Consider the following 59,811-nt stretch of genomic DNA (forward strand, 5'->3'; position numbering starts at 1 on the left):
TTGCTTTTAAACCGGTTGACTTACAGGACGTGAAAGAAGTGATTGAAAAGTTAAACCCTCCAACTGCCCTTACTATATTACACATCCTAAATTCTCAAAATTAATTTTTGCCTCAGTTGGGCCTTGTTTGGTATCTCTTATTAATAAGTGCCTTCTGACAGGCTCCGCCCCTGCGAATCTTAATGTCCCATTGTTCAACCCTCTACTCAAGAAGCCTTCACTGGACCCGTCAATCCTAAAACATTTTGGCCAATCTCTGTTTTACCATTAATATTCACATATTTCATATTTTTCAAATGCTACACCATCTTTTATTTTAGGTCCTACTCTAAAAATGAGTCCATTCACAGCATTTTCTTTAGGTTGTGTGCATGACTAATCCCTTGCTATTTATTATATGTGCAAAACAAAAAAAATTATATTTATATGAAAAATGTATTTTCACACACTTCAGTAAAATGAGAATAACTTTTGAATGCGACATGCTAAAGAGTTCATTCTTTTTTTGGGTGTTTGCTGTCTGCTGCTGGTAACAACCAGAACTGTCTGCAGTCTGCTAGTGCACCAGAGTTATCTACTTTCAAAATAGTGTTTACAACATAAAAAAAGATAATTTGGTGTTTCGTCATATGAAAAACATAAATAACAATATTTGTCACAAACAGCAGCTTTTTATGTAACTTCAAAAGGTTTTCTTTAAAATGATATAAAGAAATTGCACTTATTCCACTGTATGTGGTTATGGGGACACTTTTTTAGGCAGAAATTGTATACAAAAAGTGTATTATTCCTCCCATCATTTGGAGTAAAATAACTTTTGCATAGATTATGATAGAGAAAAAATTCCTTTTTCCTCTGCAAGCTGGCAATTGCTGGAATCAAAAAAAATCTGCAGGTAGCTGAGGCACCCAGGGCCAGAGTTATACACTTTCAAATAAAAACTTTAGAAAAAAAAACATCAAAAGGCGGCTATTTATTTTTGTGTTTATTAGAGGACTGACATCACATACAACCATGTTTAGCACGTTCAACAGTGTTTTATGTAATTTCAAAGGGTTTCCTGTAAAATTATACCAAACTTTTGTATGTAAACCTCTGCATGTGGGTATGGGAAGCTTTTGAAATTGGGTAGGCCAAATCCAGGCGAAAATCTCTAAAATAGCTTCAGGGTGTAAGAAGTTAATTTCTAAGGTTATGGAGAAAATAGTATTGAATCAACTGCAACACTTTGTGACAAATAACTGTATCTATGAGACTTTTCAGTCTTGCTTTAAGTCTGACATTTAACTATTGGTTATCTATCCGGTGATTCTGTGATTCTCATTCTTTTTGATTTATCAGGCGCTTTTGACACTATCGATCACCCCACTCTTATATTTAGACCTAAGTTGTGTGTGGGTCTAAAAGCAACAGTGCTGAATTGGTTTCAGTCATATCTGTCTGATGACAGAATTTTGTAATTTGGGTAATTTTATCTCCCCTACTGCACCCTTATCCTATGGTCTTTCACAAGGCTCTATCTTGGCCCCTTTTATATTTTCTCTTTACATGATACCCTTACGCTCTCTCTAGGTCATCCTCAGACGAGCCTTCCATCGTTGCCTCCAGTCATCCCGATTCTCCATGCATCTGGCCAGTTCGTTGGTGCTCTTGGCTCCTGCATCCCCTCTTGAGTATGTCAACTAGGGATGCTCCGATCGATTTGGCCGCAGATCGGTATCGGCCGATAACGGCATTAAATGACTCGATCGGTCTTCGTTAAATTTGCCGATCTTGTGAACCGATCTTTCTGTTTACTTTTGTCTGTCATGATATGGCTCCTCAATGCGGCTGCACGTAGAGACCATTTTTACGCAGTGAGAGCATTTTTATAACCCGTGGCTGATGAGCGACGTGTAGATTTGCATTTCTCTCTTTGCCTTTAAAGAGATATGTGTATTTTCTATGAGGACGCGGTCCGGTCCTAACATCGCGACCCGTCTTCACATCCCCATCAAACAGCGTATACAACACATATCTATCGCGGAAAATTGCATCCTCATGTCAAAAGTTTATTATTTGCATGCGTTTTAAAGTTTTGAGCGTTTAAACTTTAATTTTCCTCACAGCTGCTCTCGTCTGCATACACCCGCCGCGCGCACACACAGCAGCCTTTCATCAGTGCACGTGAACAGAGCGATCTCTGTCAAGTCTTAAAGCTACAGTAACCTAATTCATCTCTCAACAAAAATCACTCTCTGCTCTTCACTAAAGAACTGTTGTACTTCATACGAATGCGTGTATATTTAATTCATACAGTAAAGACAGTTAACTGTTTTATTTTCATTAGTTTTTACAGACATAAGCCTTTTTAAAGGCATATAAAATTTCTCTTTGCAGAAGAAATATTTGTTGTGCTAATTTATTTGATTCTCTATTAAAACAATAATATACCTAATTACTGCAAGTAATATATCAAAGGCAACATCTGTGGTTTTACTTTATCTAGAAAAAATGTTAAAAGTTACAGTCATCAAAGAGCTCGCATATCAGCTTGAAAAATCGGTATCGGCATTGGTATCGGCCGATCACGAAGACAACAAATCGGTGATCGGTATCGGCCTGCAAAAATCCTGATCGGAGCATCCCTAATGTCAACGTATGTTATCGTGGGACATCCTCTTGACCGATGGCCATGTGTTGGTTCCCATAGCACCAGCTTGCTGGCTGGCAGCTCTCGATGCCTTCGGCAATGTCCTGCAAGTCTCATTCTCCTCACAGCAATCTTGTTGCTCACTCTAGGCTCAGTTCTAAGGAAACACAGTGTTTCTTTCCATTTTTCTGCAAATGACACTCAGATCTATATGCCAATCAAAAGAAATTCTTCTACATCAATAAACGTCATGTTTCAATGTTTAGAGGAGGTAAAGTCTTGGTTGACCCTGAGCTCTACAGTGGCATATCTAAGTCTCAAATTGACCATTTACAATTAGTCCATAACACTGCGGCCAGACTCATTCAGAACTGTTCCAAACAGAAACATACTACTCTGATTTTTGGCCGCCAGTACACCTAAGAATAGATTTTAAAATTCTTCGTTTACAAATCATTAAAAAAAACGTAGCTCTGTTTATCTTTGTGAGCCTTCACACCCATCTACTCCATCCAGAAGTTTAAGATCCTGTGATCAGGCGCTGCTAGTTGCTACAGGATAATAGTACTAGTCCCTCACTCTAGCGCAGGATACTTTCACAGTAGCTGGCCCACTGGACCTCTGGAACTCTCTGCCATAGACATTTGAAATGCCCCTGTTTTTAAGTCTCTTTTAAAAACTTATTTAATTTCCCTAGCGGTTTTCAATATTTTTCTTGCGTTTTTATTTTTCTCTGTGTTTTATTTTGTATTCCTCTCATGTGAAGGACTTTGGTCAGCCTTAGGGCTATTGTAAAAGTGCTGTATAATAAACTGACCTTGACCTTAAAACTGACCTAGGAATATTAATTTAAATGTAACAGTTTTGATCTCCAAAATATTGACGGTACAAAACTGCCACCTGTTGTTTAAGTTTAAAAGTGCAGAATGTTTTTTGTACAACACTCCCTAGCCTTCACCACACTGTGTTCACTCACCAAACAGAAATAGATGGCACTGTCTTCTGAATCTAGATTTTTCACTGTGAGAGATCCACTTTCTGGATTACTTTTCTGAACTTCATATTTGTTAGCAAACTCATGTTCAAACTCTGCTTTTGCATAAGGGGACGTGAATACAATGAGTCTCATTGTTTCTCCAGGTCGCTGTCGATACCAGTACATCTGGTAAAAGGAGGTACCCTTATACTGTTTGCAGTTCATAGAAGCAGAAGTGCCCGTTTGGTTCCAAATAATTTTAGGCTCTTGAACAACATCACTTGCACCTGCAGTGCCTGTGCAATAATAATAAAATAATAATAAAATTAGAATTTAAGAAAATATTGTTTTAATTGCTATGGTGATAAATGTAAATAGGTACCTTGGATCCATTGCAGTAACAGAATCAGTGACATAATTGTTGTAACCATGTTGAATTTTGGAGGAGCACAGACCTTAGAGTGTACCAACCTTAGAATAGGTTTGAAGTCTACCTGCTGGTATACAGGATGTGACATCAGAAGTCCTACTGTAAAAGTATCAAGTAAAGGATATGAACATGAAATAATAACATCTTTCCGTGAGAATAAAATTAGACATTTATTTTACAATCCATATTACTGGTATATATGGATACAAAATGCAAAGCTTCTTGACTATATTGATTCAGAAATTAAAATTTCCCCATTAATAATAAATGTTAAAATGTACCCTTAAAAGTTTTTTTTTTTTTTTTGCAAGAAGTTAATGCTGCTTACTGGCACAGAACTAAAGTTAACCCACAAATACAGTTAGAGGTTTAGGCTGAATCTTTTGCTGATAAGCAATTAGCTTTGCTGTGCCATTTTTGTATTAGATACAGGAGAGTCAGAGCATTGTGTAATATGCTGCACAGAAATATGCTGCACTATCAGATGGATTAAGCTTTTGGATTGTTAAAGTGCCGTTCTTTCTTCCATTTCCCTTTAAAAGGATCTTGCTTGTAAATTCAGTTTCGATGTTTGCTTGCTCACCATTGAGGTCTCCCATCAGTTTAAAGTCCATGCTGTTATGGGGCAATTTATACCACAGCATTTGGAAATAACTTGGTATATTATGCGTGCATATGAATGTAACTGATTCATCTTGGTCCTTTATTGAATGAGAAGGACTTTGCTGAACAGTTTTACCAAAAGTGGTACCTGTGGAGAGAGAGAGAGAGAGAAATGATGGAGAAGATAAGAGACAATTATAAACTGGCAAGTATTTATAACTTTAGCAAAAAATCTACAACAATCTGGTACAAACTTACCTGCTGGGAGACACATTAAAGTAACTACGTATTTTAGAAGAATATACTTCTTCATGTTGTTTTCCTGTGCTAAGTAAGTAAAAGTTGATTAAACATCGATGGAAAAAAAAGAAGGTAATAAAGGAAGTGATGTCATCAAGAGAATGTCTGACATCAAATATTCATATGCACATACATTCATACATAAATACCTATACAATATGTCTGTTTTGTGTCGGTTCTAATTAAAATTAGTTTGTGTTATTTAATTTAACAACAACATTTATAAATGAATTGTGAATATATTATGGATAAACAAAATAACAGGAGATTTAGATTTGATGAGAGCTGAATTCTGGGTATTTTTTTTTTAGTAGATTCAAATACAGAAACGTTTTAATTTAATAATTTAATAAATTGAGATTTGATAAACACATTATTGTCTTCATGGTTTATAGATAAAAAAAAATGTTTTATGAATAAAATACACTAGTCACAACATTAGACGGTCAAAAAGGTTAATCAAAGTTGTCCTAAGACAATAATGGGTTTCAAATTTGATACAAAATTAGACAACTTTTATGAAAGGTTTTGATCCACTTAAAATGTTGACTAATGTATATGTGATAGGTATGCACTAGTTTGCCACCTATTGGCTAATAATGTCAATGTCATCTGTTTTCATAATGCATTGTACAGTTACAGAATTGAGAGGTTATAATTGTCAAAAGCACTTTTATGAGCTTAGTATCTCCTCATTTATTTATATTTTTTGTTTTTATGCAGTTTATGAATAAATATCCATCTTAAATTTACGCCATTGTTGATGTAGGAGGCAAATCTTAAAAGCTTTTAATTCGCATTTTCCATAAATATTTTATTTGTTCCTCTATGGGGCGCTAAAGGCCCAAGAAAACAAAATACGCTGCGTCCCAAACCGCATACTTCCATACTATATAGTAGGCGAAAAGCACTACTTCTCGTACTCTTTGCCTACTATATAGTATGGAAGTAGGAGGTTTGGGACGCAGCATTCGTTATGCAGCATTTAAATTGCTAATGATTTTTTTATTGAAACATTTGGAAGTCCTGTATGTACACTTGTTTACTCGTTTACATATAATTTTCTAACAGTAAATTTCTATTTAACAAATTAATTTCTTTTTTTATTTTGTTAAAATGTGTAAACTATTAAACGCATGATGATCAATGTTTTGCTTAGTGTGCTTTAAGTCCTCATTTGTACCATGATCTGACAGTGGCCGATTGTGTTGTTTCTTTTACGCATAGATTGTTTTACGTTCTTTATTATATCTGTCTACAAACCAGACCGTGCGCACTTTTAAACTGTCGCAAAACCGCCCTAGTTGTGCCGTTGCTGTAGTTGTGCTTTACGGCATTTGAATCATGGCGGTGTCGCAGAGCAGTGTACTACTGAGCACGGTAAAACATTTGGCTTTTTAACACTTCAGAAACGAATAAGATCGAATGTCATGCTTTCTGGGTCAGATTATGATTTCAGCAGTGGATGAATTGTGCTGCTTCTGCGTGTTGCACTTGCAGAGTTTTTGTTATTTCAGAATTTAAAGCGAACATTTTGCTCAGACGTGTATTCATGTTTAATGTTTGCCATTAGGCTTGTAAACACCAGTAGACCTGACCAGCGAGTTAACTTTACATACTTATAACTATTCTTAAATCTACTTAATTGCTTGATTTATAGTGTTTAGTATCTTATATTAACTAACAACATTGTGTGGGTTTATTTGTTAGTCAATTGTATATTTATTTGTATTTTGAGTAAAGTATTGCAGATAGCCCAGTCTGGTTTCTGTTTCAAAATGTTGTTTTTATTGGTATTGCTTTTATTAATATGCTTTTTATTAATAATAGCAACAATATTAATAGCAACAATATTTATGTTTTGGATTGTGAAGGGACCTTTTGTGAGAAAGAAGTTTGGGGAGCAATTTCTTATATATATTTTTTTTATTGTTGCAATTAATAGTAAATTCTGTTCTCTACACTTCAACTCTAAATCAAAGCAAGGTTGCCTGTGGTATTTGGAGTTTTAATCTAATACATTTATTTTGTTACCTTTGTGTATACCTTGCAACACTGTATGTCACTTTGGATGAGTATATCTGGCAAATGCATAAATGTAATGTACTGTGCTAAATGTCTTTTTAAAGTAATATTTGAGAGAGATAGTAACATCCTTATTTTTCTGAATCCACATAACTTCTTTCCTGTTTATGCATCTGGCAAATGTTTTTATTCAAAGCAAATTTAATAGTGCATTACAAGGTTTATAAGGCTGGATTATCCTGACCAAAATTCATATTGGTAATTTAGGGATGAATGACGGTATACAATAAATGAATAGTTTGGTTCTAAAACGCGATATAAACTATATAAAAAAATTAGTTGCCACCAAAATCATTATTTTATCAGGTCAGTATTAAAAAGTAAATTCTTAATTTTATGCAAAATCCGATATCCGCCATCTTTTCTCCAAAACACGATAAACGGCAGTCCTCCTTCTCTGCAGAATGCAATAAATCCGCTCAACAAATCACAGTGCACCATTCCACACAATGTAAACAACAATGGCGGCGCGTTGAATACACACAGAATCCTAGTTTTCCTCATCTACTTTGTATTTCATAATCAACAAACCAACAAAAACAAAAGAATACTTTTGATGGCATTGATAAACCTGTGGTGGTTTTCTGTGACAGAGAAGAAATGTAAGCCACTCGGGCGACGGAGAAATGCTGTATGTTGCTTGTTTTTACACGACAGCATAAAGCTTCCATCATGCTAACACATTGACCCCATGAGATCTTATGAAAAACTTTCCCTTTATTTACTCGAAGTCAATGAAAATCGAGCAGGACCAAAACATTTTACAGCTGATTGCTGTCAAAAAAAAAGTTAAGCAACAACATCCCAAGAATGATAGCAGCAATGACAGTGTACTATAGACCATTTCAAAGGATGTAAACAACACTGGTCCAGAAGCACTTCCTGTTTCCGTTTTTTAACACTAGATAAACGTTGGGATGGGATAAAATAAACCAACAGAACATATAAACCTGAATTAACTGAAGTTAAACAAAAATCTTAAATATAATTATATATGTGAAATAAAAAAATAACTGTCACAAACTGTAACAGGAAGTGTTTCTGGACCAGTGTTGTTTGTCATATATAGACCAGTTCAAATGATGTAAAGTAAGTGTTTTGATTAATGCCATTAATGTTTATTTTTTTAAATCAGTAATGAATATAACATGGCAAAGATGAATGCACATTTATATATTAATTAATATATTTATAGCATTTATTGCATTTTGCAGAAAAAAAAAACTTTTTTATAATAAATCTTTGAAAGTCAAAATATGGATTTAAACTTTTACTGTTATTATATCCTAAAGATGCTATGTGAAAGTTTGTAACAGAAAATAGAGGATTCCATCTTGTCACTTTCTTGGTATAGAAAACGCGTTTTTACCAAAATTAGTCAAAATGGATTTAATGCGTTTTGGAACTAAACACTTCAAATATCTTGGTGATTTTTACAAAGTGGAATAAATGTTTACAGCATGTCAAAGTCTCGTGTGCAATGTCACAATCATCTTTAAAACAGTGTTTGAAAAATATATAATTCAAAGACATGGTTTTTCATGTTTAAACATTTAGCACTAAACTGTATAATTTTTTTGTGCAGCTAATGCAATGCTCTTTAGAAATTGAGCAACAAGAACACCGTGTTTTAGCCAGAAAATGTAGGTTCAACATGTTGATTTGCTTTCACGAAAGGGGTTAACTGTGTTTTAAGCTGGCACTGTAGATGTTGTCTTTGAAAATAATTCTCAAATTGTATGTGTTACAACTGACCCTTGATCTTTCTCTCCAGATCAGAGGTTTTATTAGGAAGGGTGTTGCAAACTGTGGTATACATACATGGACAATAAATGATGGTAGAATCTAGTCACACATTAAGGCACTAAAATATTTAAATGTTTTGATTATTTGCATAGGGCAGGGCTTTGTTTGGTCACTTTCCAAATTTCATGTTAAGATGCACAGACTGAAAATAACTAGTCATTCAAGAGACAGTTGGTTTACTTGCAACCGATCACAGGAAAGATATTCAGTTTTTATATTGCACAACAAGTAACAAAGAAAAAAGACCATATATGTTGTTTTTGATAAGCTCATTTAGAAATGTCTAATTAGTTCAGAATATGTTCAGAAGTAACCTTTTTGTAGCTGTTGCTGAGTAAAACATTTTGTTTTGTATTTACTTCAAGTGCCTACAGGAGTGAGTAGGATGTAGTGATGCTCACTAAAGAATGTACCTTTCATGCCCTTTCTCTTTTGCCACCAGAAATGGTGGGAGGCATCAAACAGAGGGGCTGCAATACTCAGCTATTTGGGTGAGAAGGTCCCCCTTCTTTACTGCCTGGAGACAGAGCAACAAGATGAGGAGCAAAAGGTGGAAGAACACCTCCTTTATCCTCTGGAGTGCTTTCTTTTTGGGGAGGACCCCCATGCTGGCCTGGAAAAGCTACAGCAGTGCGACAGCGGCTCATCTTCTCAGCAGTGTGGGCGTGTCTTTAAAGAGGGCGAGACGGTCTACTCCTGCAGGTTAGAATAGAAAGGGAATGGGTAAAAATGGTTCGAGTTGGTTTTCTAGTTTGTTTGTTTTAGTATTTTTAGGTGTGCTATGTTTCGCTGTTTGCACAGTAGAAATGCACCTCAAAGGCAAGTTCGGCCCTAGTGTTTCCTAGTTAACCATTCAACTTCAAGCCTTGCATTTTTAGGAAAACATGCCAAAAATGTGAGAGTGTGCGACTGAATTTTAAATCCAGTTGCACATGTGCGACCAGTAAATTTGCCCCCCCCACCCTCCCTTATTAGGAATTTGTACCTACCTGAGAAAATAACTGGCTAATAGATAGCACACTAGTGAAACTAAAGAACTAAAGCCTAAAATTTTATGCACTTATCCATTCTTTTCAGTGTTTGTGAATATAACTGTTGGCTAGGATGAGCTAAATATACATTTTGAACTAACAGATACTCTATAGTCACCCGTAAAGACTTTTTCTTCCACTGTTTCCACTGTTTACTATTTGTACTGCCATGACAGCGATGGATGGTGCTGTCAGTTCACCTTGTTGCATCTTCAAAAGTGCAGAATAAAATGTGACACTGAATTTGAAACAGCTTATTGTAATTTTTGCATCCATTATTAAAGCAATTATTAGTAATACAGTGGAAATTAGTAGATTTGGTTAGCATGTTGATTTACGGTGTGCACCCCTAAATTTTCTGGTTGTGCCCCTAAAATGTTCAATTGGGGGCCACTGTGCTCCTTGTGAAAAAAGTTAGTCTGGAGCCCTGAGGCCATTAGGGTTGTGTCTGTTTCTGTATCAGAGTCAGGAGAGCCTACAAGGGCTTTTAACGGCGTGGGGTTAGGGTTAGGGTTACCCTAACCCGTTTACCGGCGTGGCTATTGTGATTTTGACGCCTGCTGTGTTTGCAGCGCATACAGTGCAGCTTACCAACAGTACAAACATCTCAAGTTCACATTATTTTGTTTTACATACATTTATTGGCAAAAACAATGCACTGTCACTTTAATTGACCTTGAGCAGCGAACCAAAATAAAGCCGATGCTGAAACGATCGCTGTTTTAGCGCAACTTCTGCTTGTTTTGGTAGAGTTTCTTCAATAAATTAGTGATTTTGTTTAATTGAAATGTATACTTTTATATATAATTCATACAACAGTTCTTTCTGGTTCTCGAAAATAAGTGCGTTTACCTGCACAGTCGTACACCGATTATGCTTAATAAACTAATAACACAGGGTCATGTAAACACGTAAAAAGTTTTCTTTTATCGGGAAAAGCCCATAAACAGTGTAAGCAAAAAACTCATTAGCCCAATTTCGTGTGGCATGTACACACCTTAACCATCTTTCTCATGGTTTTGTCCATGTGCGCATGTCTCTGCGTGTGAAAGACAAACATCACACGTGGAAGTAGGCGCAAAGTAACGCATAAAAGTCTCCACTCGAATAAAGCAGTTGGCAGAGTAACTGCGAAAATAGAAGCTCATGTTATATTTACAGGTTCTGCAGACAAGAGAAGAGATACAAGTATAGCTTAAAGTATTAGTCAATTTTCTTAAAAAAATTAAGATAATTTACTCACCGCCATGTCATCCAAAATGTTGATGTCTTTCTTTGTTCAGTTGAGACGAAATTATGTTTTTTGAGGAAATCATTCCAGGATTTTTCTAATTTTAATGGACTTTAATGGACCCCAACACTTAACACTTAACTCAACACTTAACATTTTTTTTTCAAAGAAGTTTCAAAGGACTCTAAACCAGGGCTATTCAAATCTTACCCTGGAGGGCCGGAGCACTGCATAGTTTAGGTCCAACCCTAATCAAACTTACCCACCTGTGATTTTCTAGTGATCATGAAAACCTTGATTAGCTTGCTCAGGTGTGTTTGATCAGGGTTGGAGCTAAACTCTGCAGTGCTCCGGCCCTCCAGGGTAAGATTTGAATAGCCCTGCTCTAAACCAGGCATGAAAATCCCTCACCTTTCGGCGAAATTCGCCGTTTTGAATCCAAAAAAGGTGACCCACGTGAATCATGTAGATTCGATGATAAAACATTTTTTGGGGGGGGGGGGGGTATGCGCGCGTTGTTTGAAGACGCGCCCTTCGCCATCATCCAAACATGTATCCCAGACATTAGGTTTGTTTGAGTTCGTGCTGCTCTGCAAAAACCGACAGGCAGGCAGGTGACATCAAAGTACCACGAGAGGGAATCGAGAAGTCATAAGGAAGTCTGCTTTCGAACGGCACTAACGCTACTGTGATGTCAACCGCATTTCTGTGTTCTTCGTCATACAAGCTTGTTGAAGATGCGTAGAGCGACTGCCTTCTACATAGTCTAACACTGCAAAGTGACCTAAAAGATTTTTGTTGGAATGGATTGGAACGAATTATGGACGTACTCCTCGCTTGTAAGACACATTGGTCTACTAGTCTACGGCTGTAAGTACTTAAATGTAAATATGGTGAAACTGCAAAATATTGCATGAAATGCTGTAATAAGAACATACTGTTACTAATACAGTTCATAAGAAAGTTTACCGTTTACAGTAACATTTAAGCGATTTTAGACTATTTGAGCGACAAAGATGCTAAAGTGAACTGTTTTCAGTGCGCATCCGCGCACAAACTCAAAAATCACGCAAACGCATATTTTTTTGGGCTTGACAGGAGATATACACACAAACTATATTGTAATACCACAGTCTCTGCAAGTATTCTCATAAAAACAGTCGATTATTATAAGTGAGCAGTTGATCATGTGTCAGTGTATAGATCGCTTCTCCGTTGTTAAAGGGACAGTTCGTCTCATAAGAAATGCTTATGTTTGAGTCACAATGTTAATCAAACTACAAAAGACAAAAGGAAATCACTTTTATAGCTTTAAAAAGATTAATTATATTTAATTTATAGTATGAAAACAGTGTTATGTTAATTTGATACTGTTTTTCTACCTAATCAATAATGTTAGATCTTACTTTATTTGTAACTTTGTTCTTTTCTATTTTATGTGCTTGTAATGCCTTGATTTGTTCTTATTTTAGTTTCCCACATCACTTTTTTGCTTATCTGAAAATTATTCAACCCATGACTCAAAAACCATAATGTACATTATTACGTAATTGATTTAACCAGTGCTATATTGTAAAATTAAGTCATTTTAAATTAGATGTAGGCCTTCAGGTCCACCCTATTGGAAAACCAACTTAAAATTGTATGGCCTTGTGACTGATGGTCTGATTATGGCAAAATAAAATTATTGCAAATGTAAAATAGTAAGTGAATTCTACTTGTTACAGCTTTCCACATTTATCAACCCATTTAATTAAATATGGTTTCTGTTACTAGTCAAATGTTTACATTTTAAATCTAAATTGTCCGTCAGAATTAAATAATTGAAATAATGGTCATGTATGTTATGGTGGGAATTTTGTTTCTGCACACGTGGAGGGATGTTGAGTTCCTTCCTTCTTTTTTGTCCTTGGCTATCACATGCCTGAAGAATAAATAAGTTAAGTTACAGCATGTTCCCTAATGAGCCCATAATATTTATTCTGGGGGGGTCCTTCCACCTCGCGGCCCCATCAGAGGCCACATCGCCCCTCGAGCGTCCTTCTCACCTTTTTCACCCCTGACCCGTTTTCATGCCTGCTAAACGATCCCAGACGAGGCATAAGGGTCTTATCTAGCAAAACGATTGTCATTTTTGACAAGAAAAACAAATGCACTTTTAAACCACAACCCTCTTCTTCCTCCGGCTGTGTGACGAGCCAGCATGACCTCACGTAATTGCGTAGTGACGTAGAAAGGTCACGTGTTACATATATGAAACGCACATTTGCGGACCATTTTAAACAATAAACTGACACAAAGACATTAATTTGTATCATTCGACATACAACAACGTCGGAACGGTCCTCTTTCTCTACTCTTGTAAACCCTGGGGCGTAGTTTCGCATGCATCATCCATGACCTCTTGACTTGATGACGTATTGCGTGAGGTTGCGCTGGCGCATCACAGGACCGGAGATAGACGAGAAGTTGTGGTTTAAAAGTGCATATTTTTTATTTTGAAAAAAATAATAATATTTTTTAAAAATGACAATCGTTTTGCTAGACAATCGACCCTTAAAATGACAATCGACCCTTATGCCTCGTTTGAAATTGTTTAGAGTCCTTTGAAACTTAGTTGAAAAAAAAAACGTTAAGTGTTGAGTTAAGTGTTACGTATTGGTGTCCATTAAAGTCCATTAAAATTAGAAAATTCCTGGAATGTTTTCCTCAAAAAACATAATTTCTTCTCGACTGAACAAAAAAAGACATGAACATTTTGGATGACATGGTGGTGAGTAAATTATCTGGATTTTTTTTAAGAAAATGGACTATTCCTTTAAGACGGATATGCTGTTGGCTTTTTGAACGACTATTATGTACTATAGGTGGTGACGTCACTGCCTGCCAGAAACCTGACAATTCTCCAAGTCCCATGTAAATGCATTTGTCTGCATAGCCGGTTTATTGATTTGCATGTAAACGCATGAAAACAGATTTCAATAATAAGCATATTTTTGATAGTTATCCGCTTATTCTGTGCATGTAAATGCACTCAATGATGAGAGGCTTTTTCAGCCATGCTATATTCCCTCAGTATATAAACAGAAACCGTTTATATCATTCCGCCATTGGTCCTTTTAGAATCAGTAATAGAGGCTTGTTTAACCATATGAGCCATTATGGTCACATATTTGTGACTGTTAAAAGCTGCCACCAGAGCAGACGATTTGCAGGACAAATGCTCTTTTTAAACACACTGTGTGTTTATTCATGTTACAGACACTTAAAATAAGAGCATGTCTATCAATCAATAGTTATCGACAACATCGCTCTCCTCTTTTGTTGTGGCAACAACAGAGTTAATGACAGCATGCCAGTTTTACCCTGTTAAATGGGAGATTGCACACGAATAGTGCATTTATAGACGTGACTTCGGGGGTCATTGTTTATTAACTTTACAGTAAGTTATTTATATCACAAACTAGTTTGGAACTTACTGTTAAGACACTGATTGACTACTTGTCTGCTACTGCCTGAACAAGAGACCTGCTTACTGAAGAGAAAGGCTTGGCTGGTTTCACTGTCACCACAGTGACCTGGGTCGCCAGTAGCAAACAATGGAATGCGCTCTGCTGGACAAACTAGTTTTAATTACACAATTTACAATTATTTTTTCTATTATCAGCCAAATCTAAGTGTAACCAAAGTCCTTTTAACTCATTCACCGCCAGCCTTTTTGAGAAAAGTTGCCCACCTGCATTTTTGTTATTTTAACAAAATTTTCACAAAATTCCTTGCAGGAAAAATTATTTTCTATAAATATATAAACATACAAATTATATCAAATTAAAGAACACACCCTCTGCTTTCAAACAAACAATAAACAAACAAACAAAATGGGGAAAAAACGTTTCATTATATATTTACTTTTTCTACTTAATTTAACCACTGAAATATGGATATTTCTCTTAAAAAATACAACATTTTGAGCAAAAAGCTTAAAGAATTGCGTTTTGTAAAGGAATTTATGTTAGAGATCAGACTCAGAATGACTATCAAACATAAAGGCAGTTAAAATAAATCATTAAATATTTTTAACTTCCGTTTTTGATAAATTCGGTTTGGCGCCATCTGGTGGATAAAAGCGGTAGTACACTTTCACTTTGAAATTCGTCCAGAAAGGCATATTTATTAGTTAAATATGAACTCATAAATGACGAGATAACTCGTCAATGGCGGTGAATGAGTTAATGAAGTTGCATCACTCCACCACCATATTTGAAACGCCTCCAGGGCTGTGTCCGAAATAGACCCCTATACCCTTTAATAGTGCACTTTTTGAGGGAGCATCCATTTTTAGTGGTGTCTGAAATTATAGTGGACTTAATTGAGTGCACTCATTCAACCCCACAATGCACCGCAATAATGAGTGTACACTCAAAGCTAGCCGCCACTCGTCCAATAAGAGGCGGGACTAAAGCGGCCATTCTGACCTTTGCGATCTCCCCCATTCATATCAATGCCAGTGGTGCATATTGTTAATATTTTATATCTTTGGTGTAACACAGATTTGTGTTATAACAATCATGAAGGAAATCATTTGTTGTCACATTACAGGAAATGTTAGTTATATTGTAAGATGTTTCACACTAATTTCAAGAAAACTTTATACATTATATATATTTTTAAATAATATTCGTATAAGAAATAAGTTTGAAAACCTTTACACTTAGATGCAGGTTTAAACAAAAAACTTTTGAGAGTAATACCTGGTATTTTAGTCATTAAATCAAAACGTTAGTTAAAAATAGTTTTAAATGTCAGTATGGTGGTCAGTATGGATATAGAACCCTGTTGAATGCAGCAACAAAACTATTACTTCGTCGATTGTCAGAAAATTATTTAACCGGTTTATCAAGCACTCATGTTGTTTGTTTATAAATTAGATTATGCAGAGTCTGAAGTTCCTTGTTCCTTGGTCTATGAGGATGTTGATGTTTTTTTATTTTTGTTGTATTTATTATCAGAGACTGTGCAATAGATCCCACATGTGTACTCTGCATGGAATGCTTTCAGAAAAGTGTGCACAAAAGTCATCGCTACAAGGTACATCCCCAAGTGTTTGTTTTTAATGTGTATACGCCAAGTTATACAAAATATAGAAAATAAACTAACTTTGCTAATTTAATTAAAAATAAATATGTTCTTTTAAACACTGTTCCCTTTAAATGTAATGGTTTACTCTTTGATGTTTTTTTAGAAAAAGTTTCAGGAAAGTAATTTGTTTTATTAGCCTATTTGCTAAGGTTATTGTTGCTGTATTAGCTTTGACATTGTAAATTTGCCACCATAGATGCATGCCTCAGCAGGAGGAGGATTCTGTGACTGCGGAGACTTGGAGGCTTGGAAGACCGGACCGTACTGCTCCCAACATGATCCTGGCACCTCAGTCCCGATGGAAACGGTACGGTTCATTGTCCAGTAACAATTTGATGTTAAGACTGTTCTAGATTTTCCATGAACGCTAATGTCCATAAACTTCCTACTCTGATGTCAGAAGAGAGGCCGTGTGGGACACAACTCCCTCCCGGCCCCTCTCAGGCATGGGAAAATGAGTGTGTGTGGGAAAGTGACACATCTTTGACACAACACAAACCTAATAGATAGATATAGCAGAGATTTAGAGGAGTTGAAGGAAAACTAAGGCTTTTGCTGAGCATCTAAAATGTTTTTTTTTAAAGACTTGTGAACTTAACGCAACAACTTAGCATTTTGTCAGTGAGTTTTGCACAGGCTAGTAACATTTTCATTATCAATTTATTATACTGTACAATCATATGAAGGCTAGAACATAATCATGATTTACATATAATCCATGTAGATTTCTAACTCTCTGCCGACAATAACTCCCTGAATGTTTCCTTGAAAAGCAGATGGCCTGCTTCAGCGTGCAGATAACTTAATAGACAAACTGTGATAAGATCAGGCTCCAGATTCATACGTGCCCATGGCCAATCACCACGTCCTTAGCTTTGTTAAAGACCAGCAGGTGCCTCTTTGTTTTCCACCTTGAGCCTTTTATTTCTGTGAGATCTAAACCTGCACGTAATGAACATGACATCTTATTGTTTAACCGAAACTGCAACCATAATAATGATAAAAGCGGTATCTACCATTAGTTTTCATCATGATCTTTGATAAACCTTATAATCTGAGCTCTTTCTGTATCGAAACACTGGTTTTGGTAAGTGGTTAAACAGAATGCAGTCGATCCACATTACATACACATTACAAGTGACTTTGTCACTGTGTTTCGCTCGTCTCTTTCATTGACAGGGTTCCAACGGGGTTTGGAAAAGTATGGAATTTGATTTGAATAATTTCCAGGTCTGGAAAAGTATGGAAAAAATAAATCAGAGTACGTTTCCAGAATTAAATAAAATGAGATTATTTCCTATGTTGACACGAATTTACAATTAAACTGGAATTTCATTACCATAAGGAAGTGAACTACGACTGTAATGTCCAATGGAAAGGCGGTTTAGAATATAAAAATATTCCCCTTTCGTAACTTTCAATAGCCGGGGACTATTTTCAGGCACTGCGTAATATCATTGCGCCTCCTGTTGCCGTGTTACTGCAGCAAAGTCCTTGATTTTTACGCCAGAATGAGAATATAGTTCCTTGCCATATCGGCCTAGAAAATTGCAACTTTAAATTTTCCGTCGATGTAACTACAGAAGAGTCAAGTTTTAAGTAGGAAAAATGTCAAAACGCTTTGGTTATTTTTTTGCGCTGTGCTAATGGTCTTATCAGATTCAATGGATTTTGCTAAGCTATGCTAAAAGTGGTATCGCCAGACCCCGAGATCAGCTGAATGGATTCCAAAATCATAAAAATCAAATGTTTAACTCTAGGGGAGCTGGAAAAGCATATTTAAAAAAAGTGGAGTGTCTCTTAAAGCTGCTTATATATGTGTTAATTATATATGTACACCGGACTTCAGCATTTTTATCAGTAAGGTGATCTCTAAGTGGGCTATTGACACAAAATATCCACCAGGGGCCTATACCATGAAGGTAGCTAAACAAACTTGGGGTTACAGGATTGGTTTTGACTTGACAAAACCAAACCTATGCAATCAGGCTTTATTGGTCCCATGAAGCGGCTTATCAACTTTCTCTGTCAACTCAGGCTTTGATCTATAGGATATGATTACTCCACCCGCGCGTGCACATAAAAGAGTGACGTCGGCACTGAACAACCAATCGGAATAGAAAAGGGAGAGAGCACGTATACGAGCAGTGTGTTTTTTTAGCGGAGGAGCATGAGCTAATTATACAAAAGTATGAAGATTATAAAAATGTATTTCAAGAGCGAAATAATACTGCCTCTGCTCTTTTTAATATATATAATATGTAGCCTACATGAACACACATTTCATTCTATATAGGTACCCAAAGTGAAATATACTTTAAGTTAATGTACACTGTTAAATTATTAATAATCTTACAGGGAATTTAAAAAAACCCTCTTTTAAAGCTGTTAATTTAGCCCTACAGTGCGAGGACCACCTTGCGCATGTAGGGACCACCGACCGCATACAAGTATGTACCATTTGCAAAAAAGTGCAACGCAATACACATCACTTGCGGTACAGTAAGGGCATGGATTCAACGTGATAGATTTCTTATGTGAGGCTAGAAGTTTGCAAAGATAAGAGATTCCTTCCGTGGAAAATCTATAGGCCATTTCATACAAAGAACTGGGCAAGGGAAAACTAAAAACTCTCTCTACGAAGTGCTCTAACAATTTGCGCGGAAACCCATGAGACTTTTTTTCTGCTTTGGATGTTTAAGATTAAGATCGACCCTCACCCTCTTTTTTTTCCTTAGTTTTTCCCCTCTTTTTTTCTTTAATGCAGTATCAACACGGAAAATAGTGATTGATAAATATGCCTTAATGTTTGTATTTGAATATGTTCAATAAAAAAATACAAATAAATAAAATTTGCGCAGAGACGCTGTGTAGTTACGTCAGCTATATATTTCTTTGCTTGCAGCTGATTGGTCAAACTGCAGTCTCCGATCTCGAATCCAGAACATAACCTGCCCTGGGGCAGGTTAGCCGTGCAGCGTAAGATACCATGGCGACGAACACCGATTAAAGCCGCGCTACTTTCATGGTACCTAAAACCCAGGGTTGGCGCAAACTAATCTTAAACTTACCTGGCTATCCACTTAAACAGGCTTCATGGTATAGGCCCCAGATGTAGCCATCAAGCCAAACATTGAATTCATACAAAGAAATCAGAACATTTAAGTATACAAGTTGAGTCTAATAAATAAAGTGAAATGACACAAGGATTAAGTATTGAACACACTTTATTTAATACTTTGTAGAAAAGCCTTTGTTGGTAATTACAGCTTCTAGACGCCTCTTGTATGGAGAGACCAGTCGTCTGCATTGCTCAGGAGTGATTCTGGCCCATTCTTCCATACAAATGGTCTTTAAATCTTGAAGGTTCCTTGGGCCTCTTTTTATGAACTTTGATCTTCAGTTCTCTCCATAGATTTTCGATCGATTTTCAAGCAACTTGATTTTCTTTCTTTGAAACCACTTCATTGTTTCCTTGGCCTTGTGTTTGGAATCATTGTCTTGCTGAAATGTCCACTCTCTTTTCATTTTCAGCTGTCTGGTAGATGGCAGCAGATTTTTATCAAGAATGTCCTGGTACATTTCTCCATTTATCCTGCTTTAAAAATATAAAGTCTGCCAGTACCCCTTGCTGAAAAACAGCCCCAAACCATGATGCTTCTACGCCCAAACTTAACTGTTGGTATGGTGTTCTTGGGGTGGTGAGTACCTGCTAGGTATGTAACGATTCAATTGAGTGTCCCATTAAAATTGCCTGTCTGAACAAAATCATTCAAAATATTCTTTATTATCATGAAAATACCTGAAACAATCGGAAGAACAGCGATATAAATAGTCCTGTAGACATTTCCTGAAATAGGGTTGTAATGCTACATCTTCTGTGGCACAAAGGCAGTTTCTGCACGAGAGCGCCCCCTGGCTTTGGGATGTTGCGGGATTTTACCATAATTAACTCAAATTCATTAATTGAGAGAATGCGCATTTGCACGGTTAATCATTACACCCCTAGTACCTGCTGATGCAAGGTCTTCCTGAAGTTCTGCTCAAGTGGTTCTTGGCTCTTGGAGAACTCTCCTGATTGTTCTTTGGACTCCTTGGACAGGGATCTTACATGGAGCACCTGATTCTTGCCGGTTTATGGTAAAGTGATGCTCTTTCCATTTCCGGATAATGGCCCCCACAGTGCTCACAGGAACATTCAGCATTCTGGAAATGTGCCTATAATCATTCTCATCAAAATGCTTTTCAACGATAAGATTACGAAGATCTTGAGAGAGTTATTTGCTTTTACCCATTATAAAGTCTTTCCTGTGTGCCTCCTGGGTAATGAAAAGCCTTTTTAGGACATCAATTAGGACTAAAGCAGCTGATATCAATTAGTACTGATAGGGGGCAGGGCTTCTCTCTCAATACTGACAGATTTCAGGTGATCTCCTGGCTTTCTATGCCATTTTACAGCTTGTTCTCTTCATGTGTTCAATACTTATTCCCTGAGTCATTTCACTTTATTTTTTATGACTCAACTTGTATACTTAAATGTTCTGATTTCTTTGTATGAATTCAATATTTGGCTTGATGGCTACATCTGGTGGAAATTTTGTGTCACAGCCCACTTAGAAATCCCCTTACTGATAAAAATACTGATGTGTCAAATACTTATTTTCCCCACAAGAGAAGAAAGAGAAAATCACTTCTTTAGAAGTTTTTTTTACAGTATATCAATTAGGTTATATTTAATATGTTAATATATGCCATTGTTTTCTGGCCTGTTGCCAGGGCTTTGCTAGTCATAAATTAAAAGGATAAGTTGCTGCTAATTTACTCGCCAGAAAATTTGCTGCTAATTTTCTCACCTGCAGGACATCCAAGAATTAGTTTCAAATAAAAATGATTTTAAGCTAAAGCTAAGTCCTTGGTTATTAAAAAAAAATTCACAAGTGTCTTCATTTGAGCATAAAATATGTTTGTTGGTATTTGGTGTTCATTCTACTATTTCAGATGTCATTTCAAGTTATCAGTCTATAAGTCTTTAAGTATGTGGTCATGTGTGTTACAGGATGAGTGTACGTTAGATTCAGGCCTTCAGGAACGTGCTCAGACGCTGTTCCGGACACTGCTGCATTACACTGCAGATCTTCTGGTTTGGAAGGAGAATGATGAACTATCAGAGGAGCTGAAGCCAAAGTAAATAAAGCCACATACATTATTTAAGCAACAAGCTGTAATTTCCGCAACAGGGCTTTCCAATTTTCACTAAAAGAACTTCAAGGTTAAACACTTGAAGATTTTACATAGAATATTTTGAAGTTAATCTCAAAAGCCTATAATTTATAACAGGATGTGCCTGTACAGATTTGGACTTATAAATAAATATTAATCGAAGTATTGTGTGATAATCAGCCTTGCTCTTTATCTCTTGTCACTCATTTATTTTGCTTTGGTATTTGGTATTAAAGACATACTGTGTTGTTTTATGTCTTGTTTAGAGTCAAAGAAGACACCTACTTTTGTGTGCTCTACAATGATGAGCATCACTCATATGACCATGTCATTTACACACTTCAGCGAGCTATTGGCTGTGACCAAAATGAGGCTCAAATATACACAACTCTCATTGACAAAGAGGTGTAGTATTTAAAGCATGTAATTACATGATAGTGGACATTGGGTTAGTTTTATTTGATAGTGGGTTAGTTTTGCAAATTACCGGTAAGTGCATATTAAAGTTAAAATCACTTTAACTTTGTTGTGTAAATTGACTTTTCAGTAAAGCTTTTGCTATGATTTCAGGGACGGAAAGCAGTGAAAAGAGGCATTCTGAGATCCTGTCAGCAAGCAAAAGACAGTATCAGGGTAGACCTAATACCCTTCACAGTGTACACATTTCCCATTATAAGGGATTATGTAGATGTACTGAGTAATACAGAGTGTCCATTTACCCAATTTTATTTTCCCTTTGCAGCGTAACTCAGAGCACATTACCCAGCAACCGTTGCGGGTGGAGATCCTTCACACTGCTGTGATGGCTCACCAGACCTTTGCCCTCAGACTCGGCACATGGTTCCAAAAAATCTTTGGATACTCAGGTAGAACCTTGACAAATGTTCACACCAAGTCTAATGCAGTAAAATGATTTGATCCAGAGTCCATTTGCTGATCACCTTATGCATTTTGCACATAAACTTTCTCAGTCTTGCAAGCTCAAATGTGATTGGCTGACTTTTTGCATTTTCCTGGTATAAAGAAACTGAGTTTTTAGTTTCCCATTATTGTTACTTTATGTCAGATATCTCCTCATCTAAATTAACCTCTTACTTGACTACTTGTAACAGTGTTTATTTCTGTAAATTGTGTTTGATAATTTTGTTGTTGTGGTTCTGCAGTTGGCTTTAGGCAGGTGTTTTGCCAGGTGGCTTTAGAGCCAGGCGTTGACAACGATAAGCTCTGCCTGATCAGTCGAGTCATGCTACATGATGCCAAACTTTATAAAGGTCAGTAATGAGGTCCCTCAGTCATTGGGTTACAGTGTTTATATAGGTTAGGGACATCTCTAGTAGAAGTCAAGTCAAATCTGAATACTATATCCTGGTTTTTGTCTCACCTGTTTTTTGTAATTCTTCCCAGGTGCCCGCAAGGTCGTCCATGAGTTAATTTTCAGTAGCTTACTAATGGACACAGAATACAAGAGGCAGTTTGCCATGAAATTCACAGAGGTATTATTTTATTTATAAGAGAGTATAAATGCTTGTTGTCATTATTTAAAGTGTTAAAGCTAAGATAAAATTTCTTGTGTATATCATCCTTCAGCACTATAAACAGCTTCAGGAGGACTTTATCAGTGATGACCACCAAAGGAATATTTCAGTCACAGCTTTGTCTGTACAGATCTTCACAGTTCCCACTTTGGTATGAAATTACAGCCGTCATATCCGTATCCATTACTTAGGAGACTTTTCTCGTCTTAAAGGGGACATTTCACAAGACGTTTTTAAGATGTAAAATACATCTTTGGTGTCTCCAGAGTAAGTTTGTAAAGTTCTAGCTCAAAATACCATATAGATAATTTATTATAGCATGTTAAAATGGCCACTTTGTAGGTGTAAGCAAAAATGTGCAGTTTTCGGGTGTGTCCTTTTAAATGCAAATGAGCTGATCTCTGCACTAAATGGCAGTGTCGTGATTTTTTCACATGCTTGCAGAAAATGGTTGACTAAAATTAAGTTACTGGGTTGTTCTTTTTCACATTTTCTAGGTTGATAGAAGCACTGAGGTCCCAATTATAGCACTTGAACATGGAAAAGTCAGATCTTCATGATATGTCCCCTTTAAACTAGGATTTAGTACAGTTACTGAATCCTACAGGATGCTGTACTTATACTGGTAGACAGGATGCTGTACTCATATTTTATAACCTAAACATCTTATAGTATAGGTAACAGTATAAGTGTAGGTATAGTAGAAGTATGCTCGTTGAAACACATGTACAATGTTCTTCTTTCAAGTAGCATTTTAAAAAACAAATGCTGTTTTTTCTCAGTCATTTTTCATTGGGCAAAAACATACTTACTAGTTGGACATATTTATGGTCATGTGATGTATGTGATGTATTCTCATTTATAGGCCAGGCAGTTGATCGAGGAGGGCAGCGTCATAAAGGTGATTATAGACACAGTAATGGAGATGATGAGGGAACACCTCGACAGCAACAATCGCTTCCACTTTCAGGGCTATAACTCCGACAAGTTCTTCCGGATTCAAGTTATCTTCCATGACCTTAGGTGAACCCAAAAGATCTAAATAATTTACTTAAAACGTAAAATGTTGTCGTCTTATACTAATGACATGGCATTCCAAACCCATATGACTTATGTGGAACACAGAAGCTGAAATGCAGAAGAATGTACTTTCATAAAATGAAAGTGAAAATGAATGGAACTTGTGTTGTCAAGATCTTTAAAACGATAAAGGTTTTATAAATGTTTGATTACAGTACTCTGGTGATAGTATTATAATTTTGTGTGATTAGAGTACCTAAGCCATAAAGAGCCTCACTTGCTTTGTCGGATATTTAATCAGATTACTGTGTTTGACAAATTATTTGTATTGTACTTGTTTCCTTGAAATGATTGAAAATATTGTTTATCTCTCTGAAAGTCGTTTTAATGCTAATTTATTCTGATGATATCAGGTACATTCTCATCAGTAAACCCTCAGCGTGGACTGAGGAACTGAGAGTGAAGTTTCTTGAAGGCTTCCGTGTCTTTCTTAGTTTCCTTCGTTGTATGCAGGTCATATTTTCCAACACACTACTTTTAATATAATAAAAAATCAGTGATATGTTCTGTGTTTTCACTTCCACTAACCAGTACTTGGGTTTGGGTCTTTCTTGTATCAGGGGATGGAAGAGGTGAAGAGGCAGTTTGGTCAGCACGTGGAGGTGGAGCCAGAGTGGGAGGCGGGGTTTACTCTTCAGATGCAGCTACGTCACATTCTCTCCATGTTTCAGGACTGGTGCTCTTCTGATGTGAGTCACAGCTACTTAGAGATCTTGATTTTCCCCTTCTAAGTGTTTCAAGTATCTAAACATTGTGGTGAACCAAGTGCACCCATTCATGGCAACTGTGTTCCCTGCCTGTGATGGACATTACCACCAGGATAATGTGCCATGCCAGAATCAAGGTGTGGTTCAAAGAACATGATGGTGATTTTTTTAATATCCCCTTCGCATCCAAATTCATCTGACATTAACCAAATTGAACATAAATGGTTCGGTCTGGAAAAGTGGGTTTAGGCAGGTCATAATGTAATGGCTCATTGGTGCATTATACAGCATGTAATTGTAAAAATGGTTCAGGGCATGCATCAAAAGTATAACATAGTTCACTGTAGAGCCCATTACTCTTTCTTTGTTAATTAGCTTTAAAATTTTGTTTAACCTTGATATGTGACAATGTGTGGGTCTGTTTTATTTATATACACAGGAGAAGGTCTTGCTGTTGGCCTTTCAGGAGTGTTATCAGGTTTTAATGTCTTGCACCAACCAGCCCTTCCGCAGAGAGCCAACTGACAGCTACATGTGCAAGCAAATCCTCCATGCACGGCCTTACAAAGTCTCCCAGGAGCCTGTCTCCATTCACCTGCCCGTCTCTAGACTGCTGGCTGGTTAGCAGAGTGTTTTTTATGATTCTTGAAGCACAAAAATACGGCACAGTCTTTATTCCCTTGTATTTATGTAGTTGAAAGTGAATGATGACTGGTTCAGACAGGCTACAAAGTGCTATAAATGTGCTCCACATGATGCCATCTATTCCTGTATAACAGGGTTCCCCAAATCCTACCCCGGAGGGCCGGAGCACTACAGAGTCCAGGTCCAACCCTAAACAAACACACCCACCTGTGATTTTCTAGTGATCATGAAGACCTTGATTAGCTTGCTCAGGTGTGTTTGATCAGGGTTGGAGCCAAACCCTGCAGTGCTCTGGCCCTCCAGGCTAAGATTTGGGGAACCCTGCTGTATAAGCTATATATTCCCTATGTAAGTCTCTTTATGAGTTACAATGTTTTGGATGGAGGAACAGAATAAAAATGTAAGTCATTATTTTCTGATAATCTTCTCCAGTGGGCTGTTAAATGCTGTATTAGTGAGTTAAACCCAAGAAAGGTTTTAAACAGAATTAATATAAAATTTATGGCAAAAATATCCCTTTAAAGGAAAAAATTTTATTACATTAAAAAGAGAACTATATTGTATGGTGGAAGAGCACTTAGTTTGCAGCACTTCAGTCTCGGGCGCAGTAACATCATCACCCCTGACAACTCCCCTTTTCGTTAAAAATTCTGTCAATATACTGCGCCCGAGGTCAAAGGTCTGCAAACTACGTGCTCTTCCGCCATACAATTAGGGATGGGACGGTTAGCAAATTTCATATCATGATTATAGTGACCAAAGTTATCACGGTTATCAGTATTATCATGGTTTTCTTAAATTGAGATGGAAATGTTCAAAAAGAACTGATACACTGAAAACATTTTAACAAGTGTTATTTTTGAAAATCAGCAAACAACAAATACAATTAGCAGCTATATGCACTTTTTTAAGCATAAACATTAAATCAGGGGTGTCCAGCCTTTTTTGTGTTGCAATCTACATTTAAAATGATAAAGCCGACAAGAACTACCTGCTAAAAAACATTTTTTAACAAAACACTGTTACATTTTTTAATAACACTTTAAATGTGTGTTAGGAGGACTATTTCTACGTTGAATTTAGGGCTGTCACCATAACTCCATTCTTTTTGAGGAGTTAAAAAAAATTATTGAGTACATGCCGAGTACTCCTTATAGCGGAATAGCGGAGATGCGGTTTTGATTAAAAAACTAGAAAATGACAACATTATCAGCTGCATCTCTCTCTCTCTCTCGTTCGGTCGGTCTGTCGCGCGCACATACAAGATTGTGCATCCACATTTCAGAAGATAGACGACTCAGCTGCAGCAGGCAGGCATAAGATTGATAAAAACACACTTGAGAAGAAATGCGCAGCAACTCAAAAAGACTTGTTTCTAAGACCATAATGCCAATTTGGCACTTTGTTTTCCTTCTGCCACGCCTTCTCGTGCAAAAACCAATGTTGCACGCGTGCGTGCGTCAAGCTGATTCTGACTGGAAAGGATTTACCGCAAGTTTTCAAAATCACGGTAAACAAACACGGTTGTAATGATAATTACATTTTAAACGATAATACTAACCGCCAGGACATTTTATCATGGTTAATCGTGAAACCGGTAATTGTCCCATCCCTACATACAATATAGTTCTCATTTTTTATCTGCTTAAAAATTTGTCACATTTTATTTTGTGCCACCATACTTCCTCTTATAACTACTTATGTAATAGTCTTTAAATAGGGAAAACATGGAAGTGTTTGGTGGTTTTCCAATTCATCCCTGTTTGGATCCTAAGGAATGAATGGGGCTATGCTAAATGCTAACACATTCATGATGCTGTATAGTGTAGAAAGATAATGTGCACGCATTAAAAAATATATATTCATGTATTAATTTGTCAAAGTTGAGGTTAGAACCTAGTAAAATATTGAAAACGGTAGTGTTTTCCTTTAATAATAATTGCATTTAATAATCTGTATTATTTAGCTTTTTTTAAGTTATTAAGGGTGTGTGTTTAAACTCGGTCTATATTTGCTTTTAGGTTTATATGTGCTTTTGTGTAAAACCGGAGCAGTTCAGTACCTCCCTGACTTTGTGGATCCTGTAAGTGCTGTTTTAATTCAAAGAATAAACATGTAATGTGTTGAGTTTTGGTGCTTAGCTTTACAACTGTGTTTGTGTTGCAGGCTCAGCTGAACTTCATTGAGATGACAGAACAGTCACTGCGCTGTGTGGTGCTAGCAGCTCAGGTGTGTGCTGACATGTGGCGTAGAAACGGCCTGTCACTCGTCAGCCAGGTGAGATTTAATCCCTTATGCCCTGTTTACACTAGTTTATTTTTGTTTTAAAAATGTTTTAAAATGAAAACAATCCTGGTCTATTGACGATTCATAAAAGATCCACATACGACTGAACAGGCATGAAACATGAACATGCACTGAGCATCTGTGTTCAAGTGCAAAAGGGCTTATTGATCAAATAATAGCTTGCATTTTGCGGATTGTGTTTTGCTCTAACCTTTTTAGCCATTTCTGTTAAATTTTGTAACTAAGCCCCTAGCGTGAGTTTATACTGCGTGTAACAGAAGCGGACAGAGCGCGCTGGTGCAGGCACCTGAAAACGGGAGAGTTAAAGGTGCAGTGAATCTGGCGTTTTTAATGTTTTATACTGTTGTGTAAGGTCTACTTATGAAGTTTGCGTGGTTTTTACATTCAAAACATCAAAAGCAATAAGCAAAAGGTAGGGATGCACCGATATGGAAATTTTGGCCGATGCCGATAACCGATAACTCTTTGTATTTGGGGGCAATAACCGATATCTATAGGCCGATAAATATTCATATTATTTTCACAATGAGAAACTCGCAGACCGCGGACACATTGTCTTTGCGCTAGACTAGCCTACTCTTCTTAAGCCCGCAACACGTGTCATCATCGTGCTATGTCACAGAAAGCACCAATCAAAACTCCACATGGCCAGCAATGAGCAAGTGAAGTGGTTCAACAAACCAAAATAATCCATCATTTATCGGCTTTCATTTGTCGGCATAATTTTCAGGATGATTACATCATTACTTTTACAATAGCCAATGAGAGATGTGCTTGCTCTGGTATGATAATCTTTATAATATCCTGTAGTGTGTGATGCGCCATGATTTACAAATCTTGTAGTGTAAGCATGTTTCTGATTTTAAAAAAGCTGTCAAGATTCTCCTGTGTGTTTGCTGCAACCAGATTCATGATAGGCCATCATTTTATAAATCCTGTAGTGTGAGCTTCCACAGATTTGGAATTGTTTTTTTTTCATACAATTTTCCTAAAAAATTCTTAAATGATGTCACTTGCAATCAAACTTAAAATGTTTGCTATCTGTATTGTATTTTAAGTTTAAAGTGGGTGGAAAATAACTTGGTAATGGAATTAAATGCATACCGGTAAATGTTACTTTTGTTACGTTACTAATCAGTTTTTTCTTTACTATGTTAGGTGTATTATTATCAGGATGTTAAGTGCAGGACTGAAATGTTTGATAAGGATATTATCATGCTGCAGGTATGGACAGAAAATCATTAAAAGTTATAAATATTTGCAAACTTTAAAGTGTTTTACCAGATCTGAGATTAATGACATTTTCTGACCATTTCCAGATTGCTGCTTCCAAAATGGACCCGGACCACTTTCTTATGTTCATTCTTTTGAGATTTGAACTTTTTGATATTTTTAACGGTAACTGCCCTAGTAAAGATCAGGTGAGTAAACCTATATTTGTGAATCAATTCCATTGTTGATAGGCAAAGATATTACAGTTATTTTTAGAATGATGCTGTGACATCAGTGCATGTTTTAGATAATCTTTTGTTGCAGTTCAATGGCTTCGTTAAATGGCGTTTTTTTTAAATGTTTACCTTGTTTTTTTTTTGTTTTTTTTGTAGATAAACAATATTACAATTAACATGTTTAAGTATTTACTTACTTATTCCTTATTCCTTGTTTTTTGTATGTTTATATTTTTTATTTTATTATAAGTGTTTAAAGTTACTGAAATTGTTGTGAAATAGTTGCTTCTTCACCACACAGGAGGTGCTGAAGCAGTGGAATAGTTTAACAGAGGAGATGCTTTACCTGATAATCATCATTGTAGGCAAGTTCTCACCTTTACCTGATAATCATCATTGTAGGCAAGTTCTCACCTTGACCAAAACAATACATACATACAAACATATTAGTTTTACCCCACATGATTTCTCTTGATGGACAGGATTCACTATTCATCAGTTAATAAATCTCAAGTAATACAGCAACTATACTGCCTTTTGATTGGTGAACTGATTTGTCATTAGTTATTTTATACTTTACTACGTCCAATGTGCAGGTGAGCGGTACATACCTGGAATCAGTGACGTGACTAAAGAAGATGTGACTATGAGGGAGGTTATTCATCTGCTGTGTGTTGAACCCATGGCTCATAGCAGCCTTGCCAAAAGTCTGCCTGAAGATGAAAGTTATTTTATAAGCCACTTTTACTGTACTTTGTAAGTACAAACCTGTGACTTTAATTGTGATCAATAAACAATTTTGAGGTGAAACGTCTTTTGTTGCATCACAGGAAAGTAATGAAACAGGAGTTGAATCCGTCATAACTAAGGTTGCCACCTTCAAGTGAGTAAATTCAAATAAAGGAAGAGTTTGGTTCCAAAACCAAACAGCGGATCTTATGAAAAAATGTCCATTATTTTACGTGAAGCCAACGAAAATCGAGCAGAACCAAAACATTTTACAGCTGATCGCTGTGATAAAGTTCAGCGACGACGTCCCAAGTATAACCGCAGCAATGACAGTGTTCTTAATATGACAGAGTAAGTGTTTTGTTTAATGCTATTAATGTTTAATCAGTGTATACCACTAGTCAACTAAATGATTATAACATGGCAAAGATGAATGCACATTTATATATTGATTCAATAGTTTATAGATTTAAAAAAAATAACTTGTCATGTATTTATTGCATTTTGTGGAAAAAATTATCAGATTTTATAATAAATCTTTGAAAATCAAATTATGGATTTAATTTATGTTTTTATAATCTAAATATGCTATGTGAAAGTTTGTAACAGAAAATAGTGGTTTTCATCTTGTCACTTTCTTGGTATAGAAAACAAGTTTTTACCGAAATTAGTCCAAATGGATTTATTGCGTTTTGGAACCAAACTCTTCATATATTTATCAGGATTAAACTATCCCAAAATATAAAGTCCTCCCAAGTTCTTCCAAACATATAAACAGACTTTCGGTTTGTCTAGGAAACCTGGAGTATCAGGTCATGGCTTGTATGAGCTGAAGAAGGAATGGTTGAAAGAGTTTAACCCCTTCTTCTATCATTATTCCAAACCTCAGCATAGTAAGGTACATGATGTTTATTTCATTTCCATCTTTGGAAAAATCTGGTTCAACCAGTTTCACATTTACCTTGCAAGACCATGAAACAGCAGGAAATGTTTTTTGTTGTTGTTTATAATAGGCAGAAGAGGCTCAGAAGAAGAGAAGAACCCAAGAGGGCAGTGATAAAGGTATACTGTGCTTTTCCGTGTACTTAAGTGTACTTCCGTGTATTGCTAATGTAGTCTGTTAGCTTAGAAAACTGGTGGGTTTCGCTAGGATGTGACGAGATGTAAAGCTGGGTATAATCCGCACAGCAGTGAAAACTTATGTTATGTTTCCTGATAATGTCTCCTAGAGGTAACATATATAACAAGAATAGGATAGGACCTAAAACTGAACCCTGCGGTACGCCGTATTTAAAGGTCACATATGGTCAAAACTGAAATTTTGTGGCTTTTTTCATGATAACTGAGGTCTAGGGTCTATGTAAGTACCATATAAGTTTCAAAACAGTCATTTAAGAGTTAAATTCACACAGCCTGCTTGAAGTAGCTGTGAGTTAAAACGGTTCGTTTGTACTTCCGTGAATTTGCTACGTCAACTGCCCCACCCCCTTGTTGCTACACAAACTCCGAAGTTATATCACACCACGTGAGAAAATGCTGTTCAATTGATGGATGTCAGGAAACTAAATCATTGCAAAGGCTTCTGAAAACATTAATATACGAGAACAATGGCTAATATTTATTTAATTAGAAATTCTTCAACAATTAGTTCAACTTTAGCCGTCTGATCTAAACATTTCACAAGTGACTGCTTCGGTGTGGCGGTTCAATGCTGTTTTGTCCAGGAATCTACTCATCAAAGATGTTGCAGTCCTTACTTTGTTGGATCCGACCTTAAATCCACAACCCGTAAGTAAACGCATATTAAGCAGGGCTGCACGATAACTTGCACTTGATTGTCACGCGAATCTCGTCGTTCGTAGTAAAACGGCATCACCTGCTCTCAGATCCGGCTGCCGCTTCTGAAAGCAGCTGATGGTGATTTACTACTAATCAATGAACCGGCTCTACTGAAGAGATGCACGAGACAATCGCATGCGAATGATCAGCAGTCCTAACTTTTAAATTACATTATGGAGCCAGAGAAAACTGAAATGATATGTTGTAAACAGTTATGCAACGCTAACGTGTTTGCTAATTAGATGCTAAAGTGTTGTTTTGTAAAGTTAAAGTCTTTGGTAGCCACCGGTTTTGATAGAATATCTGTTGGAAATCAGACGTTGTTTGTATTCTTAAGTTACAGACACAAGCCCTTTTGGTGTCTGTTTGTTTATTGAGTTAAACATGGTAAGGTTAAAATCTCTTAGTCTCTGTGTCTATTGGTTTACTAACCTATATTTAGTGTCCAGAAACTAACACTTAGTGTAATTCCATGGGTAACTTTATTTCAACTGCGTATTTCACTCATAAAATAACAGGCCTATCAGAAGAGAGGCTCATGAATATTACTTATTACATGCCAAAACGACCTGAAGGAGGAGCTGTAAAAAATATATAGAGATTGTTTTTAAACAGCAAATATATATTCGTAAGGACATCATAACCTAAAATAAAACTCTAGAAAGCCTAAAAATATGTGACCTTTAACCAGGGAGTGATATGACTCTTCCTCATTTACATAAACAAAGTGGTAGCGATTGGTTAGATACGATTTAAACCAGGCTAACGCCTGACCACTGATACCAACATAGTTTTCTAGTCTTTTGAGTAAGATTGTGTGATCTATTGTGTCAAATGCTGCACTAAGGTCTAGTAATATAAGGATTGAGATTTCACCGCTTTCGGATGTTAAAAGCAGGTCATTTGTAACTCTAAGCAGTTCTGTCTCTGTGCTATGGTGGGGCCTGAATCCTGATTGGAACTTTACATACGTACTATTATTCACTAAGAATGTGCATAGCTGGCTTGTCACTACTTTTTCTAATACCTTAGAAAGAAAAGGGAGATTTGAGATTGGTCTAAAGTTATTAAGATCTCAATGGTCAAGGTGTGATTTTTTTTAATGAGCGGTCTAATAACTGCTAGTTTGAAAGCTGTTGGAATGTATCTTAATTCTAGCGATGAGTTAAAGATATTTAGTACTGGGTCTGACACTACAGGGAATACCTCTTTAAGTAGTTTTGTGGGAACGGGGTCTAATATACAGGACGATGATTTGGATGATGTTACAAATGGCTGAACCCAGAGAGTTTATCAAAGATCCTGCACAAAAATTGTGACATTCTTTGTACATTTTGTACTATATAAACCAGTGGTCTTCGCACAGAGTCTAAGAATTTTAATATTTATTTATTATATATTTTAGTTGGATTATTTTATGTATATTTACATTTTAAGCATGATAAAACATATTAACAAGTAAAAAAACAACAAGTAAAACAAAAACGTTTTGATGTCAAAAAGTAGACCTCCAGTTTTATGCGTTATGGTAGCTCTTGCTCACAAAAAGTATGTATAATCAGAACAGCAAATACACTCTTTCCAGTTTCCACACACATCCACGTGCACACACAGCTGTGACAGGTGTTTCAGGCAAAGAAGCTGACCAAAAGCTTGTCTTTGAAAGTACCTGTTGTATTTGTCGGGATGTACGTTCACCGAAATGTGTGCATGCACGAAACCAGCTATAGAGTTGTCGTCCAGATTCGAGGTAGCAGTGCCACATTGTCTTTCTTCTCCTGTGTTTTGTCATCTTCTGATTGGTTAACTTTATGTGCATCACCAGATCATCTCGTTCACCGGCACCAACACTACGAATTTATAATGACAGCTCCCAAACTTTTTTCACATGCTTAAAAATTATCGGGAGGTCGTGAGGTGCTCGCAACATGCTCGGCTCGTAATTCCTCTCACACCGTACGAGCTGCAACCATAGGAGCATCAACGAGTTGCTCCCAAGAGCATGCGAGCTCGTACGACAGCAAAAATCGCACCGTGTACGTCATCCAAAATAAATTAGCAGAAATAAATCTGTATCCTGGACAGGGTTTAGATAAATCCTGAACTAGTCCTTCCTTATTTCTTTCAAGTAGTTTTTACAAAAAACATACCTTAGAAAAAAACTTTACGGATGTGCATTTTGAGAAAACAATGGCATTGATCTATTTTACGATACGTCTTTCTTCTCCAAAAAGTAGCTTTAAATGTACAAAATCTTTAAGATATTTATATAACAAAAGTAGCAAGATACTTGCATCTACTCTGATCAATGGTGTTCTTCTGTTTCAGCCCTACGTCCCCCAGTGCCCCCTCCCTTTTGCCCAGCCTTTGCAAATATAGTGCGTCTGCTTCGCTGCGATGTCTTCATCCACATTCTCAGAAGAGTTATGCAGAAAGCAGTGGAGGACCGCTCCAACCGATGGACCGAACCCATGATCCAGAGGGTATGTGCCATAATACCTTTCTCTATATGTCACTTTATTCTTGTTTTAGTAATGTTCATTTGAAATTTAAAGGGATATTCCCCTAAAATTAAATTTGGGTCATCATTAACCCCCCCTCCCCCCTCATTTTGTTCAAAATTCATAAGCCTTTCTTGTTTTAGTGGAACAAAGTTTTGAATGATGTTAAGTTTGTATCTTGTGTATGTTTCTGCAGGCTCTGCACCTTGTTGCTCAGGCACTTCTAGAGGAAAAGGCGCAATTGCAATCTGGCAGTGCCAAAGATGTGACCTTTGATTTTAGTCTGAAAGCACAAAGTAATTATGCATATCTCATCTTTCTTACGTCAACTCTCTTTAAAGCTTTGTAACCAAGACGCTCTGTACCAGATCTGAAATCAGCAATAAATGCGTACACCAAAAATAAATATTTTTAATAAGATTAGAGGATGTCTGCTTTTTATCAGTTGCAGCTTTTGGAACTGGTAAAAAATTTTTAATCGTATGTGAGCCAAATTAGGATTACAGGAAAGATAGTGGCATAAGGGTTTGTTGGCACTCCTAAAATATCAAATACCAGTGTGATACCAATATTTTTAATGAATAAGCTTTGATGCTTAAAAGTATTTTCAGACAGTTATTATGAACATATGAAGATGGTTGATAAATGAAAACATAGGTTTTTAAGATAACTCCCCTTTTATCAAACAAGAGCTATGCTTTTAGCTCCAAATGCTGTGTTTGACAGCAAGCTGTATACAGTTACTTTCAGTTTTTCATTGCTGTATTTTAAATTGCTGATGAATGCAAATGTACTGAAATTTCAGAAATCGGTTCTGAACATGGCAAGTCTTTGTTTCACTTCCTAACCAAAATGAAGTCTTTACCGTCACTCGAAGCTCAAAAAGACATGATCACATGGAATTTACAGGTATGAATGTGGAAAAGTAATTGATTTAGATTTTTTTATGTATTTGATTAATATTTAAGTCATGAATGTTTCTACAAAAAGATGTTTGAGGTGGTGAAGAGCATTCGGGAGAAATCCGGGCCTGTAGCTTCATCTCCTGTAGATCAGAGCAAGCCAGAGGAGTTACTTGGATTTCACACTGTGAGTTAGGTTTAAAATGCAACTCATCGTTGAATTATTTCATTCATTTAAAGTGTTTAAAGTTTTTTTTATTATTATTATTAATTGCTCTGCTCAGAGTGTTCAGGAAAAAGAGAAAGCAGAGCGGAAAAGGAAAGCAGAGGCTGCTAAAGCGCACAGGCAAAAGATCATGGCGCAAATGTCTGCAATGCAGAAGAACTTCATAGAGTCAAACAAAATGCTTTATGACAATGTACCTGAGAGCTCAAGTCAGAGTGAAACAACTGCATCTCTAGAAAGGTAAATAGATTTGTTTGCTCGTAGTTTTGCTTTCACTTTATGTTCTTAGTCCTTTACTTTTAACCCTTTAACACTTTGACCTTTTACTTCTTTACTCTTTGATTTTTTTCTCTGTTGCTGTATTTAATTTTTTTCTCTTTTTTTCTGTCTTTCTTTCTTTTATAATCACTCTCTTTTGCTGTAGTTCTTCTTCTCTTTTGTATGCTTTGTCTTTCACTCTTTAACTTTCTTACTAGTTATTTCTCTTTTGCTCTTTTGTTTTTTACACTTTTTTCACTTTTTTTGCTCTTCCTTGCATCTTTGTTCTTTTAGTTGTACTTTTCCGTTTTGTTTAGTCTTTTTAAATGACTAGTCTTAAAGGTACAGTTTGTTAGATTTTGCAGTAAAATATCCAAAAACCACTCTGTCAGTGTTATATGTTTTGTTCAGCTGATTACTTACAATATCTCTAATGTTTTGAACTACTTTTAAATCATGAGAAAATTGCCATGTTAAACAGTGACATGGGGCAGTGCAGTTGCCTGTCAACTTTGTTTTACACTTTGTTACCGCCTTTACTGACCTAGAAACCACATGACAACAGTGTCCTGGCCAAATGCGGAATTGGTAATAATAATGTGATTATTGCTGTAAATAACCGATTAAAAACTTAAGCCTTCAATATACAATACCAGATCAAAAACCAACCAATGAACTTTATAGTTTACTTTTTTTTTCTGTGTTCTTTATAGGGGTGGGCGATAGATAAACCGGTAAAACGGTGTATGAGGCTGTTTACACTTGGCATTAACATGTGTTTTCGTCGATCGGATCACAAGTGGACGCCGTTAATGCCAGGTGTAAACAGTGTTCAAAACGTTTTGAGCTCGTCCACTTTCGACCACTTTCAACCACATCCAGAGGTGGTCGAAACCACTTTCGATCGGATCGCTTTGGAGTTGCGGAACGCACATGTGGTTGAATGCGTTCGAACAGCCACACGCGACCGCCTTCTCTCCGCCCATTTATCTAATCTGAGGTATTAAACACAAGTTTTACCTCTTTTTTCACTCCTGGCGTGAACATTCGGTGACCAGCGCTATTTTTAGCCATTCTTTTATTAAACTAAAGCGGCTGATATCCGTATTTTCGTTTTGAAAGCATGTGAAAGTTGCGCAATCCTATTTCATCAATTGCGCTGAAAATTCAAAGAAAGCTCTTACATACTCATGTACAAAACACTGTGCAGCATGTTTACTTGCTAAACAAGCAGTGCACTCTGACATAATATTAGTTTGCGTCCATATAAACTCATAATTACTCCCGCTCGGGTTTGAATGACAGCAGAGAGACTCGCCCACGTCTCACAGACCACCCCCTCATAGTATTCAGCACAGAAGCGGTCGAAAGTGGACAAAAGAGACAGATTTAAATACCAGGTGTAAACGTAATGTTTCTCTCTCGTCCACTTGTGATCCGTTCGACAAAAACACATCTTAATACCAAGTGTAAACAGCCCCTATGATAAACTGGTGTAGATTTTGGACTGTCGTTTCTTTTGAGGTATTGCTGTATATTGCTGTGCGCGTGGTCATGAAAATGTAACATTTGCACACGTATTTAAGCACTGCAGTTTAAAACAAGTGACATTAAAACAACATTGCTATATGGTCACGCTGTTTCTGTGTGAGAGGAGCTCATTGAGCTCGTAAGCATTTTTTCTGCTTTATTGGCCTTAAATGCACATATGTGTCACATTTTTTATCAGTATTTATGTTCCCTGGGTTCGAACCCATGAACTTTTGCGCTGCAAACGCAATGCACTACCTATGGCTATACAGGAACATTTAGGGTGAAACTCCTTAAGAAGCTGCTTGATAAAATGCCCGAAGTAATATTTTGCATATTCATTTTCTTACAGTTTTGATGAGTTTACTATTATTCTATAATGTGGAAAAAATATAAAGTATGAGTAAAGGGGGTCACGCACTGGACGAGAAGCGCCGCGTCATGCCATGAATCTAAAAACAGAACATTTTATTTTCTATGAATACGATACAATACCAGGGTTCCCGCGGGGTCTTAAAAAGTCTTAAAAAGTCTGAAATTTAAAAAGTTACATTTAAGGCCATAAAAAGTCTTAAAAATGGCCAGATTTTCACCCTAGGTCTTAAATTTAATTAACCCAAGTCTTAAATTTCTTACCTCCATTTATTCCCGAAAAGGTTGTCCGAAAAAAATAAAATGGTAAATTAAAATGCTGTAGAACTAATCAGTGACGGAGGAAGAATGTATTTGATGGGTGGGCCTCTAAAAAGAAAAGTTCTGCACTTTGCGTGTCACTGAATGTCTCTTCAATCCAGTTTTTAATCATTATTTTTTAAAGAGGATACAAATGTAGGCTATTATAATCCACGCAATTCATGCCATAAGCTATATTTCAGGTGTTGTGATCCGACTGTATACTGTAGGTTTGGCGAGAAACAAACCTTAAATGCAGTTTTTTATAAGCAAAAATCTTTTCTGTGTTAATTTAACCAACTAGCCCGTGGCTTACCAGAGCATTTGCAAGGTTCTGAAACAGAGGACCCAGAAGCGAAAAAATCAACACTGCTTTATTGAAAATCAACTTAAACAGTCAGGCCGTCAAGTCCCGCGCCATCAACAACGAGTCAACTTTAGTGTTACACAGTTTTCATATGCAGCCTACAAATGCGACCTCTGGAGGCTACAGCCTTCGGATTTAGAAACGGCCTTGTTTGCAACACACAACAAACCACGAACAGCCTTTTAATAGTAAATTTCCTTTTCATTTCATTATTGTGTAATTAGAGAGGGGAATAAATGCGATGGCGTAATAGCGCATATTTATGCATATAACGTATGGGTGGAGAAAGTGTAAAACATGTTAACAAGGCACATATCAGCAGCTGACCATACTGATCTCTGATTAGTGGATTTTATTTGTCAAAAAAAAAAAACAATAAACAAAGGTATAATAAAAATATAATGTTTTGAGAATTTCTGAGATCATTGTGCCGCTTTGGTCTTAAATTTCACTCATAATGGTCTTAAAAAGGTCTTAAAAAGTCTTAAATTTGACTTGGTGAAACCTGCAGGAACCCTGAATACCTCAGAGTTGTCCTAGACACCATGCAGCGTTTCTCGTCCGGTGTGCGACCCCATTCAGTGATCCTAAACGTTTGACCGGTAGTGTTGTATTAAGTTTGTCACCTAAAGCCTCACCATTCGTTATTTAAGTCACCCCTCAAATGTGGTAATGATGGCAGCTCATGAAGGTTTTTCATATTTTGCAGCGTTGGAATGGATATGGATGACAACAGGGTAGCTGTAGGACCTCAGCAGGGTGTTTGCTCTACAGACTGGGAGGCTATGACCTGCATTCTGTGTCAGGAGGAACAGGAGGTTAAAGCTCAGGCACCCGCCATGGTACTCACAGCATGTGTGCAGAGATCTACTGTTCTTACCCAGTGCCGGGGCAAAACACTCTCTGCCAAAGGTAAGTGACATTGCACAGTTCACTTTTAAAGGTTTTACTGTTAGCGGGTTATTAGCATCATAAGATACTGCAAGTCTACTCTGTGCTTAAAGGGACCGTGAATTGGTCGATTTTATTGCTTTATGACGTTGATTGATGTCTACTTATGCATTTCGCGTTGTTTTTACATTCAAAAACATCAAAAGCAATAAGTAATACGCTATTTTGTAACATGGATTAGTGGCTGTCTTGAGAAATGGTTCGTTTGAAGGGGCGGGCCGCATTGAAGACCTGAACGTAAACACCCACTGCTATGATTGGACAGCTTCATTCCCCGTCATTACATGTAGGGAAATGTTTTAAAAACATTAATGTGATAAAAATAGCAGCCGAACACAAATATGTTTGAGACACAAAAGATTCTGGGTGCTAAACATGATACACATAAATGACAATACGTATATTAAAGTAGAAACAAAACTCGACGTGACTAAATTACCGTATAAAACACAGTAAGCGTGCATCCAAATCTAAACTGCGCCTAATAAATCCTTATCAATAACTTTGTATATTTCTATTTTGCTTGTGAGGTTGCTTTTACATTCACGTAATGTTAAATACCACAGTTATATGATAAAAAATAAGCTTTGTTGAGTGTTTGACCTTTCAAACGCAACTTGCCTAAATTACCGTATACAACACAGTAAACGGGCATCAGAATCTAAACTGCGGTTGATAAATCCTTCCTTATAACTAACTTTGTATATTTCTACCTTTAAATTATAGTCGTATTGTTAAGTGTTGTACCTTTATTAATCGTTTAATGTTTTTAGTAAATTAAAACAGTCAACAAACGTATTTAGACACGGATGTTACAACAGGACATATCAAGCAATCTCTTTTAACAAAGCAATAGTGAAACGCAGTAACTTAAATAAAGTAAAATGTCTTACTGTGAATTATACTGCTGTGTCATTGTTGTCAGATCCAATATAAGTGGTGCTTCTGAGTCTCTCTGCAAATCCAGCATCGACTTCTTTACAAATGAATCCATGTCCACAACGATAACAAACGCTCCCCACACGAGCTGGAACTTCTTCAAAAGCAAACTTTATCCAAGCATATTGCTAATGTTAAGTTCCAAGCCTCCGACTTGAAGTATTTAGCTTCTGTGTTGTTCCCATGGTTGTTCCCACGCGGTTCTTCCAAACCGAAAATGCGTTTCCATGGTATCATAACAGATCACCGCGTCAAAATAAAAGTCTCTCAGAAAAAATGTATTTAAAAAGTAATTTTGGTTAAATTTGTCAATCTTTAAAGACATGTTTACTTACTGAAACACACGTGTCACGCGAAGCTGTGGGCGGGGCTACAAAAGTAGACTTGTCCTTTTGGTTATGGGGAGGTGTTTCAATTCTACTTTGACGTCATAGATTTCCGAATTTTTCACTGGAGTGTTTAGCTGGCTTGGTGCCAAAGACGGTTATATTTCAGTAGCACGGACGTTTTCAGTTCTGAAACTTGCAGGATGTTCATTTAAGTATGATGACCTCTTATATATAACAAATTATCAAGTTAAAATTGAGTTTTTGATTCACCGCTCCTTTAAAACTGAATATTTCCTTTTGGATCAACAGAACAGTACTACCCTCTATTTATGTCCCCTGATCTGGCTGTGGGCACACATACTGGCAGTTGTGGACATGTGATGCACGCCACCTGCTGGCAAAAGTAAGTCAGTGTTTAATTTGTGACAGCTGATACATCATTAATAATGCACACAGAAATGCAACTCATGACATTGATAAGAAATACAACAGATTTTCAACGCAGGAAACAAATAAATATTTTGTTTTAGTTCCTTTCATTTGCATTAAGTCATTTACATTTTAGAGCGTCAAATGAGACAGCATCAGTATTGTCGTTTAACATGAGAATTACAAAGTTCACTACGAAAATGTTAATCACATTTGAAAGTTTCTTTTGCACCATAGTTATTGTTATCCCTTTGTTCTCAGGTACTTTGAGGCTGTGCAAAACACCACTCGAAATCGGCTGCACACGGAGCTGCTTATAGACCTTGAGAATGGAGAATACATGTGTCCTCTCTGCAAGTCTCTCTGTAACACTGTTATTCCTTTGATCCCTGTGGAGCCCAGCAAACTCAACTAGTATGACTTTAACATTATTATCTTCTCTCTACTCTACTTTGTCCAGTATGGTGTGTCTAATGTTATACCTCTGGCCCCATTTTTCTCACACTCTTTCAGTGAAAGTGCTGAATTAGTTGGTCAACATCTGACTCTTGCTCGCTGGATTCATGTAGTACTTTCCCGGATCAGAGGCCTGAAAGCTACACGAGAAGCAGGTGAGAGTCCCGACTCCTGAGTGATTCCTACTTGCTTAATCTGCCTTTTCAGTCAACATGCAAACTGATTTACAAAATGACTTGCTTTGACAGAATGCTTTGTTATTTTGCAGGCAGTAACAGAGAGCAGGGAGCAGAGCAAGCCACCGTGTTTTTTGAAGAGGGTCAAGCTGATTTTAGATCCATTCTCAGTTTTGGAGTTCAAGAACCGTGAGTCTTTGAACAGATTGGTTTGTTTATGAAATGCCAGTGTCATTTTAAGTTGTCCTTAATATTTGTAATAAGATAATATTGAGTAAAACTAAAATTTTATCCATTTGAATTTAATTGGGAACTGTGTTGACCTTGGAAGGGGCTAAGGCATTTTATTGCCTGTTCACCCACAACCGTAGACGTATGTAAAAATTAGTGCTGGGCAAAGATTAATCGTGATTAATCGCATACAAAATAAAAGTAAATTTTTTGTATAATATAAGGGGTCTCCAACCTTTTTGTGAGCAAGGGCTACCACAATGGATAAAATGGAGGGCTTTTTGATATAGTCTACTTAAAACTTTTGTTTTACTTGTTGATTTTAACTTATTTTACTTGTTGATATGTTTTAGTATTGTTTAAAATGTAACTTACGTAAACCAAGCCAAGCTAATATTCACCTTATTTTTCACGACAACAAGGGCGGCGCCATTTCGTTCATTTTGTCAACGTTCTTCCGGCCGCATACATGATGAGCAGCTGAGGCAGTGGCTGAAGGCAACGTGTTAAACTTAAAAAGCTCACTCAAGCGCCTTTATGTTTGTTTCTTATCAATTTTAACGAACGGGAAGCCGACTGAGGAACACCCTTATCCCAAGTAAAGGTTCGACTACGATGTTCCGGTAAATTTAAACCACGCTGGGTGTTGAAAAGGTGGCCAGTTTCAGGTAAGCTATCTTAGCTAACTATGTGCTCGTTCGCCTAAAGTTAGATTTGTGAACTCCGTTCTACAAATACACTTAAGATAAGTAACGTTAGTTTATCAAATGCAACTATTTTGAATGATTTTAATTGTCCACATATATTTTTATATTTACGATAGTACAACGAGATATTATAGTACATACATTACATTATTACAGTAGCCCACGTGATTCCTACAAGTTACCGAGATTTCAGATGCTAGAATGTCAGTTCATTTCTCATTCAGATATTGATAATGACCTATTAAACAACGTATTATTTAACACAGAAGTTAGAGGTTGTGTGTATAATGTTACTGTCTCTTTTTAATGCATCTCTCTTACACACACACTGTTGTTTAAGTATGGGTACAATTTATATATTAATTATCATGATGCAAGTTTATTTTAAATACTAACATAAAAAATGTTTATGGTTATATTATTTTCACAGATGCATTGATGTGTAGTGATGCAGTGAACAACTGTGAGGATGATACAATAAACAACATGTTCCTAAACTGTGATGCAGAAACACTGGGAGGATCCATCCGTCTCTGACCACAACTACACCTTAAAATCACAACTCAACCTGAAGCAACCTACATTTGATATGGGAAAACAATGGTGCGGTTTCCCGGACAGGACTTATTCTGGTACCAGGCTAAAATGCATATTTGAGCTACAATAATTTAAAAACACCTTGTACTCGCATACCTCAACGAGTGCCATTGTTTTGTCACAAGATGCGCACCAGTATTGTTTTTTGTAGGGTTTGTTTGTAAAAACTAAAATGTCCTAATATAATTAAGGCCTAGTCCTGTAAACCCTGTCCGAGAAACTGCTCCAATGTGTTGAGCTGGCACAAATGTACAGAAACAACCATCCTTGTCAGCTTTACACAGGGTTGATATTGCATCCATTACACAGTCGCCAAACACTTTACCAGTACATACACCAACAGCTTCCAGATATACACTTGGGATCAGCTCCTGATGACTCCGATAAAGCTGCATCTTAATTTATTGCAGGGTGGTCTTGCTGAAAAGTTAGCTGTTTCTTAGTCCATAGTTATTTTTATAAACCTTTACAATGTGACCTGATTTTACATGTTGTAAAGTTACATTAAACCTTCATATGTGATCAGATGTCATGCAGTGATATTAAACATTTACAATGTGAGCTGTTGTGCATTGATATTAAACCTTTACAATGTGATCAGATGTTACCTGCCATGCAGTTATATTAAACCTTTACAATGTGATATGATGCCATGCATTTATATTAAACCTTCACAATGTGATCAGATGTTACCTGCCATGCAGTTATATTAAACCTTTACAATGTGATCAGATGTTGTGCAGTTATATTAAATTTTTACTATGTGATCAGATGTTACCTGTCATACAGTTATATAAACCTTTAGCCTACAATGTGATCAGATATGATCTGTAAGGAATTTCTTAAACCATATGTGAGCTTTAGATTCCACTTAAAAGGATTTAAGTCTCCTGATTTGAAGGAATAAGTGTTGGCAAGTTTGCAAATGAATTCTATCATGGTACATACCACATAAAAACGAAATAGTTATTGGACTGGCTTAAGGTCCACATTTGCTTTAAAAAAAGACGAAATCACTGTGTAAATATTGGTAGACATACTTTTAATAATTTTCAATGCTGCTCCATCAACTCCTGACAGGACGAGGGAATTAAATATGCCAGGTTACTTGCCGCGGCCGCTTCATATCGTCTAACCACGAGACTATTGATGGGACAATATAACACTATCCGAGCGTCGTATGAAGTTTCAACCGTGCTCCTAATTTAAAACATTTACAGCAGTAGCGATATTTGTCATTTCGCCTAAGTTATAGTGAACTACAAACAATCTTCTAACCACCAAACTAACTACCAAATGCACTGTGCCATATTAGCAGCGGAAGTCTGTTGACAAAATGCGGAAGAGCGAAGAATTAAAAAGGGGCGTGGCGGAATAAGGTGAATAAAAAATACGTAATAAACAAATATTAGAATTGAGACTATTAATAGAAAGTGCTTCGGCGGGCACATCAAAGACTTTGTGCGTGCTACCTGGTGCCTACGGGCACCCCATTGGAGACCGCTGATATAGAATATATAAACATATAAATAAATATATACTCATGTAAATGTTTCTTAAATACATACATGAATGTGTGTGTATTTATAAATACATGATTAAAAAATAAAAACATGATAATTACACACAGCACACACATGTATATTATACTAAAAATAACTTTTATTTTGTATGCGATTAATCTTTGCCCAGCACTAATAATAATATGGACGTAGTGTACGTGAGGTCAACCAAAGGTTTGTAAATAGCTTTTTTTGAAGTCAACAGTTTGGGGGCCTCCGTCGGCATTTTGGCAACACGTCACCTTGCATCACTTGCGGATAACAGAAAATGGGTAAAGAGGCGGGACATGGATGAAGCTGAAGTGAACGCTTGTTAAAACCACCCCTGCCTAGCTTGACTGTAGTGATAGCAGTAGCAGTTTGCCCATCACTCAAGTGGCCACACCCCTAATTATGCATAACTTTAAGGCTTAATATTATTTAAACCGACGAGTTATAAAAAAATTCGCCCACCTCACAGTTATCATGAAGGAACAAAGCTACAGTGGCAAGAAAAAGTATGTGAAACTTTTGGAATTTCATTGTTTTCTGAATAAATTTGTCATAAAATGTGATCTGATCGTCATCTTAGTCAAGGGTATTGACAAATATAATGTGTCATGTCTTTATTGAACACACTTATTCAACATTTAATATGGCAGTGGAAAAAGTAAGTGAATCAGACCTACACATAGTTGAGGAGGAATTTTAGCCCATTCTTCCTGGGAGAACTGCTTAGCTCTGTCATATTCTTTGAACGTCTCATCATGTGTATGGCCCTCTTCAAGTCAATCCATAGCATCTCTTTTGGGTTGAGGTCTGGGCTCTGACTTGGCCACTCCAAAAGGTGGATTTTATTTTTCTGAAACCATTCTGTTGTGGACTTGCTCTGGTGTTTGGGGTCGTTGTCCTGTTGCATCACCCACCTTCTACACAGTTTCAGCTGGTGTACAGACATTCTCACATTATCATGAAGAAGTGTCTGATATACTTGGGAATTCATCTTTCCCACAATGATTGCAAGCTGGCCAGGCCCTAATGCAGCAAAGCAGGCCCAAATCATAATGTTTCCTCCAAGAATGATAAATGAGGGCCATTATGTTTGTCAATGCCCTTGACGTAGATGAAGATCAGAACACATTTTATGACAAATTCATAAAAATAAAAAATAAAATCTTGCCGCTGTATATAGACCAAAAGTCATTTTTTGTTCAAGGCTATAAACATATTTGTTTTTGTTGTAAAGTTGGCCATTTTAACATGGAGGTCTATGGGAATTGACTCCCTTTTGAAGCCAGCCTCTAGCGACTAGTCGATAAATTGCAGTTTCCGTATTGGCTTCATCAGAGAGATTGGAAGGTTGCCCACAACTAGGCATAGGCCGGTTATCGGTTTCAAGGTATACCAAGGTTTTAAAGAGTCAAGGTTTCAAAACCACTGAAATGTTATATTTAATATAATTTTTTGAAAGAATATTATAATTTAAGGCCTTATTTTTACCTGGCATGCATGTTGTATATGGCTTAAAAATAAAATTTATTGTGTCCAGTTGAAAAGTTGTTGTTTGTATATAAGCAAGCATATAAAAATAACACATATTAGTTTTGCAATGGCAATACTGCAACACTGTGAAACCGTGTTATTTTTGATTAAGGTTATCATACCGCCAAAATCTCATACCTGCCCATGTCTACCCACAATACCCTAACATGTTTCACAAACAGCATGGTCAAGCACTACTCACATGTCCTTTAAGATTTAGTATTAAAGAAATGATACAGGAGTAATTCTGATGTTATGTTGTCTTGAGTAAAAAATAATATGTTGTTAAAAATGTTATCCCCAATTTAAACTCTCTTCTTGTCTGATTAGGCCGAAGTTCTCCAGCAGCATCACAGAGATGTTGGGGGTCTGCGCAGTGACAGTGCACAGGGTGGGTCTGCAGACTGCCCCCAATGATCTGTGTCCATACGTACCTGTTATGTCCTGGAACACCTGCGCCTACACTATCCAAGCTATCGGTAATGCTGTTTTTCCTCTCAGCTTATCTCCACTGATGATTTCTTAGATACAGTGACTTTCAATTCCCTTTGTGCCTCATCACTTGTTCAAATATATCTCCCTCCCTCTGTAGAGAGCATGCTGCAGGATGAGGGGAAAGCTCTGTTTGGTTCCCTTCAGAACAGACAGGTGTGTATGTAGGCGTTGCTGATACAGATCAGTGTGCAGCTGCCAATGTTTTATTCTGGCTTGATTCGTAACATTATATTCTTTTTTATAGCTTGCTGGACTCAAAGCTGTGGTGCAGTTCTCATCAGCTCAGAGCCTAAAAAACCGTCAGACTGTAGTACAGCAACATTTCGCTGATATGCTTGCAGGTTTGTTGTATGTGCAATATTTTGTGAGATGTTTATATTTTTGATGCAGTAATACAGTAGTCTTCTCTCTCTCTTTGTTTTTAGTCTTGTTGCCTGTCTCTAATGTAGAGGACACACCATCAATATTAGAATTGGATTTCTTTCATCTACTGGTGAGACATTTTTATTACTGAAAATAAAGATATGTATTACTACAAGCATGTTTGTCTTTTTTTTGTCATCTATGCCAGGCAATTAAAGGGACAATATGTAATTTTCGCTACTAGAAGATGGTGCTAAACCAAAGCAAAGACTGCAGTTTGATGATGCTTTTAAAGAGCGTGGAAGTATTAGTCTGAATGTTTAATGTTGATAGAAATCAATCTGACAGGACTCGCAAATCAAGTTCATGGATGACATTAAAATAACGTTTTTTTTAATCGTTACTTTATAATGAAAGTGTCGTATTGTGGATTAATAGAAGCCACAGCAAAGTGCCTTGCTAGAAACTTCTGCATACTTCTGCATTTGTTATTGTTGATGCATTCATTAGCCTGATATCAAAGTATCAGTACAAATGTAAGCCTGGATCACAAAACAAAGTCGTAAGTCGCACATATTAGTAGCAGTAATCAACAAAACATTGTATGTGTCAAAATTATATATTTTTTTCTTTTATGCCAAAAATCATTGGGATATTATGTAAAGATCATATTCCAAGCTGATGTTTTGTAAATATATCTAAACTTTATTTCTGTAAGTGGTTGCAGCAAAATCTGAACAAAAACGACCAGAAACACGCCTACATACTTGATCTCACTTTACTCGCTGTAAAAAAAAAGTTTGATATGTATGGAAACTTTAAAGTGTCCTCTTTCTAGTCATATTCTCCAAACAAAAGCTGCGTTTAAATGGACAATTGTAATCGTTTTAAATGTTCAATCATCATAAACATCTCAATTGGAATAAAAAGAGCCAAACCGATTAAAAATCAAATCCGTTTGAGAGGGGTGGTTTATACCTTTTGTAATCCACTCAAAAGGACATGTAAACACTTCATCGGATTGATAACTGAAACTGGAATGCTCTGAACATGTGCAATTTTTGTCTCTGTATCGTTTTAATGGCAGTTGGCAAACCCACTTTAAGGTGCATTTCTGACACCTACTGGACTGGATTGTATGTGCAATGATGTAGATCAGTGGTTCTCAAACTTTTTCAGCGTGCGGCCCCCCTTGTGTACAGTGCATTTCTTCGCGGCCCCCCAAAGAAAAATTATGACAAATTTGATCTAAAATGTAAAATTTTAATGAACCAAAACATATAAAATTAAAAGTAGTGCTGTTGGTTAGTAGCCTTATATATTTTTTTGGTTTAATTACACAGAATTCATGATAAATTCATGTATTTTATAAAATGTCATAAAACTGGGGCCCCCCTGGCACCATCTCGCGGCCCCCCTGGGGGCCCCGGCCCCCAGTTTGAGAACCACTGATGTAGAATTGCGTAATGACGTATGACACAAAGGTCGCAAGGTTGTGTTGTTAAAGGTCACGTTCTTCCTGATCCCATTTTTCAAACTTAAGTTAGTGTGTAATGTTGCTGTTAGAGCATAAATAATACCTGCAAAATGATAAAGCTCGAAGTTCATTGCCAGGCAATATATTTCCTTTAACATAATTCCCCTTTCAAAGCCTACAGTGAACGGACGGTTTAGATTACAGCCCTCGACTTCCCAGTTGAATGACGTCAATAAAATAGTTTTTGACTAAACTCCGCCCACAGGAATATGTCAGTCGCCAGCTTCGGCACAAACAGCTCTGCTAAGCTAAGATGCTAACAAATCTCAACCATAGACTGTAAAAAAAAGATAGACGACGCGACGTCGCCTCCCACCATTGTAATGAATTGAAGCCAAAAATGTCCGACCACGGTCGCCGCCATGTTACGTAAAAACGTCAGTTTGGAGCCAAGGCATGCGCAGAAGGAATCTTCCGTGAAGCCAGAGGCGGAGCCGCGGTATCAAACTTCCGCCCAAACGCTCGCGCGGCCAATTCAACCACTCCATTCATAACGACACGCCCCGTTTCTATAGCATCAAATTACAAGCTAAAATGAAACTTATCACAAAAATGAACAGTTGAACATATATCAGCGTGATAACAACTACTTGAAAGGACCAAAACCATCTTTCGAAAACTTTTATTGGAAGTGTAAATATTTTTTTATTTAGAGCAGAGTCCCATTCATTTGAATGGAGAGGGCGGGGTTATGACTTGTACTGCAGCCAGCCACCAGGGGGCGATCAAAGAGCCAGAGGCTTCACTTTTCAAGGCTTATGAGGCACACCCGATCTCAACACACTAAACAAACTGCACTATCAGAACTCATTACGTATTTCTGAAGGAGGGACTTCATAGAACAAGGAAGACATTAGCCCGTTTTTAGGACTGTGAATAAAAGCGATATACAGATAAATAAATTGTGTGGAAAAACACAGCTTTTTTACATGTGAAACATGAACACGTTATATTGCACACTGTAAACACAATCAAAGCTTCAAAAACACAGAAAGAACGGGAACTTTAAGGGAAGTCAAGTGAAGTGACTGTCTTGTCATTCTTAAATGTTCCCAAACTCTTTCCAATCCTCTGTAAAGTGATACAAGACAGCTTTGTCCGGTCAGTCCATGATTTATACTCTGATTCACAAATGCGTGTTTGGACTCACTCTCTGCGGCACGGCATAAAGTCAAACGCGCTTTTTGGGCACACGTGAATGGGTGTTTTTGTTGCTGCTTGATAAGCATCCCGTCACAAAGCTCCATATGCTCGTGGTTTATTAATTATGACCTGAAATAGACACACAGCAATTTTAGGAGGATGACTTGTATGCATATCTTGAAACGGCGCAATTTGTGCACTGTGCACATGTCAAATGATCAAATCAGATTTAAAGCTTGTACTGTATTAATAACCACATCAATCCGATCACATTAAGTGTTCATGTAAACGCTATGATAGGATTTATCAATCAGAATAACTTCATTCCGATTGGGGCAAAAGGTGTCCATGTAAACGTAGCTAATGTCATTACAGCAAAAATCCAGTAGAGAACGGCAAAACAATTCAGTTTATTAGCAATATGCGCTCCTAATGAACTAATTTTGAGAAGTTTAAAGTCGATTCTCTCAATATTTAGATTCAGATTCCAGACTTTCTAATAGTTTTACCTCTGTTATATAGTGACCTATCCTAACATTATGTATACATCTGACCCGTGCTGGTTTTGTGGTACAGGGTCACAAATACATGTTGTTTGTATTTTTTTAATTAAAAGTAACAAGAGCAAAATCTAGAGGCCAGAATATTACGTAATATTACTCTATTATTTGGACCAGTAAGCAACCCCCCAGAACATCATTGCAATGACCTAACAACAGTTCTTAAAGAAAAACACCACCAACATATTTTACTATGTTCTTACCTCAACTTAGACGAATTAATACATAGCTATCTTTTTTTAGTCGTGCACTTAATCTTTGTACAGCGCGTCATGAATGTGTTGCCATTTAGCCTAGCCCCGTTCATTCTTTAGGATCCGAACAGGGATGAATTTAGAAGCCACCAAACACTTCCATGTTTTCCCTATTTAAAGACTGTTACATGAGTAGTTACACGAGTAAGTATGGTGGCACAAAATAAAACGTGGCGATTTTTCGACCTTGGCTCACAGTAACATCATCACTACTCCCCCTCTCGCTCAAACTTCCGGCTAGCCTGGATGCCAGCCGATCTTAGCCCCGCCCACAAGATTTTGAGAACAGGAAGATCGGTCCAGGGTTTCTGCGTTGAGGAGCTACTATGCTAGACCCAAAGCTGGTCGAACCAATCAAATTGTCAGGGCGGGCTTTATACGATGATGGACAGATAATCAACACTAACGTAATGAACCACGTCACCAAAGAGCGCATGTGTTGAATCGGTTTACAACGAAATGGCTGCCGCTGTAGAATTCAGATGTGTGGATTCTGACAGTCTGTTCTAAAAGATATCGACAGAGCATTGATTTTAAAAGAGGAACAGAGAGACGCAAGCAAGGCATTTGTTGATGTTTTTGCCGTCCTTCCTACGGGATTCGGCAAAAGTTGGTCACAACTGAAATTGGTATCACGGCGATGCAATTCAGCATGCATGACGAGATGGATATAATTAGCGGTCGTTGCCAGCTTTTTTTTCGGAAGCCCGGAATCGTGGTTGCTGAATAAGTGGAGGGACATGCTAGGCTCCAATATTTTCAAGCCAACGTAATGGGTATCATAATGGATGAAGTTCACCTAACGTACAAATGGTAAGAGACATTCTTACTGTATGACTTAGTAAATACTTAATGTTGTGATATAAACAAAATGTTGTAAACATAGTAGGTGTTGATGTACATTCTCTAAGACTTAGTATAATCACAATCTTGGTGCCATTGTAGCAAAATAACTAGCAGTTCAGTCAGGCTGCAAAAGACGTAACGTACGTCACACACTCCGTTGCTCTGATTGGTCGTAGGTCTATCCAATTGAGTGCAGAGGCATTTTTCGGTTGAGACACGCCTCATAATTATAGCTCAATGGAGCGGTATCAGACTCAAATTCTGACTAGAATTGAGTATGACAATGTCAGGCTAACTTCCGGCAATATTACTGCACCCTTGGTCGAAGTGCTGCAAACTAAGTGCTCTTCCACCATATAATATAGTTCTCATTTTTTTATCCGCTTAGAAAATCGCCACATTTTATTTTGTGCCACCATACTTACTAGTGTAATTTCTCATGTAACAGTCTTTAAATAGGGAAAACATGGAAGTGTTTGGTGGCTTCTAAATTCATCCCTGTTTGGATCCTAAGGAATGAATGGGGCTAGGCTAAATGCTAACACATTCACGACGCGTGTACAAAGATTAAGTGTACGCATTGAAAAAAAGAGGTATGTATTAATTTGTCTTAAGTTGAGGTAAGAACATAGTAAAATGATGAAAAACAGTGATGTTTTCCTTTAAAACCATGTATCAGCTTCATAGCAAAAAGCTTTTAAAGCCAACCATAATACTTTAAACAATAAAAAAAAACTTTTGTTAGAGTTAAGATTCAGAGCGATAATCAACACATACACAAAGCATTTGTCGATGCTTTAGTGTTTTATAAGTCGGGTAAGAGCGCCACCTAGTGGATAATAGCGGAAATATGGATTGCAATAAAAACTCTTCATTGGCATTTTAATTTTTTTGTGACTGTATGTTCTGGTGGTTCTTCACTGGTGGGGCTTGTTCTGTCAATCCCAGTGTTGTATCAAGAAGAGGCAGTTGACCTGCAGCCGTCAGCGATCAGTACAGCATACAATCACCTCCACCTGTTGCACCTGGTCACTATGGGACACATGCTACAGGTTCTGCTGACCTCACACGGTATACCCACATGCAAACACACTCACTGCTTGGATATTTTTAAACTTGTGGCTGTGGTTTTTGCATGTCTACTAGGGGAAATGAGCTTCTGTGGTGACATTAATGATTGTGTATGTGTGTGTTGTCAGATTGTGCTGTGAGTAGAGGAGCTGATGAGGGAGATGAGGCTCGGGCCGCAGCAGAGATTTACTCTATTGTGTCTCAACACACTGATGGGTAAGATCCAATGGCGGCTGGTGATAATGTGCTTATACACATTAATATGTAGTAGTATTCATGTATTTGAATATTTATCAAGTTCTTAAAACAATTAACCATGAGTGCATGGGGAGCTGGGTAATGTAACAAAACACAATATTAGTAATATAATACAAAATAGTTTTCCTGTTATTTTTTATTGTTTGTTCTTTTGCAATTGTTTTTCTTTGGGCAGTCGTGGCCTAATGGTTAGAGAGTCTGCTGAGGTGCCTTTGAGCCAAGACACCTGACCTGTTTTTATCTCCCTCTGTCATTTCCTCTCTTTCTCAGGTTGAGTTCTGGTGTATCTGGCTCTACAGTTGCAGAGAGAGTAAAGAGAGGCATCCTTCCTTTCCTGCGCTGTGCTGCGCTGTTCTTCAGTTGCCTTACAGGAGTGCCCCCTCCAGAGGAACTATTCAGTATTGCAGGTCACTAAGTATATACATTATTTCATATTAATTGTGACATGGTATACACTACAGTTCGAAATATGCCACCATAAATATTTATTACAGTTACTTAAACTCTCATGCCCAAGGCTATTTTGTTAACGCTTAAAGGGAAGAATCTAAAAATTTATTTATTTATCTTTTTTGCAGAATCTCCTGAGAGTCAGTTGCTAGTGATCTGTAGTTACCTTGCCTTGCCCTGCAACCTGTTTCAACTGTTTCAGGATCACATGGATGTTATGACACCCTTAATAAAGAGGTACAAAACTTAGCAGACACCCCTGCTTATAGGATCTTATTGTTATCAGGAATAATTAAGTAAGTAAGTAAGGTAACACTTTTCTACAGTGTCTTTGTTACAATACATGTACTTACTATAGTAAAACCAGCAAAGTATGCATAATTACATGCAACTAACCCTACTTTAATGTTTCCATTTAATGTTATTTAGCACTTAAAGGGACACTTCACCTTTATTGGAGGTATTCTCATTGTCCAGCCCCACTAGAGTTAAACATTTGATTTTTTTTGCTGTTTTGTAATCCATTCAGCTGATCTCGGCATCTGGTGGTGCCACTTTTGGCATGGCTTGGCGCAATGCATTGTCTAATCAGATTCCATTAGCATCACGTTAAAAAATAACCAGAGTTTCAATATTTTTCCTATTTAAAACTTGACTCTTCTGTAGTTATATTGTGTACTAAGACCGACGGAAAATTAAACGTTGCGAATTTCTGGGCAGATATGGCTAGGAACTATGCTCTCATTCTGGTGTAGTGGTCAGGGACTTTGCTGCCGTGGCATGGCTGTGGGAGGCGCAATGATGCTGCGCAGTGCCCGAAAATAGTCCCCTGCTATTGAAAGTTACCAAGGGGACTATTTTCAGTTGCTGTGTAATATCATTGTGCCTCCTGCAGCCATGTTGCGGCGGCAGGGTCCTTGATTGTTGCGCCAGAACAAGAGTATACATGGTTCCTAGCTATACCGGCCAGGAAAATTGCAGGTTTTGGTTTTCCGTCCGTCTTGGTGTACGATGTAACTACGGAAGAGTCAAGTTTTAAATAGGAAAAATATCGAAACTTTTTGGTTATTTTTAGCGCAATGCTAATGGTCTAATCAGATTCAGTGGATTGCGCTAAGCTATGCTAAAAGTGGTACCGCCAGACCCGGAGATCAGCTGAATGGTTTTCAAAACTGTAGAAATCTGATGTTTGGCTCTGGGGGAGCTGGAGAATGAGCATATTTTGGAGAAAGGTGGAGTGTCCCTTTTAAGTGTATAATTTCATTATGACAAGGACAACAAATTATAACTGAAAAAAAAAAACAATATAAAGAGTCCTAGAATATTGCTTTATTATTGCATTTTTTTAAATAAATGTAATATTAATAAAATCAATATGACCATATATGACCTGAATTATTTAAGAAATTCCTTTGCCTTTAGGTTTATAACTAACATGAACCATTGTAAAATCAGTGTAGGCAACTCCTTGTCCATAATGCTTTTAACAATGGACTTATATCCGTTATATCCACGTAATTTACAAGTAAATGCACAGATTAAATCAGGAGTTTAGAAATATCTTAAGCATTTCTAAATATCAAGCGATGTTTTATGTCTGTGACTCAGGTGGTGTGAAAATCCAGCCATATCCAGAGCACTTAAAGGTGAAATGCACATTATCAGGTCAGATGACATTCACTTTCTCCTCTGTTTATTTGTCAAAATCATTCCTCATTATTAAAGGCAAATTACATGACTTTCTGAATTTCTGTTTAGGTATCCTTGCAAAATAAACAGGTTAATAGATCTTCCAGAGGACTATAGCGTGCTGCTGAACCAAGCAAGTCAATTTAAGTAAGAGTCTGCAGTTAGTTACCTAAATCATGTAGTCTTATAATGTAAATGTCTTATTTAAATAGATTAAAATGAAGTTGTAATAAAAGGATTTTCTGCTCATCATCTCTCTAGATGTCCAAACTCATCAGATGATGAGCGCAAACACCCAACTTTGTGTCTGCTCTGCGGGGTCATGCTGTGTGCACAGAGTCCCTGCTGTCAGGTGCAGCTGAACGGAGAAGATGTGGGAGCTTGCACGGCCCACGCTGACACCTGCGGGGCTGGTGTGGGAATATTTCTCAGGTGCGTCTCATTTTCCATCCACATCTTTTTTACTAACAAACTACTTGGCATAAGATGATAAGGTGATTTTACACCAGTTATAGACAGGTTTGTGATTATGCAGAGTACTGTGCAAAAGTCTTAGGCCACCATCACCAGCTTTGTTGTTTTAGCAAAGTTTTATTGTTCATCCATATTTATTTTTCACCCTTTTTTTAAGATTAAAACAGAAAATACAGGAAATATTTCTACAAAATAAATAAAAATTTCAAAAATAAATGTCTTCTTCAGGCATCAGCCAGTATTTAGTGTGACTTCTCTTGGCACGAAACACATCTTGAGCTGTTTTCAGGAGACTGAATTAAATTAGGATTTAATTTTATTTACGTTTAAAGAGTAACTAAACCCTAAGCCAATTTTTTTTAGTTCATGATCTGTAAGAATGGGGCTTTATTAGTGCTATTCATTAATTTTAGTAAGTTTTTTGACATTTGGATATAAAGTGTTTCAATACTACAATATATGGTGTAAAAAAGTCTGAGTGCTGCCCTCTTCAGGTTGAATGGTGGCTACTGCAGTTTAATTTTCCTATTGGATGTTGGGTCCAAAAAATACCTTGTGACGTAAGCACCTTGTTATGATCTCACCACACACTTAGTACGAGCTTAGTTCGTCCCCTCTATATTTAGTTACGCTTTAAGAGATCCTGTAGCTGCCTGCTATTGCTCAAGTGGAAGGTGTGTTTACCCTAAATACATGACACTTCAGCTTATACTTTTATATTGTTTTTAATACTACATGCACATTTCCTGTATTTTCTGGTTGTATTCTAATAAAGAGACTGAGAAATAATTATATACAGTATGACTATACAATTGCAAAAACAACAAATCTAATAGTAGCATGGTGGTTTAAGACTTTTGCACAGTACTTCCAAACAAGGCAATGTAGAATCTATGAATGTATGCTGTTGTTCTTTGATCCAGACACTTAATTGTACCTGGAATAAGTTTACTGTTTTGATCTAGTGTGTCTATCAAATGATTGCCAATGAAGATTTTGTTTCTGTTTGTTTGAGCAGGGTTAGAGAGTGTGAGATTGTATTGATGGCCAGTAAGACCCGAGGGTCCCGATATCCAGCTCCTTACCTTGATGACTATGGAGAAACAGATCCAGAGCTTGTGTAATGTATATTTTTATAGATGCAAAATAACCAGGGAAGCACTAACATATACATTTTTGCAACTGATAGGCCTGCATTTTCTATTGAAATTATCAAAACATTGTTTAATAATGTGTAATACTTTACGATGTTTAATTTTTTTACATTGTGGGGTCACTCCACTTTTTTTGAAGGTATGCTCATTTTCCAGCTCCCCTGTAGTTGAGCATTTGATTCTTAACATTTTGGAATCCATTCGGTGGATCCCTGGGTCTGGCGCTGCCACTTTTAGCATAGCTTAGCATTGAGTCTGATTAGACCATTAGCATTGCGCTCAAAAATTACCAGAGTTTCGATGTTTTTCCTATTTGAAGCTTGACTCTTCTGTGGTTACATCATATACTAAGACCGGTGGAAAATTAAACGTTGCGATTATCATTTCAATGACATTACGCAGCAGCCAAAAATAGTCCCCTTAGTATCTTTTAATAGCAGGGGACTATTTTCGGCCACTACGTAATATCATTGCGCCTCCTGTAGCCATGGTACAGCAGCAAAGTCCTTGATTATTACGCCAGAATGAGGGTATAGTTCCTAGCCATATCTGCCTAGAAAATCGCAACTTTTAATTTTCCGTCGGTCTAGTACCAGGGTTCCCACGGGTTCTTGAAATCTTTGTAAGTTTGTGAATCTGGTGGAAAAAATTCAAAGCCCTGGGAAGTTTTTGAAAATATACATACATAGATATAGGTAATTGAAAGTGCTTAAATCTATTTTATGCAAGTTTTGTGGGGGGAAAAAATCCAAATTATTCACTGTGTAGTGTAGGATAATAAGATAAAAATTCTAGCCTTTTAAGCACATGTGCTAAACTGTTCGCTTTAAATGCTTATATCTTCTGTATGCAAATGTTGATTCATACCAAAAAGCTTTTTTGCATAGTTGTGTTTGACACATGAAAACGTCTCGGGTTATGCATGTAACACTTGTTCCCTGAGAAGGGAACGAGACGCTGCGTCTCCCTTGCCATATCCCTGCGTCCCTGAAACGCCATTTTTGGCAATATTTCAGATAGCGATATACTTCACCCTACCTTGCTCGTTAAGCCTCATCATTGGTTGAATTTGAAATACACATTCAGACGCACTTGGAGGGTCCCCAAAGTGTCCCCACAGTGACGCAGCGCGATTCCCTCGAAAGGGAACTGTAACAATGAAACGTGTCCCCACATTTAGTCCTTGAATTTGAGGGTATTGGACCTGGAAAGTCCTTGAAAGGTCCTTGAATTTGAAGTTAACTAAGGTGTGGGAACCCTGTAGCACACGATGTAACTACAGAAGAGTCAAGTTTTAAATAAGAAAAATATCTAAACTCTTTGGTTCATTTTGAGCGTAATGGTCTAATCTGACTCAATAGATTGTGCTAAGCTATGCTGGGGGTGGTAGCGCCAGAGCCGGAGATCTGCTGAATGGATTCCAAAACGATGGGAATCGGATGTTTAACTCTAGGGGAGCTGGAAAATGAGCATATTTTTAAAAAGTGCAGTGTCCCTTTAACAAACGGAACAATATTGTAATGTGTTTCCCAGTGTTGTACAGTTCAAATAAAAAATGTATCACTTAAGCATACATAAATTTGTCCTTACCATCATTTTAATGTTGAAAATTGACTCTCAGTCTCTTAGACTTATTAACATTTTCTTTACGCGCATTATGTGCTCTTGCAGGCGTGGGAACCCTCTGCACCTGAGTCCAGAGCGTTACCGCAAGTTGCTCAATATGTGGCAGCAACACTGCATCCTGGAAGAAATTGCCCGTAGTCTGGAGGTTCTCAACGTCATGTTCGCCTTTGAGTGGCAGATGCTCTGAGGAGCAGCACAACGCAAACCGCAGGGCATGCGACATTCTGCTAGGTTACGCTTGAAATCTGCCTCACTGCAAAGACTAATAAAACTTCCCAGCTTCCCAACATCTTTACGAACTGATTTCCTTCAGACATTGTTTTATGGGCAGCCACACTGAATAGGCCCATAAAAATGATTCACAAAGTCAGCGTGTTTCTCGGCTCTTAATTTATTTCGCTTTGGTTGCAGGCTGCATCGTTTCTTACTGATTTGTGCCTCATTGTGTGGTTTTTGTATCATTATCAGAATGTAAAGAGGCTTTTGTCTCTATTACATGCTTTTCTGTTGTTTTATACCTTTGCAAAATGTTTTCCAACCCTTCTTTGCTGCAGTTTTTTTGTTAATCTGCGAGAAAATTATATCAATATGTAAGGTTATTATAGAAAATGTGGTAAAGTATATTGTTTTAGGATGTGAAGCTGTTACTTGTGAATTATACAAAATTTTGTCTAAGTCACGTTTCTCCTCAAAATCATAAAGCCCATTTTAAGGGCCATTACAATTTTTTGCATGTGCCTCATTGTGATATTCTTTTGGGGGTAAATCTGTAATCTTTCTTCACCTGTGCTATGGATGTCACATGAACATGTATATAAAACAATAATGTATAATTAGAAGCTTATTTTATTATATAAATATAACCGTTATGTAATAGAAACACTGTAAGTCAATGTTCACATGCAACAATGCCTGTTGGATAAATCCAAGCGTATTTCACTTTTTCCACTCATTATTATGTATTAAATACTAGCCTTTTCATTTAGTGACAGTTTATTGGCAGGTTATAAAGAACACAATACACAACTTACATCATGTTTCAAAAATATGGAAGAAGTTTTAGTTTGCACTTGGCTTCAAGCTGTTTGTTTACAATAAACTACTGAGTGAAAACTCATCCATGATGGATTGCTTGTCTTTGCTTTGTATCTTGTAGACTAGATGTGTTATGTGTACTTTCTCAAGTTTTTTATTGTAAATACTGTAGTTTCCAAATGAAAAATAATGGTTATCTTTGGTTCACATTAATATAAGAAATACAGTTTTCCTGTTGAGACAGAGCATTGTGATTGAAAATCTCAAAACTTACATTATAATAATAATCATGAGTTACACACATTCTGAGTGTTTTTGCAATAAGCCTAGTTGGTGCCTATTGTACACCAATGTTACACAACAAGCCAAAGAATTTAAGTATCTTTCACATCCAAAAACAAAAAATGCTGGGTTTACATGCAGACATTTAAAGCGAAGTAATTAAAGCGCTCAGATGCTAAAGCCACTAAATGCCACATCCGTCAAAAATGAAATAATGATATTAACCAAATGTTCTCGGCATGTATTATACATTCATCAAATACTTTTGCTTCAAATTCACTTAATCCTGACTTCAGGCTATTAAGAAATACCAGTTTGTTGGCAGAATCCATTGAAAGTCTGGTAAAAAAAAACTCATTTATTTTCTCTCAGAGGGTTTTGAATCTGAGCTCATAATTGTACCCCATATAGCAATCCTAGACATTACAATTTTGGGATTATCAACTTTTATTCGTTAATCAAACATTACATGTTGAA

The 59,811-nt window shown here is 37.0% G+C and overlaps 1 protein-coding gene and 1 long non-coding RNA gene across 2 annotated transcripts; both read left to right on the forward strand.

The window, feature by feature from the left end:
• Window positions 1–6,199: 6,199 nt before the first annotated feature.
• LOC129417155 (E3 ubiquitin-protein ligase UBR1) lies at window positions 6,200–59,134 on the forward strand. Its single transcript, XM_073869494.1, has 47 exons — window positions 6,200–6,321; window positions 9,275–9,534; window positions 16,104–16,182; window positions 16,430–16,540; window positions 21,290–21,417; window positions 21,720–21,858; window positions 22,024–22,086; window positions 22,196–22,319; window positions 22,617–22,724; window positions 22,858–22,946; window positions 23,041–23,139; window positions 23,854–24,011; window positions 24,422–24,521; window positions 24,629–24,757; window positions 25,215–25,395; window positions 27,442–27,503; window positions 27,587–27,697; window positions 28,886–28,951; window positions 29,047–29,148; window positions 29,477–29,540; window positions 29,772–29,896; window positions 30,006–30,058; window positions 30,700–30,802; window positions 30,918–30,966; window positions 34,072–34,226; window positions 34,441–34,540; window positions 35,050–35,153; window positions 35,235–35,333; window positions 35,431–35,612; window positions 38,909–39,111; window positions 40,728–40,821; window positions 41,109–41,261; window positions 41,361–41,458; window positions 41,572–41,668; window positions 46,428–46,576; window positions 46,690–46,745; window positions 46,837–46,933; window positions 47,018–47,081; window positions 52,215–52,366; window positions 52,495–52,582; window positions 52,895–53,031; window positions 53,203–53,311; window positions 54,683–54,739; window positions 54,833–54,910; window positions 55,025–55,195; window positions 56,256–56,357; window positions 58,063–59,134. Exons 1-47 carry the CDS (start codon window positions 6,286–6,288, stop codon window positions 58,202–58,204), a joined length of 5,226 nt encoding a protein of 1,741 aa, XP_073725595.1. The 5' UTR covers window positions 6,200–6,285; the 3' UTR covers window positions 58,205–59,134.
• Window positions 41,679–43,696, forward strand: LOC141365302 (uncharacterized). The gene is made up of 2 exons (XR_012370542.1): window positions 41,679–42,378; window positions 42,848–43,696. It is a non-coding gene; the product is annotated as an uncharacterized lncRNA (long non-coding RNA).
• Window positions 59,135–59,811: the final 677 nt, after the last annotated feature.

This window comes from Misgurnus anguillicaudatus, chromosome 7 (assembly GCF_027580225.2).
Source record: "Misgurnus anguillicaudatus chromosome 7, ASM2758022v2, whole genome shotgun sequence".
NCBI classification, from domain to species: Eukaryota; Metazoa; Chordata; class Actinopteri; order Cypriniformes; family Cobitidae; genus Misgurnus; species Misgurnus anguillicaudatus.

What these genes read in the sequence shown, in the direction of transcription:
- LOC129417155 (XM_073869494.1), top strand. Translation starts at nt 6,286, where the DNA reads ATGGCGGTGTCGCAGAGCAGTGTACTACTGAGCACG. An exon ending in AGGACTGGTGCTCTTCTGAT is followed by an intron (nt 24,758 to 25,214) that starts GTGAGTCACAGC and finishes TTATATACACAG; the next exon opens with GAGAAGGTCTTGCTGTTGGC. An exon ending in CCTGATAATCATCATTGTAG is followed by an intron (nt 29,541 to 29,771) that starts GCAAGTTCTCAC and finishes TCCAATGTGCAG; the next exon opens with GTGAGCGGTACATACCTGGA.